This window comes from Primulina huaijiensis, chromosome 3 (genome assembly GCF_012295235.1).
Source record: "Primulina huaijiensis isolate GDHJ02 chromosome 3, ASM1229523v2, whole genome shotgun sequence".
Lineage (NCBI taxonomy): Eukaryota > Viridiplantae > Streptophyta > Magnoliopsida > Lamiales > Gesneriaceae > Primulina > Primulina huaijiensis.
In genome coordinates, this window is record NC_133308.1 from 9,557,656 (window position 1) to 9,609,234 (window position 51,579).

The following is a 51,579-nucleotide window of genomic DNA, read 5'->3' on the forward strand; positions in this document are numbered from 1 at the left end:
CACTCGACCCACGCGACCCACCAAAATTGGGTCGCGTGGGTTGAGTATAATCTCGACCCAATTTTCTGACGAGTCATAACTCTCGACTCAGTTTTGATTGAAATTGTTATAATCCTTAACACATAAAATTAAATTACCAAATTCAGTGTACTGCACCAAATATTCTATCTCTTTCTCATTTAAAAATGATACAATCTTCTTACAGATTTCAACGTTTTTTGATCCTAAAGTTAACTTGCATTCAAAAAATTGATTTCTTCCAAGTTTAGCGAGAAAGTAAACCTGTAAAAAAAACAAACAAAAAGATTATTAGTTGTATAAATTTAAAACAAAACAAAGGTTATTTATTATAAAAATTTAAAATTAATGGGTTGTGTCACGACCCATAGATCGTGAAAGGGTCGTGAAATCTTCAAGTCACGACCCCGGGTGGGTCGTGAAGTCACGACCCTGAGTCTTGTGCTTCACGACCCACTTTGGGTCGTGAAGCACAAGACCCACGACCTATGGGTCGTGAAGATGGGTCGTGAAGCCAAAGATCGTGTCACGACCAGGGTGAAGTTCTTCATCTTGGGTCGTGAACACTGACGAGACTCAATAAATTTGATATCTCAAAATAAATTTTTTTTCAATACATAGTTTTATTTTTGGATTTGTTGCAGAAGAATAATTTATAGATTCGTGGTTAATTGTTAGCCAAAAAATGAGAGGATGGAAGGTTGAGAAGAAAAAGATTTTTTGTGAAGATAAGAAATGAAATGAAATGAGATCTAGGATTGAGTCGAGAAAAATGGAAAAATTGAGTCGAATAAATTTTTTTATTTAATTAAATTATAAATTTTATTATATATAAAATTAAAACACTAATAAAAAAAATTAGTTTTTAAACAAATTTTAATCCATGGATAAAAAAGTAAATTGCATTCACTCCTTTTTTTTTCCTTAATAAACTCTTCCGTTAATTCTTTTTTCCTCATTTTCCCTGAATCCTATCCTCTTCTCTCTGAAACATCGACCTTCCCTCTAAAATTTCACTCTCTTAAGCTCAATTTGTAGGCACAGGTCGTCAGACATCCTCTTTCTCTCGATTTGAAGGCATCACTCTAGTTCTTTTTCCGTGTTTCACTTCGAGGTTCATATATGGCACCTAAGAAAGCGAAGGTAACACACACTTCTTCTTCTTCGTCTCATAACTCTGGTAGATTTGTGAATGAGAATGCTAAGAAGAGGTTTGAACATACCAAAATAAATAGGTGTTCTATACCGAGTGGGGTTTCGATTTTTTGCCTAAGGAATTAGTCATTCAAGAGAGAATTGTTGACAGGGGTTGGGAACTTTTATGTGTTCAACCCAAGACTTCTGTAAATCCATTGGTACGAGAGTTTTACACATATGAAACATATAGGATTGATGGCAAGGCAGTGGTTAGGGGTCGGTTAATTTCATTCAACTCCAAAACAGTCAATGAATTCTTTGGAACACCTGAGGTGGATGAGTCACCGTTTGAGGTTTTGATGGTTAACCCAGATTATAATTTGATCATCCAAACGGAAACATAGGAAGGATCCACCAAACCACCACTACCATTACAACCCCGTCGGTGTCTCACAAATGACAAGGGATGCTTAACTATGTGCTTTTGTGGATTTCCAGAACCAGTACCAAGCAGTCAACAATGCCTATATGACATCGATGGATTCCTTGATGCAGGGCATAGCAACACAAATGGGAACCACCAGCATACCCTCCTCCACCTTTCTAGTTCCAATATGTGTTTCAACATCCACAAGATCCTTAGGCCACCGTTGGACGAGGATGTACAGTGATCAGAGAAGCCTTCTTTTCCCTTTTATTTTCGGTTTTTGTTAGTATTTTCTGCATTTTGCTTGGTGTCTCTTTTATTTTTTATTATGCATTTTTGTCATCTACTGCAATGGGTATATTGCACGACTATAATATGGGGAGGGGTAATCTTTTTATTTTACTTGTTTTAGTGTCCAATTGTTATGCATTGGTTTGTTAGAGTTATAGGACAAATAGTTGGTGATTGTTGAATAATTTTAAGGATGTATGTTGGGACTAGTAAAGTGTATGAATAATAGTAGAATTCGAAATTTTTGTGGTAAATTTGAGAAGCATTACGTTTTTGTTAAACTTGAATGCATATTCTTTGAAACAAAATACTTAACAGCTGCATAAAAATGATTTAGGAAATTTTTATTGGATAATTAAATTGAGTTTAGCCTATTTTGAAATAAGAATTCATATGAAATTCATCCTTATATCAAGCCTAAAACTTTAGACCCTTAGAAAATTGAAACCAAAAGCCAAATATCCATGTCCTAAGGAAGTACATACGTGAAAAATTGAACTTGTGAAAGAAAGTTTCTTGCAGAAAGAAACTTTTGAAAAAAATGATGTAAAATGAGGGGAAGACAAATAAAGGAATGAAATCTTATTCCTAGCTAAAAAATGGGACTGTATGGAGAATAGTAATCTCATATGCAAAATATGATCGTTCATAAATGAAAATAAGTTATGTACTCCCTTTTGTGCAATCTTTATTTTCTTTGGTAGCCTAATGTGAATCATAAATTGTACCTATGAATTCCTAATTATTTATGTTTTGTTGGTGAGTAACTAGTGGAAAAGAGATGTATGAGAGGGAGACTTACACTAAATTGTCGATTGAATTACTTACAATTTTGGAGAATGGATCTATTTGAAATGTATGCTACTACAAAAAAAATAACACAAACACACTGAGGCATGAAAATGATAGCCATGAAATAACCATTGAACTAGTTGTTTCTGCTGTTTGTTGTGTTTTGTAGCCTATTTTGCTTGAGGACGAGCAAAAAAGTTAGTATGGATAAGTTGATATGGGTCGTAGTTGCATTTTTTATTATGTTGATTTAGTTGATTTTTGCATGAGTTTATGTGTTGAGTCCATGTTTTCTTCATTTTGTTGCTAATTCATGCCTTGGGTGATCTCACGAGCGTCGATTGAATTGTAGGTGAAAAAGATAAAAAATTATGAGAATTGATGAAGTGGGACGTAAGATGTCGTGCTAGAGCAGTGCTTTTCAAATGCCCCGGCGTGAATGCGTGAAGATTAAGGAATCAAAACAATGAAGATTTCAGTGTGGGAACAGAAGACTTGGTGCTAAGACCATAATTTATTGCCGCCCCAGCATGCCCATATGCGGTCTCAAGTGTGGGGACAGTGAATGTTGTGCTAGGACAGTATTTTTGGACTGCCCTATCACGACTTTATAGGTAAAATAATCTACTCGATTTGTTTCAACTTTTGAGGAATCTTGAATGCATTTATATCTCATAGTAGCCCTAATACACAAAATAATCAGATTACACACTTCTCAGCCACCACAAGCAAGAAAAATGTCCGGAGTCGAGGAGGCAAGAAAGAACTTGAAATTTTCACGCCTCATTTTCTCTCTTCTTAATTTCTTTGAGTATTTTTAATTTAAAGACGTAGTTCAAACATTGTTTTGATATTTCTATGATGACATTGAGTAGATAAATTTCACATTTATTGGGATTTAGAGTATCCTACCCCAAAACGTTGGTTTTATTAATTTAATTCTTGAATGCTTCATGCTTGATTATGTTATTGTTTGCACTTAAATCATTGAAGCGTAACTAACTTATATGAGATTTTTATATTGCGAGTGAATTAGATAGAAGATTTGCAATAGGAACAACTAACATAGTATGTGAATTTACAACTTACATAGGCATATGAAATTGAATATACATTGATATCTATTTTAATAGGTTGAAAGCTAGGGATTCCACAAATCGTTCAGCAATCAACTTTGATAAATAATTGAAGAAATTTAATTATTTTATTATGTTGAATTAGTTTATCATAACTTGAGAGAGTATGTTAAAAATTTAGGAAATCTTGTCAAAAGCTAACACAACTGCCGAGATTAACTATTTGAATCAACCATGAATATGCGAAATGAAATTCCCAAAAAATTCCTCCACATTTGATTTTGATATTTTCCATTGAAATATATTTTTCTTTGAATTTTTAGCAAATTATTTCATCTCAATTTATCGTTTGCATTTAGCTAATTGTTTAATTTTTAAAAATAAAACTTTTGAGATATAGTCTATGTGGGACGATATTCGTATTCATATGTATAATATAATTTGACTCGTGCACTTGCGATTAATTCGAGCAAAACAGTATATTTTATTGAGGATTTTACAGTGCAAGAAAAGTTCGATCAGTTCTCTTTTATCATTGTGCCCGACTTGCTTGAAGCTAACAAGAAACATAGACTGTAAATTGATGAAATGAGAGAGGGGAAAAGGGAAACTAATGATGAAATTAAATTGCTAGATTTGTGGGCTGAAGTAAATAAGATAATTTTTGCTGGTGTGGCATGGGTAACCATGCAAGATACAAAGAATGTGGAGTCGACTTTCTTTAGCATCTTTATTTTCCTACTAGAAGGTTCGTGGAAGAATAAGCTTCTTGATTTTTACTCGAAGTTGCAGGAATTTAACAATGCAGTCAACATCTCTATGGTAATTAAATCAGACATTGAAGAATATCCATTTGATTTTTTTTTTTTTAATTTTGATAACAAGTTCTTCAATCTCAGTTTTGAGTTAATTGTCTTTGATTTTGGCTGGAGGGTGGAAGAATTCATGGAAGATCAAGTTTCAAGACTTAGCCTTGAGGACAAGGCTTATTTTCAAAATTACGGTATTGCAAAGGACCCGAATGAAAGGATTTAGTGGGCTGGTTTAGGAGAGGCCCATGCTGACATAGCCACGGGCCAAGTTGGACACGTAACCAGACCCGAACCCGGAGCAGACCTGGCCTATGGTTAACCAAGCCAACGATTTAGACCTGGAATCGTGACCGTAATCGACCAAATACTGTCCGGTTACAATTTTGGGGTCAAAAACCCATCGAACTCGGTGAATTGAAAATATTTAAATTATTTTATAAAAAAATATGGCCATGATGAAGTGACTATTGATGATCAACGGTGACCCGACCAGGACAGGCGGGTGGACCGTTGATTTTTTTTAAAAAAAATCCGAATTCAACCAGATAAATACCCCTCCCCCCTCCTTTCATTTCTTTCCACACAATTGTCTCTCAATTCTCAGTTCAAACTTTATTTCTCTATTATAAAAATATTAATTGTTTATTTATTTTTCTAATGACTTTAATTTTATTTTTATACAAATGGTCGTTTCAAGTAGTAGTGGTAAGGGCAAGGGAACAAGATGCCCTAGTTTGCGGGTCATGATTTTCTTTCATTTATTGTCGACGACTATGATCTTGATTTTTTCGATGAGGAGCAATAAGAACAAAAGGCGGTCCTACAAACACATCATCATCCAAGTCAAGAAAGTATGAGCAATCTGACGACGCCTAAAAATCAAGCGGTGCCTGGACGGACACACATATAATAATTTCACCAAACACTACGAAAAAGTGACGCTTCCTTCCGATAATTTGCAAGCCAAATGCAAATATTGTTCGAAAACTTACAAATTTCAACAAGGAGGTGGTTATAAAACTTTAACTCAACACATCGAGAAATCATCCAGTGAAAATTTATATTGATCATTATCAAACTCAAATGTCGGAATTCTCGTCTCAAACGGGTAAGGATCTGAATCTACTAAAATGGGTAAATTTTTTTCATATTAGGTGCACATCTTATATTTTAAATTTGTGTATTCAAGATGAATTAAAAAAATATTAGAATAACATATTAGATCAATTATGATCGCAATTCATTATCTATGGACACATCCCCAAATTATGAAACAATTGGGCAAAATTTGCAAAATCAATAGTGTGAGGCCTAAACTGTTTGCACGGGACGTTCCAACACATTGGAATTCAACATATAAATTTGGTTTTTCTTCTTTCGAATATAAAGATTTATAATGTATATTTTTATCAATATGTTCTAACTCGTGATATTTATTTGTTTGCAAATCAATGGAACATATTCACTAATATTTGTGAAATTTTAAAAGTGTTTAAGGATGTCAGTGTGTTGGAACATTTTATGTTTGCATTCTTTACTTGATTTTGATGTTAAAAAAACTTGTTATTGTGTTTCTTGTAACGTACTGTACTTTTTCTACTTAAAATTTGCGGAAAAATTAAAAATTTCTTAAAAGAGTAATCAAACTTCAAACTTGATAACGTAAAACCGTACGTCTCAACAGTGGATAAAAGATCTCAAAATAAAGTTTGACAAAATATTTGTTTGAATTTTCATATCCAGTAGCGTGAAATCAGAGTATTCGACATTTCATAAAAACTTAAAAACTTGGGCAGTCCTCGGGTCTAGCCTTCAACTCAGTCCAAGCCAGCTCCTTGGTCCCCACCTCTAGCCTCCTCAACATACTCATCACCTGCATCTTTCAAGTCTAGTGAGTCTACAGACTCAACACGTATAAACTGGAAGGTAACAAGTACTACATAATAAAACCACATGCAACTTTAAAATAAGGAGAACATACATGAAACTGGAACTTGCATAACAAAACATGAACATACGTACATACATACATAGACGTGCCATCAACATATAACTTTTCTTAAACATGCTTGCATACTTGAACATACTAGAACATACATAACTTCATCATTTTACGTAGAGGCATGTTTCAAAGCAAGTGACCCATACATAATAAATGCCTGATCAGACAAACCACAGTACTGGGCTGACAGGGAAGTATCCACTGTCACATACATGAGATCCCCGTTCATGCTTTAACGGGTGGATTGGTCCCCGTTCATGCTTTAACGCTTTCCAATCCTGATCTAAACCCGTTCATAATTTAACGGGGTGGGTTGGTCCCCGTTCATGATTTAACGCTTTCCAACCCCAAACATAATTTGGTCACAAGACAATTAGCATACCTCACAAACTTGAAAATATTTTCTTTGCAAGTCGAACATACTTACTTGGCGTTGAGGGATTCGTTGGAGCTCGCTTTGGGGCCGCTACTGCACAGACTAACATGATTTTAAGATACTTAAATTGCATAACTTAGACTTAGGTACTCAAGCTCACCACCAAAGTGAATAAGTAGCTTAGGACATTCTAGTTCATTCGGGACTTGACCTCGTTTAATCATACTAGCCATGAAATCGAACCCCGAACAATACTTAAAGTGCTGTGTGAACATTTCTCAACAACAAAAGACATGAACTCACTATTTGAACTTGAAAGGAAGGGGAAACCAAGTATTCGGACAGAAGGAGTGGCGCTCGGGCGCCGAGCTAAAAAAAAAATTAAATTCTCGACAGTGAGGGTGGCGCGCGGGCGGTAAAATGTTACCGCTCGGGCGCTGAGTTTTCTGAAGCTCTACTCTCAGATAGAATGAGTGGCACTCGGGCGGTAAGAAATTACCGCTCGGGCGCCGAGTGTACTGAAACTCGCGATTTGCCTCTTAATACCCTTAACCAAAAATATGATTCATGAACCAATCCATCGAGACTCATCCTAGGACACTATGAAACTGATTTGACTCCATAAAATGTCCCAAACGTTCCCAAAAAAACGACGCACTACACGCAACACAATAAAACCCATAAACTCAAACTTTGACACCAAAATAGTTTTCACGACTACTCGTTCTCCCAAGTGCCTAACGACGCAAAACAAAATGTCAATGACCTTCCCAACAGCATTAACCATATAACTAAACGCAGCAGTGATCACCCGTCAATCCCCAACGAAGCCTGTAACCATAAAACTTCAAGAATTCATCAATAACATATTTTTCGGAAAAATGCAGTTTGAGCAGTCCCACTAAAACGGTCATAACTCACTCAATTTGCATCCAAAATTTTTGAATTTTATATCAAATCGAAGGTATCAAAAAATTCTACGATTTTTGTGTTGAAAGTTTTCTCGAAATCATGATCGAAAATTCGCAGTATTTAGAAAGACAGCAAAAACGTAATTTTTGATCCAAAAACGGTTTCAAAAGTGATCTGAACATAATTGTTCAAACTTCTACACAACAATCACATGATTTTCATACAAAATACATTGCAACGAATACTATGACATGATTGACACAGAAAGAAACAGTATATACATGCCTTTTGATATTAAAACTCATGATACGGCGATACCGAAGCGGAGATGATGCGAGAGACGATCCCGGACGACTTGGCTCGATTTTCTTTGAAGAAAACCAACAAAATTCTTGCTGGAAATATTGAAGGGAAGGGTCGGCTGCTTTAGTGCCAAGAACCCTAAAATTTTCTTTTAAAAAAATGATGAAATGGTAACAAGAGAAATGTGTGTGTGTTATACGTTTAGGCGTGTGTGTATAAGTGTGTGTGCGTGAGTTAGTGTAGGAAATTAGGAATAAATTAGTGCTTAATTGACTAATTAAGTGTTAATTAAAATACTAATTGAAATATTAACCCCCTATAATTTACTACACATCCCAAATTAAAATTTAAAACACAACATGGATAAATTTTAAAGGTTTTAAATTCCTAAATCACCAAATAAATAATTAGGCTTTAAAATGCTGAAATTAAATAAATTATTTAAAACGCCCCATTCTCAACTTAAAATAAAGTACCACATTTTAAATTGCCAAAAATCGTCACCGGTTTTTTCCTCGGTTCCGCCTCGAATAATCGTCTGAAACATGAAACTCGAAAAACATTTTAAGGTGCATCACATAACATAATGCAATTTAAATAAATAATACATCATTAAAAATAACTTTTAAATTTAAATAATGATTTAACCATTAAATAAATGCATGGAATTTACGTGTACTGATTTTGGGCACTACATTTCTAATAATCTATCTTAAGTACGCATAAAACTGGAACTGAAATAATCAGTTGACAGCCCAAAATGAAGACTATCGGATACGCCAACTGAACGCACCAACTGATCTTATGAACTGAACAAAATCCAACTGATGTATCTTAAATCAATTCAACTGACAAACCAGCTGAAAGGTAGTTCAACATGAGACCTTCAGAAGCCCGGCCAGCTGATGAAGTGTTCAACTGATGAAGATCTTAGCTGATCAGTTCAACTGAACAAGTGAAATCAGCTCAGCTGACGAGCCAACTGATCTCACCTCTTCAACTGCAGACCAGTTCTTCTAACCAGTTCAGAAATTCAGTTAGGAGCAATCAAGTTGCAGAACACGACAATCAACATTATTGGAATCCAACTGTGCGCAAAGGTACATAAGCTTTTGTCCAGTCAAAGGACAATAAGGGATCGAGCAGCAAAGCTTAAAGACAAATTGTTCCAGAAGAGATGTCGGAAAAAGACGAGACACAAACTCCAAGGAACATATTCAAGTTGCAACGGTCACATGCGCTGAGTCTTGGTATATGGTCATCTTGCTTCTATAAATACAGGCCAAGATCATCAGAAAAAAGATACAGAGAGTGTGAAAAACAAGAAGGGCACGCTTATTATTCATCAGCTTTCAAGAAGCATTACGCCTAGTTGCCAAGGAACAATTCAAGAGATATCAGCTTAGTACAGAAGCTATTTTCCCTCAGTGTGTGAGAACACCCTTCTGATGTATTCATTGTTCAGTTCTCACACACACGCACACACACCACCACTCAAATACAGTCTTGCACAAAGACAATAAACTTGTGTATGTAGTTTTTGACACACAGACATTAAACAAGTGTTGGCTGGAAGGTGCTGTCTTCAGTCTAGTCTAGGAGTTCAGTTAGGCAGTGGGTGAGTCCTAAGCTGGGTGTGTTTGTACAAGTAGTTGTATAAATCAAAGTGTTCTAGTGTATCCTACCCGAGGTGGTAGAAGGGATGACGTAGGAGCAGTTGAAGTCTCCGAACATCCATAAACATATATTGTGTATTTAACTGATCAACTGTTGTTTTCAAACTAACTGGATTAGCAAGAGTATCCATTAGTTGAGTTGTCACCATAACTGAATTGGTGAATGCAAAAACTAATCTACCCCTTTTTAGTTATTCAGTTGTACAGTATATAAAATATATCAGCATTTCTTAACAAAGGATTACTTCGAGTGTTTTCCACTTGGTTTCTAACCAGACTCGATCTAATTCATTGGTTTATACATTCTTAGAACATGAACTATTGCAGCTCTTGGAGAATATTGTGTTTGAAGCACCTTTGGTGCCCAACACACGATCCAACAAGTGGTATCAGAGCTAGTTGTTCTAAGAAGGACATTTGAAAACTGATATTTTAAAATGTGTTTTAAATTGGTATTTAAAATGGATTTCAAAATCCTCTTAAAAATTTTATATGAGTTTACTGGGATTAAAGAGAAGGTCTTGGCTGCACAGCAAACGTTGTAGCCACTTCTCTGAACTCCTTAACTTGAGTTTCTTAGCTGCTTGCAGGGTTTTGAGGTCTACTGACAGCAGTTCAGCTAAACTGCTCTGCGTACAAGATCTCAGCTGCCTATCTATCAGTCCAGCTGATCAACAGACGAACTCAACTAAGCTGAAACACCGATGATTAGGAGCTTAATCATCAGCAGTATACCGCCGCTTCATTGCCATATCAGATCAAAGTAGATGATCAATGCGGTTCAGCATTAGTTGAGTCCAGTTCTGAGTCAGCTCGACCAGTTAGACTGCACAAAGATCAAGTTCAAGTCAAATTATCTGCTCTTCTGGCAAAGAGATTCAAAATCGCTGTAGCATTCAATGCATTCAAGGCGATCAGTGGTTAGTATATTCAGCTCTACTGTATCGACTCATTACAGGCTCAGTGGACCGCCCATACGGCCCACTGCCCCAATCGACCCAATGCTATCCAGATCTTGGGCTCCCTCAATGGGGCCTTTTCCCTCACGGGCTTTCCATAGGCGTCGTACGGGTTACTCATAGAACTCTCCAGCCCATGAACTGGAGTCTGTGCCTTCCCAGGATCGAACCTATGACCACATGGATATATAGATACTCAGCACAAGTCTGGTACCAATTGAGCTAGTATAAAAGACGCTTTTTATTGTAACGACCCATTACAGGCCCAGTGGACCGCCCATACGGCCCACTGCCCCAATCGACCCATTACAGGCCCAGTGGACCGCCCATACGGCCCACTGCCTCAATCGACCCAAGGCTATCCCGATCTTGGGCTCTGTTCTATGGGCCTTGGCCCATCTATGGAACTCTTCCCTCATGGGCTTTCCATAGGCGTCGTATGGGTTACTCATAAAACTCTCCAGCCCATGCACTGGAGCTTGTGCCTTCCCAGGATCGAACCTAAGACCACATGGATATATAGGTACTTAGCACAATCCTGGTACCAATTCAGCTAGTAGCTCAATTGGTACCAGGACTCTTGATATCAATGTACTTATCCTATAGGTCATGGGATCGAGTCCTGGGGAGGCGAAAGAAACCCCTTGGTAGGGAGGGGGATATCCTATGAGTAACCCATACGAAACTATGGAAAGCCCGTTAGGGAAGAGTTCCATAGATGGGCCAAGGCCCATAGAGCAGAGCCCAAGATCGGGATAGCCTTGGGTCGATTGGGGCAGTGGGCCGTATGGGCGGTCCACTGGGCCTGTAATGGGTCGTTACATCTACTATGTATAAACTAACTGATATCTGATGTTATCTGCTATTGTAGTAGCAATTTCCCTTACACTTGCTGATGTACGTAAATGTATAATACAAGGGACATTTATTTGACTAAATAAACATCATGTTTATACAGTTAGCCATCATATAACTGAACTGTTATTTTAAGATTTGTTGCCTAAACTTCTTGAATGTTGCTAAAACTTCTTTAATCGTGTAATCGATTATATTTTTAAGGAAGAGTTTTTAAATCAGTTTCTGAGGGAGACCTTCTCTTTAAAATCATCCCTCGAACTGAAAAATTGTTATTAAAATTTTATTTAATTCAGTTGTTGAGAGGGAGTTTGTTCTTTTCGTTAAATTGATTTTAAATTGTTATCCCTCAAACTGAAATTTTCTGTTATTTTGTTTTTGATTCTCACAAAGGGGGAGAATCAGTTAGGTTTTAAAATTCAGTTGTAAATTTTAGCTTGCTTTAATCTGGGGGAGATTGTTGGATCATTTTATGTTTGCAATCTTTACTTGATTTTAATGTTAACAAAACTTGTTATTGTGTTTCTAATAATCTACCTTAAGTGCGCAGAACACTAGAACTGAAATAATCAGTTGACAGCCCAAACTGAAGACTATCGGATATGCCAACTGAACGCACCAACTGATCTTATGAACTGAACAAAATCCAACTGATGTATCTTAAATCAATTCAACTGACTAACCAGCTGAAAGGTAGTTCAACATGAGACCTTCAGAAGCCCGGCCAGCTGATGAAGTGTTTAACTGATGAAGATCCCAGCTGATCAGTTCAACTGAACCAGTGAAATCAGCTTAGCTGACGAGCCAAATGATCTCACCACTTCAACTGTAGACCTGTTCATCTAACTAGTTCAGAAATTAAGTTAGGAGCAATCAAGTTGCGGAACACGACAATCAACATTATTGGAATCCAGCTGTGCGCAAAGGTACATAAGCTTTTGTCCAGTCAAAGAACAATAAGGGATCGAGCAGCAAAGCTTAAAGACAAATTGTTCCAGAAGAGATGTCGAAAAAAGACGAGACACAAACTCCAAGGAACATATTCAACCTGCAACGGTCACATGCGCCAAGTCTTGGTATACGATCATCTTGCTGCTATAAATACAGGCCAAGATCATCAGCAAAAAGATACAAAAAGTGTGAAAAACAAGAAGGGAACGCTTATTATTCATAAGTTTTCAAGAAGCATTACGTCCTGTTGCGAGGGAACAATTCAAGAGATATCAGCTTAGTATAGAAGCTATTTTCCCTCAGTATTTGAGAACACCCTTCTGTATATTCATTGTTCAGTTCTCACACACACACACGCACACACACCACCACTCAATTACAGTTTTGCACAAAGACAATAAACTTGTGTATGTAGTTTTTGACACACAGACATTAAACAAGTGTTGGCTGGAAGGTGCTGCCTTCAGTCTAGTCTAGGAGTTCAGTTAGGCAGTGGGTAAGTCCTAAGCTGGGTGTGTTTGTACAAGTAGTTGTATAAATCAAAGTGTTCTAGTGTATCCTACCCGAGGAGGTAGAAGGGGTGACGTAGGAGCAGTTGAAGTCTCCGAACATCCATAAACATATATTGTGTATTTAACTGATCAACTGTTGTTTTCAAACTAACTGGATTAACAAGAATATCCATCAGTTCAGTTGTCACCATAACTGAATTGGTGAATGCAAAAACTAATCTGCCCCTTTTCAGTTATTCAGTTGCACAATATATAAAATATATCAGCATTTCTTAACAAAGGATTACTTCGAGTGTTTTCCACTTGGTTTCTAACCAGACTCGATCTAATTCATTGGTTTATACATTCTTAGAACATGAACTATTGCAGCTCTTGGAGAATATTGTGTTTGAAGCACCTTTGGTGCCCAACACACGATCCAACAAGTGGTATCAGAGCTAGTTGTTATAAGAAGGACATTTGAAAACTGATATTTTAAAATGTGTTTTAAATTGGTATTTAAAATGGATTTCAAAATCCTCTTAAAAATTTTATATGAGTTTACTGGGATTAAAGAGAAGGTCTTGGCTGCACAGCAAACGTTGTAGCCACTTCTCTGAACTCCTTAACTTGAGTTTCTTAGCTGCTTGCAGGGTTTTGAGGTCTACTGACAGCAGTTCAGCTAAACTGCTCTGCGTACAAGATCTCAGCTGCCTATCTATCAGTCCAGCTGATCAACAGACGAACTCAACTAAGCTGAAACACCGATGATTAGGAGCTTAATCATCAGCAGTATACCGCCGCTTCATTGCCATATCAGATCAAAGTAGATGATCAATGCGGTTCAGCATTAGTTGAGTCCAGTTCTGAGTCAGCTCGACCAGTTAGACTGCACAAAGATCAAGTTCAAGTCAAATTAGCTGCTCTTCTGGCAAAGAGATTCAAAATCGCTGTAGCATTCAATGCATTCAAGGCGATCAGTTGTTAGTATATTCAGCTCTACTGTAACGACTCATTACAGGCCCAGTGGACCGCCCATACGGCCCACTGCCCCAATCGACCCAATGCTATCCAGATCTTGGGCTCCCTCAATGGGGCCTTTTCCCTCACGGGCTTTCCATAGGCGTCGTACGGGTTACTCATAGAACTCTCCAGCCCATGAACTGGAGTCTGTGCCTTCCCAGGATCGAACCTATGACCACATGGATATATAGATACTCAGCACAAGTCTGGTACCAATTGAGCTAGTATAAAAGACGCTTTTTATTGTAACGACCCATTACAGGCCCAGTGGACCGCCCATACGGCCCACTGCCCCAATCGACCCATTACAGGCCCAGTGGACCGCCCATACGGCCCACTGCCTCAATCGACCCAAGGCTATCCCGATCTTGGGCTCTGTTCTATGGGCCTTGGCCCATCTATGGAACTCTTCCCTCATGGGCTTTCCATAGGCGTCGTATGGGTTACTCATAAAACTCTCCAGCCCATGCACTGGAGCTTGTGCCTTCCCAGGATCGAACCTAAGACCACATGGATATATAGGTACTTAGCACAATCCTGGTACCAATTCAGCTAGTAGCTCAATTGGTACCAGGACTCTTGATATCAATGTACTTATCCTATAGGTCATGGGATCGAGTCCTGGGGAGGCGAAAGAAACCCCTTGGTAGGGAGGGGGATATCCTATGAGTAACCCATACGAAACTATGGAAAGCCCGTTAGGGAAGAGTTCCATAGATGGGCCAAGGCCCATAGAGCAGAGCCCAAGATCGGGATAGCCTTGGGTCGATTGGGGCAGTGGGCCGTATGGGCGGTCCACTGGGCCTGTAATGGGTCGTTACATCTACTATGTATAAACTAACTGATATCTGATGTTATCTGCTATTGTAGTAGCAATTTCCCTTACACTTGCTGATGTACGTAAATGTATAATACAAGGGACATTTATTTGACTAAATAAACATCATGTTTATACAGTTAGCCATCATATAACTGAACTGTTATTTTAAGATTTGTTGCCTAAACTTCTTGAATGTTGCTAAAACTTCTTTAATCGTGTAATCGATTATATTTTTAAGGAAGAGTTTTTAAATCAGTTTCTGAGGGAGACCTTCTCTTTAAAATCATCCCTCGAACTGAAAAATTGTTATTAAAATTTTATTTAATTCAGTTGTTGAGAGGGAGTTTGTTCTTTTCGTTAAATTGATTTTAAATTGTTATCCCTCAAACTGAAATTTTCTGTTATTTTGTTTTTGATTCTCACAAAGGGGGAGAATCAGTTAGGTTTTAAAATTCAGTTGTAAATTTTAGCTTGCTTTAATCTGGGGGAGATTGTTGGATCATTTTATGTTTGCAATCTTTACTTGATTTTAATGTTAACAAAACTTGTTATTGTGTTTCTAATAATCTACCTTAAGTGCGCAGAACACTAGAACTGAAATAATCAGTTGACAGCCCAAACTGAAGACTATCGGATATGCCAACTGAACGCACCAACTGATCTTATGAACTGAACAAAATCCAACTGATGTATCTTAAATCAATTCAACTGACTAACCAGCTGAAAGGTAGTTCAACATGAGACCTTCAGAAGCCCGGCCAGCTGATGAAGTGTTTAACTGATGAAGATCCCAGCTGATCAGTTCAACTGAACCAGTGAAATCAGCTTAGCTGACGAGCCAAATGATCTCACCACTTCAACTGTAGACCTGTTCATCTAACTAGTTCAGAAATTAAGTTAGGAGCAATCAAGTTGCGGAACACGACAATCAACATTATTGGAATCCAGCTGTGCGCAAAGGTACATAAGCTTTTGTCCAGTCAAAGAACAATAAGGGATCGAGCAGCAAAGCTTAAAGACAAATTGTTCCAGAAGAGATGTCGAAAAAAGACGAGACACAAACTCCAAGGAACATATTCAACCTGCAACGGTCACATGCGCCAAGTCTTGGTATACGATCATCTTGCTGCTATAAATACAGGCCAAGATCATCAGCAAAAAGATACAAAAAGTGTGAAAAACAAGAAGGGAACGCTTATTATTCATAAGTTTTCAAGAAGCATTACGTCCTGTTGCGAGGGAACAATTCAAGAGATATCAGCTTAGTATAGAAGCTATTTTCCCTCAGTATTTGAGAACACCCTTCTGTATATTCATTGTTCAGTTCTCACACACACACACGCACACACACCACCACTCAATTACAGTTTTGCACAAAGACAATAAACTTGTGTATGTAGTTTTTGACACACAGACATTAAACAAGTGTTGGCTGGAAGGTGCTGCCTTCAGTCTAGTCTAGGAGTTCAGTTAGGCAGTGGGTAAGTCCTAAGCTGGGTGTGTTTGTACAAGTAGTTGTATAAATCAAAGTGTTCTAGTGTATCCTACCCGAGGAGGTAGAAGGGGTGACGTAGGAGCAGTTGAAGTCTCCGAACATCCATAAACATATATTGTGTATTTAACTGATCAACTGTTGTTTTCAAACTAACTGGATTAACAAGAATATCCATCAGTTCAGTTGTCACCATAACTGAATTGGTGAATGCAAAAACTAATCTGCCCCTTTTCAGTTATTCAGTTGCACAATATATAAAATATATCAGCATTTCTTAACGAAGGATTACTTCGAGTGTTTTCTGCTTGGTTTCTAACCAAACTCGATCTAATTCATCGGTGTATACATTCTTAGAACACGAGCTATTGCAGCTCTTGGAGAATATTGTGTTTGAAGTATCTTTGGTGCCCAGCACACGATCCAACACAATGATCAATTATTCGGTGTTTATTATCCTATTTCTTATTTATTTTTAATACATTGTTTAACATTGCATGAAATTTTAGTGAATATATTAAATATAATGATGATATTTTAGTTCAATATATTTATATCATTAAAGAAAAATGAGAAAAATATTTTTTAGAAATCGCTGAAATATTTTTATGTTCTTTTGCTTTAGTTCATTGATTTAAATTCGATAGTTTATAAGAAATGCTAACGTTATATTATGATATTTTAAATCATACTACGGAAACAGATTCATGTGCCTCATTGATGTTGTTTAATAGTAGAACTCATTTATATGATTTTTTTAATTAATATAGCACCAAATATGGTGGATAAATTGTTCCACGTGAACCACAATCTACTAGTAATATCATTTTTAAATTTACTGAACCACAATTTTAATTATAAAAATGGACAAAACACCAACGAAAATCCTCAAGTTCTAGTCAGGAACTTGAGAATTATATTACCACTACTTTTAATATTAGTTATTCAGATAATGACACTTTCGCCATATTACAATGGTGATCGCAAAAAACACGAGTATATCTAATTTTGTCTATAATTACAAAAGAAGTTTTAGCTTGCTCCGTTTTAACGGTTACAGTTGAGCAAACTTTTAGTATCAGAGGAAATATATTAGATGCAAGACATTATAGTTTAAAGCCGAAAAATTTGGAAACCCAATGTTTGATCAATTATTAGTCAAAAGCCCTTACCCGAACACAAGATCGTAAAAGTGATGAAGAAGATCAAGATGAAACTGAGGGAACATCCGGAACAACAACGAGAAGAAATGCGAGTGATTGAACAACGTCATTCCTAAAGATAAGTATGTAAAGATAAGCAAACCACCAGAACTTTGATTCATCTACATCAAAAAAAATACATAAGCAATTTATATAGTTATATATTAGTGCAAGCCTTTTTTTATACATATTTTTTTTATTGTATGTGATACCTTGAATATGAAAACTTTTAATATTTGTTCATAAAACAGTGCATTAGGCATTGGGACAACCAAATTTGCCCACCCCAGCTCGCCCTTCACTTCCTGAAAAGTGACTTGTTCTTAGCCACCGTTTTCATATGGATTGTTGTTTTCACCCGAGTCTTCTTAGCGTCCTCGTATATATCTTCAAAAGATTGTTCTACTAGGCTATCCTTGAAGTATTTTCGTTTCTCATCCGTTAAAGATTAAGCTCAAGGCAATGTGGGGAAAAATCTAACAATAAACAGATATTTTATATTAAAATAGGAGNTATTAAAGTTTTTTTTCATCACGAAATTACTTTTAAATTTTGGAAAATTATTTTCCAAACAAATTTAAACGGATAGTTTGAATAATATATCTAATCGAGTATCCAATAGTAATCCAAAAAAAAATTTTGAGTATCCAATTAGATACATTCTTACCATCACAATGATCCTATGACTCTCATTGGTACAGCATCAACAGTTGACAAAATGGTAAACCTTCAAACAAAAGATATGGAAGGATGTGACCTAGTCAACAAGCTGCAAGAGGTCGTCCCTTCGAGTGTATTGCCTTGTAACACATAAGGCTGCAAAGAGGGAGATTCGACTTTGAATCTCTGTATTTGTACTCATTTGTACATGAAGGACCGGCACACTTTTCTCATGGTGGTGGATAGCTGAAATTTCCAGGAAAACCAGCAAAAACCAGATAACATAAAGCAAATCTGACACAAACTTGAGCCCGACTAATATAATTAACAACCATCTTTTGCCAAAGGTTAACCTGATTTGATACCTGCAAGGCTTAGGTTCGAAAATACTTGGGAGGCCAATCTCGACAGGGAAAGTGACGATGGTCCCTGAAGGTCCCATAATCCATCTAATGACATTGGATGCAATTTTAGCAGAGTTCGAGGTCCTCTCCTGCACCGTGATGCAAGAAAAGGGTGTGAAAACGGGAAGTTTACTAAGATAATGATCATGTTGATGAATATCATGTTACCTGTGCTCGGTTCTCCTGTTGTTTCTTGATTTTCACCTCTCGTTTTTTCCTGCTGGAATCTTGACCCAAGATTTTCCTAATTGCCACTGCCTATACATTTCAAGCACATTAAATGTGGAAAATGTGGAATCCAAGACACAAAATATACAGAAATACGTACAAAAAGATATGAATACAAACCTCAGATTCACGAGCGGCCTTTTCATTTTGCATCCTACGCCTTTTAGCAGCCTCAGCTCTTTTCATTTGCTGCTCCGCTTCAGAGAGTTGCTCTTTTTGCTCTGCCGAAAAAGTAACTTACAATAATAGCAGTACATTTACCATAAAATAATTATGGAACGAGCAAATTTATCCAGTGCAACAACAAGCTTTGCTCACTTCTTGATGTGGCAGGTGACAAGGTTGGAAAATGAGTTGGACCTGCACCTAAACCAGGTGAAACGTCTCTACCAGTCAGAACAGCCCTCTTACGTGTAGTTATTGAGCTTTCCATATCGGAATATTTCGATACTTCAATTGGTTCCTGTCTCTTATTCTTGTTCTTTAGTTGTTCAATCTCACAGTCAAATACTGAATCCTTATCTTCCAAATAATCAGGCACTTCAAATGATCTTGGAAGTTGGGAATTCATACTTTCTTTACGTAGATTTGAAGAGTCGTATTGTCCGATAACTGTCTCATATCCGTATGTATGCCAACCCATTACTCTAGATACCTTCCGCATTTGCTTGCCTATAGTCTTATCTTCGTAGTCTGTATTAGAGCAAACTGAAATTTTGGAGTTTTTGAGTTTTTGAAGGTACAGAATCTCATCATCTTCATCTTCATCTTCATCATTATACAATTCATCAGAAACATATTTCTTATTAACAAATTTCCTTTCACATGATCGTTCATGCTTTGAACCTTGCTTGACAGACTCCCCAGTCATGTCTAGCCCAGATGAATCCATTTTTTCAAAACTAAAAGCAATTTTGGAAAAATCTTTCCACGGCACGCCACACAAGCCTACTTTCTCTCCCATAAAGCAGATATCTGAGTTTTCCTGCTCATTAATGAAAGTACTTCTATGATTCAATGATTGAACTAAAAGGAATAAAACTCAAATGCTTCAAGCAAATTAAGAAGAATTTATGGCAAAGGATATACTTCTGGACATGAAACACGTGATATTAAAACGGAATTTCAGGGGATGGAAAAGCAGCTTTAAGCAAGATGACAAAAAAAGACCTTATAAAATAAACTAGCAGGAAAAAAAATTACATTCCAACAAATGGGAAAAAATAGTCAAAGCAGTGTTCATAAACTCCAAAATTACTCCTTAAAAATTATATCAAAATAACCAATTTATGTCAGAGCTGACAGACTCTGATTGTCATTCAGTTATTTTTAGGTTAATCAGGATTTGGAGCCATTAGCAAATGAAATAAAAGTTCCATGAAAGAGAAAACAATACCCGAGGATTAAGCTTACGAGAAGAATAAACGGCTTCTGAATGAGAAGACTTCATATTGGAAGTTCCAGATATACAAGAACCATCCAAGCTCTCCCTTGCATGAATTGTATGCGTAACGCCCCCAACCTTAAGTCTGACCAACTTGAATTTTCTCTGGTTCCCAGTTCCATCATATGCTGATCCTGGTTGCCCAGATTCATTAACTTCTCCATCTTCATCACCACTCTTTAAAACTATTTCAGCATTAGCAAGATTAGCATATGATAATCTAGAATTATACTGATCTGAATTCAAGTCCTTGGTATTGACTTCAATCAGGGTGCCCCGGGTTTGGTCAGATGGTGTTGATGAAAGAGAAACAGAATGGCACTCTTGACGGGACTCTGATTCAGGACGACGATTCAAATTGCTCCTCTGTTTTCTAGCAGTTCTGGAGATAGTACTTAGCCCCGAACCTCCCGAATTATCCATCTTCTGGGAAAAAGTAAACCAGAAAGGTTAACAGCTTTTCTCAATGTAGACCAAAAGGATAAGAGACAAGTTGCAATTACAAAATTTAATTCACGAACCAACACCAAGTGATTTCATTAGTCCACTCAAATTGTGACCAAAAAAACCGAAAGGAATATTGGTCAGTGTTGATGCGTCTATTGAGTGATAAAAAAAACATGACCACAGAGAATTCCCAACATTTATTTACAAAGTAGTAACATGTGATACTATTACAGAAAGTCCTCAAATAAAAGGAACAGAAACTCGATAAACATCAAACATTAGAAAATCTAAGTAACAAAGTTTAGCAAATGGACGCAGACACATCAAATGGGTTGATGGAAAGACAAATATGGAGCAAAATCAAGAACTCTCAACTGAAAAACTGATTTCAGGATATCATTAAAACAAAAGGGCATCGGTCAAACGGCATGAAGCTCATTCACAAGAACCAATGCAACACATTACACATACAACTAGCCCAATATGCCAATGAGCCATAATTAACATCCAACAAGCAAAAAATCCACAATAAATAGTCCAAACTCGATAAATAAATCCACAAAAGTTAGTAAATTAATTATTTCTCAGATGGGTAAAAAATAAATTTACCGAAGTTGAAGAAGGTACTTCAGCAGAAATCCTCAGAAAATTCCCTCCACCTACAGCATCAAGGAAGAGCCGAAGTGGAACTGGGGATCGAGAAAGGGGTTAAAGGACTTGATTGTAATTTCATCTAAGTTGTGGAAATTGAAATATCTGAAGGCGAAATTGGTGGAAAATCTCAGACCGCTAACTCTTTTTGTGTTCAATTCCAATTTCATCCAAATTTGACCTGATCTAAGGAAATTTTTTTGAAACTCCCTCCCCATTATTTTATTCATTTTTTTCTCGATTTTATTTCTCTCACTCGATGGCTTCTCACTTCTCTCTTTTCTTTCCCGTCGCTCCCAAAAAAACCCTAACCTTCCACCACCACCTTCATGGCACGCGACCCATGACCGATTCTAATGTCCTAATTTCTAGTTGTTTGGGCCAAAATAATTTAATTAGAAGCTCAATTCAATTAGAAGTTAATTAAAAGCCCATCAAGTGCGGTGGATTAATTAAAAAAAAAAAATGATCACAAAGCGTTGAAAAAGAAGATCATGGGAGGAGAGGTTGAGATCGTGGCATGAAAAGCGGGGAACATGGATGATGGGAGAGTGGAGAAGAACTGCTCAGCGTTAAGGAGAAAAGGGACATCGACAAACTGGACAGAGGACACAACTCTTTACACAGACGAAAATCTGCAAAATACTCTCTGTAAAATTTTCAATATTCAAGCACTAGTTTTTTAAGCGTTCCAGTATATTTCTAGCATTCTAGGTCTTGTCCTTTCAGATTTCAGCAATTTTATTTGTTATATTCCATGTCTTGTAAATTCCTACTGTTTATTAAAAATATAAACGATGTCAGGGGTTTATTCTTCAAATTCCATTAGGTTTCTTCATTTTGGCGTTATAGTTATTTTAGGAGATTAGAACCGACGGTCAAATTTAAGATTCGCTTTCGCTTGTTTTTAGAAGTTAGATTTTATCATTTTCACACAAATCGGTGCAACTTCGCACCTGGCACGCCCGCAAATCAAATATTGTGCAAACATATTTTTGGCACGCCCAGTGGGACCTCACTATGCCGCCAAGAAGAAAAGAAAACGTCACTCAAGAGAGCGGTGAGTCTCTGGCTAATCAAGAGGGAACTCAGGTTCCACAGCCAGATAAACTTACTGTTGAACCATAGGCTGAAGAAGTCGATCTGCATATTCCTGCTACGTACGACCAAGTCTCGAACAAGATGATGGAAGAACTGAATGCTATAAAGATTGAGGAAATCTCACTGGCATTGTCTAAGGCGATGACCGACTGTTTGAAGACCATTTTGATTAAACCAAGTCAGTCTCTTCGAGGGAGAAAAATATCACTGTCAAAGAAGTTGATCAGGTAAGCAACCAAGTTCATGAATCTGATCAGGGAGCAGGAAACTCGAGGGCCGGTGATCCCCGCAGCCCAGAGTTTACTCTCCCAAATCATCCAGAAAGAAGGTATACACCACCTCACAAGAGAGAAGAAACTTTAGGAGGAAGGTCCCAGCCATATCCATGTGCTCATGGAGTGGGGAGCTCGAAGCAACCTGTTACTCAGGTGTACAGCGTGACAAATCCACTGTATCCACCGGGAGCGTACGAAGACATGTCACACATGGACTATCAAAGAGTAGATGGGGGCTTCCCAGGAGGTAATATTGGTTTAAATGCAGGGTTTCAAGCTCGGGGGGCAAATTACTACTATCACCAACTCCCAGCTCGGAACATCCACGGAATTGATCCAGAGATAGTGAGAGAAACTGTTTAAGAGCTGTATGGGCCGGCTTTGAGACAGATAGGCCGCCCGGAGTTCCACAAACCATATCCATACTATATAGACGTGAATAACCCGTATCCAAGGGGTTACAGAGTTCATGATTTCAGCCTATTCTGTGGGGAGGACGGCCGATCGAGCATGGAACATATAGCCAGATTCACCATCCAGTGCGGGGAATTAGCCAACTTGGAGAACTTCAAAAATCTAAAGTTGCGGCTATTCCCGAATTCCCTCACTGGGACTGCATTTGGTTGATATGCCTCACTCCCCAGAAATTCAGTGATGAGTTGGCAAGAGATGGAAAGACAATTTCACATTCAATTCTATAGAACAGAGCCAGAAGTGTGTATTGCCGATTTGTCTAGAGTAACCCAAAAGAAAGGAGAATCTGTGGAGTCTTTTATCGACATGTTCAAAAAGATGAAGAATAGATGCAAGGTGTTCCTACCTGAGATCAAGTTCGTGAAGATTGCACAAAAATGACTGGATTTTGAATTGAGGAAGAAATTCCAGGGATGGAGTTCAGGGATTTCTTTGAGCTAGCTGCCAAAGTGGCTGAATACGAAGAACTATTGCGGGGAAGAGTAGTACAAGAAGAAAACTGCTATGGGGTCTTATTATCAGGAGGTGGAAGATGTGGCAATGGCAGAGATTCGATCAGATGGTTCTTGCACAGTTCCCCTGCTAAAAAAGAAGCCAGCAGAACCTGAAAAGAAGAACAGCTCCCAACTCCCCAAAGAAATGCAATATACATTTGATGTGTCAAAGACCGAGGAAGTTTTTGATTTCTTGGTAAAAGAAAAATTCATCACATTCCCACCTGATCAAAGGATGCCACCCACCGAAGAGCTGAAGGGACGAGAGTATTGTAAGTACCACAACTCCTACAATCATGCTACTAAGTCTTGTTGGGCGTTCAAGAACATTTTGCAGGACAGAATTAACAAGGGAGTCGTGAAGTTCCCTAACAAACAGGGGTCTATGGCGGTGGATGATGATCCTTTTCCCCCAATAGCTTTGGTCAATGTGAATATGACAGATTTGAGAGATCTTCTCAATGAGAAAAGAAGCCGATCCTTTGCAGTGAAAGAGCGAATAATCAAGAAATGCTGGATCCCGAAGGGTCAACTGTATGAAGTCACTGGAATGTATACTACCGATCGACTAAGAACATTTCAGCAGCGTTTAACCGGGAATGTTGGCAAATCCGCGGCCTCTAGGCAGAGGAACCAACATTTATTTGGAAGACCAGTGCGTGAGAATCAAAAGTTCAGAGGGGAATCATTTCGTGATCAGCACCAAAGGTATTCGGACAGTAGAAATGCATATGAAGTTGAGTCACGAAGGGTGGAAACAAGGAAAATATCAGCTGATCAAGGCAGAAAGCGGCGTGCATATGAAATCTCAAAAGGAAAAATGATTGAGAGTAGGACAGCAAGGCCCAGATACGTCCTTCCAGCTAGAGGGGAGTTCAGTGAGTCTTGGAGGGTTGCCCAACACAAAGAGTTCCCTAGGCCACCGACTAGGACTCACAAGAGACGGCTGTTGAGGGAAAGAGCTATTGCAAGAAGAGAGGAGTCCGCTAAGTTGAGAAATGAACCCACAATTGATGTTCCAGTCTCCAGGAATCCAGTGGGGAGTAAATCCAAGTTTGGAAGATCGGTGACTGAGGATAAGTTTGTAGAGGATGATGATGATTTGTTAAGCGAAGAGGATGATCAAAAAAGAAAAATAATTAATTTTTACGTTGGAGAGTTTCACATCACTGTGAATTGTGCCACAGGAGTGGTGATACTACCAGAGAGGTTTAAAATGATAGAAGAAGAGAATGGAGAGTTGATGCCCAAAGAAACAGTAAAAAAGGAAGAACACGCGAATAAACTCCCTGAAGGAAGTTCAAGAGTGATTATAAAGGAAGATCACCCAAATAAGCCTAAACAAGTGATACTTGAGAAGCCTACACCGGCCATGACCAAGCACATATGGCCGTTGTACATCAAAGCCCACTTGAATGGGAAGCCAGTGTCTAGGGTGTTGATTGACAATGGTTCAGCTGTGAATGTTCTTCCAGTAAGAATGTTAAAAAGTCTGGGCAAAACTGAAGAAGAATTGGTTCCTTCGGAAGTTTCGGTTGCTGCATTTATAGGGGAAACCACCAAGACCATTGGGGTATTCCCCGCTGATGTTACTGTGGGGAGCATGTCGTCTTTATGTGCATTTTTTGTGGTAAACTCCTCCGCCAACTTCCAAGCGTTGTTGGGCGGAGATTGGATCCATGCAAACCAGTGCATCCCATCTTCAATGCACCAACTGTTGCTATTTTGAAAAGGGGATGATGTGGAGGTTGTAGAGGCAGATGGGCAGCCGTTTCAAACAAGTACAAGTGCAGTGGAGGCCAGATATTACAACGGGGATTTTGGGCCTATCAAAATTCGTAGTAATAACAAGAAAGAAAGCCCACTGTACATGCAAACACCAACTCCAAGCTCGGTGTTGGAAAGAGTCCTCAAGCCTACTGTTATCGTGCCGCCTAGGCCGATGATTCAACCGCTGATTGAGGAGGTAGATGATTGAAATGAAACAAAAAGGAAAAGAGGTAGCTGCAACCTCTATATGGAAGGCGCATGTGCAGCAAGTACTGGACAGACTAGAAGAAGAGGAAGCATGAGGCACCTATGGAACTGAGGTTGTCCAAGAAGAAGAATACAAAGAGAATGAACTCCAAGTTGATGAATTGTTGATGGCGCCATCTCAAATGGAAGATGGCCAACACGAAGTACAAGACCCGTTGGAAGAAATAAACTTAGGGGAGCTTGAGAATCCAATATGTGAGTAAGTTATTGGAAGAGCAGTTGAAGCAAGATTTAATCAATGTGCTGAAAGAATACAAAGACTGTTTTGCATGGAGTTATGATGACATGCCAGGGTTGGACCGAAAATTGGTCGAACACCGACTTCCACTCAAAGAAGGTTTTAAACCATTTCAACAGCTATCTCATCGCATGTCAAAAGAAGTCGAGTTGAAAGTGAAAGAAGAAGTTGAGAAATTGTTAAAGGCCAAGTTTATAAAACCGATCAGATATACCGAATGGCTTTCAAACATTGGGCCAGTCATGAAAAAGAATGGCAAGGTCAGAATATGCATCGACTTCCGAGACTTGAATTGTGCAACTCCCAAAGATGTATATGTGATATCGATACATGATATGTTGATTGATTCACTGGCTAGACATGAGTTGTTATCTTTCATGTATGGATTCTCGGGCTACAATCAGATCAAAATAGCAGAAATAGATACTCACAAAATAGCATTCAGGTGCCCTGGAGCTCTTGGTATGTTTGAGTGGCTTGTCATGCCATTCGGACTAAAAAACGCAGGAGCCACGTATCAAAGGGCTATAAACTCGATCTTTCACGATATGATAGGGCACCACATTGAAGTGTACATAGACGATATTGTTGTGAAATCTAAACAAGTTGCTGATCACATCTTGCATTTGAGGAAGAGCTTCCAAAGAATGAGACAACATGAGTTGAAGTTAAACCCATTGAAATGTGATTTTGGTGTGAAAGCAGGGAACTTTTTAGGATTTTTGGTACACCAGAGGGGAGTCGAGGTGGATAAAAACAAAGCGAAGACTATCATGGAGGCAAATCCTCCTAAGAACAAGAAAGAGTTACAACGCTTTCTTGGGCAAGTAAATTACTTGAGGCGTTTTATTTCTAAACTTGCAGTGAAAACAAAAGAGTTCTCACAATTGTTGAGAATCAAAGACAGCAGGGAGTTCAAATGGGAAGAGTCGCATCAGAAAGCTTTTGATGTGATCAAAAGATATTTATCTAATCCACATGTTCTTATGCCGCCAAGGTATGGAATGCCCCTTAAATTATATATCTCTGCTGCTCATTAAATCAATTGGATGTCTACTAGTTCAAAATAATCACGAAGGAAATGAGCAAGCTATCTATTATTTGAGTAGATTCTTTACTCCAGTAGAGGTGAAGTACTCTGTAATTGAGAAGCTATGCTTGACATTGTATTATGCATGTACTAAGTTAAGACACTATTTGATTCAATCAAGAATAGTTGTGGTGGCTAAAACCGATTTGATTAAGTACATGCTTAATAGACCCATCCTCTCTGGGCGGATTGGTAAATGGTCTTTAGCATTGGCCGAGTTTACATTGACCTACTACCCCCAAAAATCAGTAAAAGGCCAACCTATAGCCGATTTTTTTAGCTGACCATCCTTCACTTGATGAGTTTATTGGAGAGCAGGTTGGCTTTCCATTTTGTGGAGTGGGAGTTCGATCGTGGGAGTTGAAGTTCGATGGATCGAGTACAGAAACAACAGCTGGAGCTCGTATTGTGATCACCTCCTCAAGAGGTGTAAAAATCGCTCTATCTTTTAATTTGGGTTTTCCATGCACCAACAATCAGGCGGAATATGAAGCACTGGTCATTGGATTGGAAATTCTGAAAGATTTAGGGGCAAAAGAATTGTTAATATCAGGGAATTCTCAGCTTGTGCTCAAACAGCTATCAGGGGAGTTCAAATGCACAAGTTTGTCATTAGCTCCACACTATACCGCGGCATCCCAACTTCTAGATGATTTTGAAGAAGTGTCGCTGGTACACGTCCCAAGACAAGAAAATTGGGAGGCAGACGAGTTAGTACAGGTTGCTTCGGGATTGAAGATGTCTCCAGAACTTACACACAGAATAGTGTTAATTCAGAAGAAAAACCACCCTTCAATTCAGCAAAGAGAGATTCAAGTAGACACGCTCAACTTGGATATCAACTTAGCTGGTGATTGGAGGGATGGCATGAAACATGTGCTAGAATCAACCGGGAGAGATATTACACATGGTTTGAAAATGAGGGCTCTTAATTACGTCTTAGTGGAGGGAGATTTGTACAAGAAAGGTCTAGATGGCATGCTCCTTAGATGCATAGGTTTCCCAGAAGCATTGGAGATCATGAAGCAAGTTCACGAGGGAGTGTGTGGAGCACATCAGTCTGTAGTGAAGATTAGATGGTTGATAAGGAGGTATGGCTACTATTAGCAATCCATCCTGAAAGATTGCATCAAATATGCTAAGGGATGCCAGCCATGTTAGAAACATGGGAACATGCAAAGAATTCCGGCAGATGAGCTCCACATCGTTGTCAAACCATTGCCGTTCAAGGGCTGGGCCATGGACTTAATAGGGAAAATCTACCCAGCATCATCCAAAGGCCACTCGTTCATCCTTGTGGCCACAGATTTTTTCACCAAATGGGTAGAAGCAGTGCCTTTGAAGAAAGCGGAACAAGGGAACGTCATTAACTTTGTGAAAAAGAATATTATCCACAGATTTGGAATTCCAGAGTCACTAGCCACGGATCAGGGAACTATGTTCACGGGCTCATGTATGAGAGAATTTGCAGCAGACTATGGAATCAAGTTGATAAACTCGTCCCCTCATTATCCACAATCCAACGGACAAGCGGAAGCATCGAACAAAGTTTTGATAAAGATTCTACAGAAAATGATGGAAGAGAATCCTAGGGATTGGCCACGGCTATTATCAAAAACTTTGTGGGCTTATAGAACATCCAAGAGGACTGCCACTGGAGTGAGCCCTTTTTCTCTTACCTTCGGCCACAATGCAGTGCACCCATTGGAGATTATGGTGCCATCAATGCGAGTGGCAAGGGAAAATGAACTCTCCCTTGAACATTACAATGAAGCAATGATCATGGAGTTAGAAGAACTGGATGAGCCGAGAATCCAAGCATACAATTCTTTGCTGGTACAGAAACAAAAAATTGAAAGAATCTACAACAAAAGAGTTAACAAGAAAAGCTTCCATGAAGGGGAAGTAGTGTGGAAGGCTATACTGCCTTTAGGAACAAAGGATAGGGAGCTAGGCAAATGGTCTTCCAATTGGGAGGGACCATTCAAAGTTCATAAGGTGTTAGACGGTAATGCATATTGACTATCAAGTTCAGATGGCCACCCACACAAAAGAAGCATAAATGGCAAGTATCTAAAGCCATACTTTCCAAGCATGAGGGATGAAATAGGAAACGCAAGTGAGTAAAGCAAGCAGGGAGGCTGGTATCCAGCAGGGAGTTGGCCTTTGGGCCACTTTGGCATACCTTTGTTTTTTTACTACTTGCATATTGTGAAATATGGAGAACAAAGTGGACTCTATAGCCACTTTGAGGGACCAAATTTTGTTTGAACGGTGATAATTCGAGTCCACAGTAGCTTTCGGGCTACTTGAAAGGAAATTAGGTGTGTGGGGAGTCGACCTTGTGGATACTTGAACATACATTTGGTTGATTGTCTATTAATCTTATGTTATGGGAAATCATTGACAAAGTAGGCTTATTGGCCACTTTTATATATGTGTAATTACTTCGAAACTTCATGTGATGTAAGCCTTAGGGCCATTGATATAAATGTTCGATTGGTCATGATTTGATAATGAGACTGATGAAGTGAAGTCGGCCTCATGGCCACTTATATGCGTTCAGTCGATGTCTCTCATGTATATATGTCATAGAAATCATGGTGAAATAGACCGTACCGCCATTATATAAATTGGTTGTTTGTGTGTGCAGTGACAGGCCCATGAAGTAGGCCTTCAGGCCACTTGGAATGGGGCAAGAAAGAAACATACCGGGCGGGGAGTTGGGCTCACCGAGCGGAACAACGAATGATAAAGGGAGAACAGAAGAGAACAAATGCGTTATGCGAATCCCAAGAGGACCCTGGAGTTGACTTTGGAAGAAAAATAGGCTAACCAGCCATTTTTTGTATGTTTTAGCTTCATGTTGTAAGAGTTTATTTGAAGTAAGCCGTAGGCCCACTAATATAAATATTTGTTGATTATGATTCCAAAAGCAAAAACGATCAATTCAAGTTGGTCAGGAGGCCACTTTGATCATATTGAATCCATTTTGTTTCGATAAGGAATCAGGGGAGGAAATAATCACAAGCAGTAAGTTTTTAAGCCAACCTATGGTTTTGCTTGAAATTATTGAAGTGCGTTGGGTTCATTGGATTAAAAACAAATAGAAACTCCTTCCCAACCTCCAATACACAACATCATATATTAAAAACCCATATTCATTCCACATCCATCACCTAGCAACCGCAACACCAAACCAGCAGTCAACAAATATGAAGCGGAGCTACCGCATGCAGGAACAGTAAGTAGATGTGTATGCGGGAAAGGGGTCCGACTGAAGTGCAAATGCATAGACGTGTATGCGGGAAAGGGGTCCGACTGAAGTGCAAAACATAATGCTATGGACGAGTGAAACGTCTTGAGTGGATGTAGCATGTAAGAGCACATAAGATCACATAAGAGTTAAAAGGTACCTGTGCTTCGAAAGACGTCGAGGCTGGAATATCGAATGTACCAAGGAACTGAGGCCAACCCATGGCCAATTTGCAATCCTTTATTACCTGCTGAGAATAAACATGTCTTTGTACACAAAAGAAATTAGCAAAAGGAGGGGCAGGAAAGCAGAGAATACACATTAATCCCTCGTATACACCACAAAAGCATCATACGAAGAAGGAAATAAAAGTGCAAGTCAATCTAGACGACCAACAACGTTCAACATTCAAGGAACCAAAAAACTTTGAATAAAGTTCAAGAGAAAGGGAATGAGGGAATACCCATGGCAGTAGTGGTTGAAGTCAAATGCGCCAACATCTCCGCAGAGGCCGGTGAGATTGACGTGGTATCAGATTTAGTGGAATGACCAGCGGCGGCCAGGGAAGCGTCTGAAATCGCCATGGCCGTCGTTAGATGGTGACCCGAGATGAGAAGGGTGTTCGCCCTTGCGGAAGAAGACTGCCCAATGCTTGCTGGAAGACCCATCGACAAACCAGTGACGGCGAGGATATGATTAACACCACTGGCAGAACCGACGAACGCAATAGGTGCCGGGATAGAGACGTTGGTTTGAGAAGAAGACGAACCAGCAGCGCAAGAGTCAGGGATGGAGATGGCGAGAAATCTTGAGCCATAGTTAAATCCTCGGCAACCACAGCGTAGGGAAAACAATGGCAAGGGAAATACGAGCGGACTACAGGAGACAACGGCTTTCCGATGGCAGCAGAGAGTGAAAAAAGAGAGCGCCGAAGGAGAAGAAGAAAGGAGCCGAAGATCGCGATTTGAATCTGAGAGGGAATTGGCAGTGAAAAAATTCAATAGAAAATTGGGCTCGGCCCAAAGAATTACGAGCCCACTTCACAAAAAATGCTAGCGGCCCACTCCCAAATAAATGAATTGAAATGACCACATACAAGCATTTTGGCCCATGGCCCAATGCTTGCGGGGGGCAATTGTTTGGGCCAAAATAATTTAATTAGAAGCCCAATTCAATTAGAAGTTAATTAAAAGTCCATCAAGTGCAGCGGAATAATTTTCAAAAAAAAAAAAAAGAACTGATCACGAAGCGCTGAAAAAGAAGAAGATCATGGGAGGAGAGGTTGAGATCGTGGCGTGAAAAGCGGGGAACATGGATGATGGGAGAGTGGAGAAGAACTGCTCAGCGTTAAGGAGAAAAGAGACACCGGCAAACTGGACAGAGGACACAACTCTTTACACAGACAAAAATCTACAAAATACTCTCTGCAAAATTTTCAATATTCAAGCACTAGTTTTTTAAGCGTTCCAGTATATTTCTAGCATTCTAGGTCTTGTCCTTTCAGATTTCAGCAATTTTATGCGTTATATTCCATGTCTTGTAAATTCCTACTGTTTATTGAAAGTATAAACGATGTCAGGGGTTTATTCTTCAAATTCCATTAGTTTTCTTCATTTGGGCGTTATAGTTATTTTAGGAGATTAGAACCGACGGTCAAATTTAGGATTCGCTTTCGTTTGTTTTTAGAAGTTAGATTTTATCATTTTCACACAAATCGGTGCAACTTTACACCTGGCACGCCCGCAAATCAAATATTGTGCAAACACTAGCTAATGGGTTTTGAGTAAACGGTCCATTTCATTTTCTCTTCTTTCCTTCCTCCCGCTTCCCTCATCTCGGCTTTTACACCCAAATCCCTACCCAACAAATTTGACACCACCAAGAAGCCATTAAGCGACTTAGTCATCGATCGGAGAAACCCACCGGCCGAAAGAACATATTGACACCAATGGTGAAGACAGTGAGTTTCTGTAAATTTTTGAATTTTCTGTTTTGATTTTCGATATTTTTTTATGTTGTTTGTGCTATTTTGGGGATTTTGCAACGATTGCTTGTCAACTTATTCAATTTTATGCTGTTTGTGCTAGTTTAGGGCTTTTTCTGAATGAAAATAAATTCGATTATTTGGAACCGTCAACTACCTTCTCCATCTTTGTGGAAAAAAACTTTATGTTGGTAGAAAATGAATAACAGAGCATTTTAGGAATACAATTTGAATTTCACGAGTAGCTTTGTAATTTTTTTTTAAAAGATCAAACTCTATATGTAATTTTTTTACATACATATAACATACACACAAGCTTTTTGGTTCCCACGATATTTTTAGATTTCTTTAAATACATGATTGAAAGCTCAATGCAGAAGACACTGGAGAAACAAGACTGACAACAAATTTGGATTTTCTTTAGTTTTTGTTGGTTTAAAGTTAGAACTTATATTAGTTCTATTCATCAGCATGTTATTGGTTTTTCAGATGTTATACTTCAAAATTTTTTTTAAATTGTTATTAGTTATTATACATTTGTGCAAATTTATGAGTGATTTTTGTTTGTGGTTTATTGTTTTAATGTATTGTCAATATGTCATTTTTTTTTGTTGTATAGATTATTATTTTGCATTTGTAGTATTGTTGTACTTGATGCAATCGATTTGTGCTGTTTTTTTAATTGTCTATAGTTTCTATTCGATTTATGTTGTTTTTATCGAATCATGTTGGTTTTATTCGATCTTTGTTGTACTTTAATTGAAACGTCTCTAACTCGTTTTTCTTTAAAATGTACTAGAATTTTACACACACACACACACACACACTTTTTGCACCATTAAAATAAAATCAACATCTATTTTACTTAAAACTCATAAATGCAGTAAAAGTCATAAAATCGTACACGTCAAACCAAACCTAAACTAGCATTTTTCAAAAAATATCATAAACATCATAAATCATTTCAAAAACCACTCTTACTTCAAAAAGTCAAGAAAATCTTTAAAGTAAAGTAAAAACATAACTGTACGGAAAAACTAGCAAAGCTCCTCGGGTTAGTATACCATCCGCCCAACCAGTTCAGTCATCCAACCCTACTGTCTCAATAGTAAAATCCTCACCTGCATCATTTACACCTAGTGAATATATTGACTCAGCAAGCCTTAACCATAATAACAAGTAATACTTATACATCTCCATGCAACAGTGAAAATACTTTTAATAAAAATAGATTTTCATGAAGATGCATAAACTTAAACATTTTCTTTCATCATATATTTTTTCCTTTCATCATATACATATACATATACACACTGGCGGAGCCAGCATAGGTGCCCACTATATATATATATATATATAGATATGATGTGATCTCGCTAAAATGAATGAACCGAATAAGGGGTTTTGACGGATCAAATCAGTAATTTTTTAGTGATTAGGAATTTGAGTGAAGATAATGACTTCAATACCACCTGCAAACAAGAAAGGAACTCGTGAATGAGCGCCGGAGGAGTATCCGACGTAGCCACTCCGATGCTAAAGTCAGCAGGTTTGTCAAAGAAGATCACAAGCAATATATGTGAAGATATATGTGTGCTTGAGAGTAAAGATTTCAGAATCTGTAAATGAGAAGTGTACCTACTATTTATAGGAGGAAAAAAGGGTAGGTACCTCGATTCCAGTGCCACCTACTAAGTATGGCAAGTCCTATAGCTTCTGATGACTTCTAGGACACTCCAAGTCCAAGTGGTTCTTACAGATTAGACAGCTTGTACCACTCATACTCGAGTGTGGTGCAGTTCTCGAGGTGGTCCGGGTGATAAGGTACCTGGACTTTTGTCCGAGAGCCCGGGCTATTGGGTAATCACCCGAGAAGAGAAGAAGTTCCCGGGTCTCCAAGAAAGTGCACGGCGCATTGGCTCTGATCTGGGATATCCAACCATCTTCCCAAATCATCCATGACCCGGATCCTTATGGGGGTATCACCACCCATCCCTAAAATAGTCAGGCTAGAGTCTGACTCGCTGTTCCGATCAATTAAAAATAATTTAAAATATGTAAGAGCATCGGGGGCTTCAAATATCCCAGAGATGAGACGATATACCGAGGTTTGATAATGCCCGGGCTCAGGATAATACGCCGGGGCCTCATATTTCCCGGGCTATTGAGATATCTTGTCGTTTAATATTCTTGGGTGACAGGACTATTGTCATGATGACGTGTATTTTAGCATTAAATCCCACCGAAAAAAGTTTCGTATTCCGAGAAGCCGATAAGTCTGACACCTTAATAATTGCGCGTGTCCTTTCGTTGCCCGCACAACTTCCTAGATCCGTTCTGATCGTCCGATTTGATCTAGATCAACGGTGGAAACTGATTCCCTCCTCTTATATATATTATTTCACCTATTTTCAAAAAATCACTTGCAAATTCAAAATACCGGCGAATTTCTTCATTTCCTCTCAAACTCGTAAGTTCTTCTTTTAAACCATGTCTAACTCCACTTCTTCAACCTCAGGAGCCAATGCGCGAGGCTCATCTGGTTATGAGTCCACCGCGATGCGCTCCGATTCATCCCCTTCTCCCCCTCCCAAACCTCCAAAAACCAGTAGCCCAACAAACCAAACCTTCCTCTTCCAAACCTTCTTCTTCGGGCCTTTCTTGAGCCTCGAAAAAAGACAAGATTAAGGGCAAAGCACGGGCTTCTGACCCTTCTTCTATCGAGGCCCCGAGGGTTCCTTGGTTTTCCTCAATGAGCAGTACTCTGTGCTCAGGGGCAGACAAGGAATTTCGCGTTCTGGGCTTCATACCTTCCAATTTTTCTATTCTGATTCCCGGCCCCTCTGACAGGGCAGACAACCCTCTCCCCGGCTACACCACCTTCTTCCGGGACCAACTTAGGAATGGTCTCTGGTTCCCCCTCCCTTCTTTTTACATCGAGGTCGCCAAGTTCTTTGGTGTGCAAAGCACGGGCTTCTGACCCTTCTTCTATCGAGGCCCCGAGGGTTCCTTGGTTTTCCTCAATGAGCAGCACTCTGTGCTCAGGGGCGGACGAGGAGTTTAGCCTTCTGCGCCTCATACCTTCCTATTTTTCTATTCTGATTCCCGGCCTCTCTGACAGGGCAGACAACCCTCCCCGGCTACACCACCTTCTTCCAGGACCAACTTAGGAATGGTCTCCGGTTCCCCCTCCCTTCTTTTTACATCGTGGTCGCCAAGTTCTTTGGTGTGCCTATCAATCAACTCCACCTCAACTCCTTTAAGATTATGGCCTCGGCCTATGTCCTTTTCAAAATGAATAATCTTGTCATCAACCCCCTTATCCTTCACTACTTCTTTTCCTGTAGACTTGGGGATAATGCCTTCTCCTTGACTGCCCGCATCAACTCCCGGTTCCTTGATGACATTCCTTCTTCCCAGAAGGGCTGGAAAGGACAATTTTTCTTCATTCAACTCCTGGGTCCTCTTCCTTGTCTGACCGGGTTTCTCACTTCTCTTCTTTCACAACCTGCCCTTCCCAAGGCTTATAAATTTGAGAAATTTTATACTCGGAGGAGGTTTGTCTTTTAATCTTTTGAGCTCGGGCTTTGTCGTCGGGTAATTCATTGTTTAAAATGAATTTGATCAGTGGTGACATCCAGGTGTCCTCGGGTACTGGTAATATTTCTTCTTCGGTGGAAAGAACCAACCGGGAAACATGCAAGACCTCCCGGGTGCTGACTTCTGACAAAGAAGCAGTCATTTTTGCCAGAGCATCTGCCTCTCCATTCTCCTCCCGGGGTATTTGTTCAATACTCCAATCCACAAAGATTTTTGCTTGGGCTTGGATGAGTCGTAAATATTTGAGCATGAAGTCATCCTTAGCTTCATAAGCGCCCTTTATCTGTTAAGTGATTAATTGTAAATCAGAATACAGAATAACACGGGAAGCTCCAATCTCTCGGGCAGCTCGGATACCGGCAAGGACAGCTTCATACTCGGCTTTATTACTGGTTATCCGGGAATCAATCTTTATTGCCAATTTAATCTTCTCTCCCGAGGGAGATACTATCACGATCCCTATTCCACACCCAGCCAGGCTAGACGCCCCATCTACAAATGCTCTCCATACTTCCTCTTCATCGGGCTGAACCATCTCAGATAAAAAATCTGACAAGGCCTGTGCTTTGTTAGCAACTCGGGGTTTGTATTCAATATCATACTCGCCCAATTCTACTGTCCATTTGATCATCCTCCCGGACACTTCTGAGTGAGTCATAATTTTCCAAGAGGACTATTGGTGAGAACAATGATTTGGTGCGACAGAAAGTAAGGTCGTAGCTTCCGGGCAGTTATGATCAAAGCCAAAGCAATCTTCTCTACTTCACTGTATCGAAGCTCGGGGCCTCTTAGAGCATGGCTGACATAGTAGACAGGCTTTTGATCAGAGCCTTCCTCTTTTATCAGGACTGAGCTGACAGCATACTCCGTAGTAGATAGATAAACAAACAGTTTCTCCCCGAGCTCTGGCTTTACTAATACAGGAAGCTCAGCAAGGTGGATCTTCAAATCCTGGAAGGCCTGTTCACACTTCTCATCACACCCGAATTGTTGGGCCTTCCTCAGGACCTGAAAGAAATGATAACTCCTGTGTGCTGACCGGGATATAAATCGAGAAAGAGAAGCAATTCTCCCGGTCAGCCTCTGAACTTCTTTGACAGAATGGGGAGATGGCATGCATAAAACAGACTTGATTTTCTCCTGATTTACCTCAATCCCCAGATCTGTCACTATGAACCCCAAGAACTTGCCACTCTTTACGCCAAAGATACATTTGACCGGATTAAGCTTGATCCCATAGTACCTTAGAGTGGAAAATGTTTCTTTTAAGTGGCAATAAAGTCCGCAACCTCTTTAGACTTGCCCAAAATATCATCCACATACACCTCCACATTCCTGCCCAGCTGCTTCTCAAAGAATTTGTTCATAAGACACTGGTAAGTGGCCCCTGCATTCTTCAACCCGAAAGGCATTACAACATAACAAAATGTACCTCCCGAGGTGATGGAGCTGGCTTTATCTTGATCATTTTTGGCCAAGGGGATTTGATGATACCCCTGGTAAGAATCCATGAAACTCAGCAACTCAAAGCCCGAGGTGGAATCCACCAGTTGGTCAATTCTAGGCAAACGATAATGATCTTTAGGACAAGCCTTGTTGAGATCACGGAAGTCCACGCACATCCTCCACTTCTCGGTGGACTTAGGTACCAACACCACATTCGAAAGCCATGTAGGAAATTTAATTTCTCGAATGTGGCCGGCTTTCAGCATATCTCTCACCTGTTCATCAATAACTATGTCCTTCTCAGGACAAAAGTGCCTTTTCTTTTGCTTCACCGGGTGAGACCCCGAGAGAATATTTAACTGATGCTCAGACATCAGGGGTGAGATCCATGTCAACTCCTGCTGGGACCAGGCAAAAACATGAATATTAGTTTTTAAGCAATTAAGTAAACTGACCCGGGTGGATACATCGAGGTCTCGAGCCACCCGGATCTGCTGGCCTTGTCCGATCTCCACAACTTCCTGCTCCTCTTCTGCCACGAAATGCACCTCTCCCTTCTCAACTACTCTCCCACCTACTTCATCAATTCTGGCCTTCTTTCTTTCCTTCTTGGCTTTGCTCTGATCTACCCTGACTGATTCTACATAACACTTCCGGGAGGAGGGTTGATCTCCCCGGACTTCACCCACAAGGCTACCCACCGAGAACTTGATCTTTTGGTGATAAGTTGACGCCACGGCCCTTAATTCATTCATGGCCGGGCTCCCCAGAATGATATTATATGATGATGGGGAGTCTACCACGGTGAAAGTGGTCATCACCGTCTTTCTGAGATCTCGAGAACCCAAATTTAATGGCAGTACAATCTCCCCATCTGGGTAAACCACATGGCCAGCAAAGCCAAAAAGTTCAGTTTCTACAGTTTCCAGCTGGAATCCTTGCAAATCCATCTGCACCAGGGCATCCTTAAAAATCAGGTTCACAGAACCGCCCAAATCCACAAAAACTCTCAGAATTTCATAATTTGCTACCCGGGCTTGGATGACCAGGGCATCATTATGGGGCCATTCACCCCTTTCAAATCCTCCGGGCCAAAGCTAATCACCGCCTCGCTCTTGCCCCTTCTACTTCCATACAGTCTCGCCGACTCCTCGACTTCCTAGCCCGATTGGAATCTCCATCAGTGGAGTCTCCTGATATCATTTTAATCAACCCCATGGTCAGGGGTGAAATCTTCTTCCTCTCGGGCTCTTGCTCCCTCTTCCTACCCGGATCACTTCTCGGATTTCTTCTCACATCTCCTCCCCGACCAATGGACCCTGGCTGCTGAGATGTCCACGGTGGCAATCTCGGCCTCTTGTTGGCTTGACTAGGTCTCGGGGCGGAAGGTAAAGCATAGTCTCCCTTCAAGGTTTTGCATTCCTCGGTATTGTGATAACATACGTTGTGGAGAGTGCAACATCCTCTCTTCTCAGGCTAGGATAGTTGATGATCTAGGGCCAGATCTCTACTGCACTCCTGGACCTCTCTGTCTCGAGCAATCTTTAGAGGCACATGGTGAGAGAAGTGCCCTGGATTACCCCTCTTCTGTCCTTTCTCCTCGGGCTTAGACACCCGGTCTCCTCTCTCCTGCCTTATGGCCTCCCTCTTCTGCTTCTAAGCTTCCTCCATATTGATATATTTTTCTGCCCGGGATAATAAATCCTCAAAGTCCCCGGGCACTTTCTTGGTTAACGATTTGAAAAATTCACCCTTCTTCAAGCCTTGGGTGAATGCAGTAGTTTTTGTCTCAGTGGCGCAGGTGGGGACATCCAAAGCCACTCTATTAAATCTTTTGATGTAAGCCCTCAAACTTTCATCTGGGCTCTGTTTAACTTCAAAAAGACTAAAAGCAGTCTTCTTGTACTTCTTGCTGCTTCTGAAATGGTGTAAGAACACCTTCTGGAAGTCTTTAAATGAATTGATACTCTGAGGGGCCAGTCCCTCAAACCATCTTTGAGCTGGGTCCACCAAAGTAGTGAGGAACACCTTACACTTGATTCGATCTGTGTAACAGTGTAACATGGCCATTTTTTCAAACTTGGCCAAATGCACCTCGGGGTCCGCATTGCCATTGTAATCTTTTACTTTGGCGGATTTGAAGTTCCCGTGAAGAGGTTCCCGGACAATGATATCAGCAAATGGGCAACCCTTAGCAATTGCACGATAAATACTACGGCTCTCCAACTGCCCCTCTAGAACCTTCATTTTCTGCCTCAGTTCCAACAACTCCTCGACCACGGTGGGTGATTCAGATCCAGCACTAGACTCCTCGTCTTCTCCTCTCACCTCCTCCTCCCTCAACTCTTGCTCTTGCTCCTGCTCATTCTCCTGCCCCCCTCTAGGTGGTGTAACTTGATGAGAAGTTTCTCTTCTGGCCATAGCCTTATCGACTGCTTCAGCTATAAGTCTGGCCAATTCTTCCTGGGTCAAAGTAATAAGATTGGGTCCCCTGGGAGGAACACCACCTTGTTCAGAAGAATGCGCACCACCCCCAGGAGCCCGAGAATTGTCCTGGTTAGTTCTTTTAGTATGAGCCATATCAACGCCTTAGTCTCAATTTCCCACAGACGGCGCCAATGATGTGATCTCGCTAAAATGAATGAACCGAATAAGGGGTTTTGACAGATCAAATCAGTAATTATTTAGTGTTTAGGATTTTTTGAGTTAAGATAATGACTTCAATACCACTTGCAAACAAGAAAGGAACTCGTGAATGGGCGCCGGAGGGGTATCCGGTGTTGTGACTTTGATTGTTGCACTCCCAATAGCAGGTTGTCCGCAAGTAGTATAATTCGGTGAGTCCGTTATCGTATCCACAGGGAAGCTACGGTAATTACAAGTCCACTACAATGTCTTTTTGTTTTTGTTTTTGTTTTTCTTTTAATTGTTTGAATCTTTAATTGATAATTTTTAATTGTTCAAATTTTAATTTAAGTAGTTGAGATTAGAGGATCCACTCTTGATATTTTAATAAAGTTAACATTAATGAACATTATTGAAATCCACTTAATAAAATAGTTCCAATATATTAAATAATCATATTTATATTATGTTATATACTATTTTCTTATAAGTATAAAATATATACCAAAACTTATAATGTTGTCAAGTATTTATTGTGCTATATATATTGGTAAACACTAAATCAAGGTTCCCACTTTAAATGGTTGGTAAAACCAAACTAACATTTAAATGGTACCAAGAAATTAATAATATGATATATTGATATATAATAAATCAAGGCATCCACTTTAAATGGTTGGTAAAACCAAACAAACATATAAATGGTACCAAGAATTTAGTGTAACATATAGCAACAATAAATCAAAACTCCCACTTATAAGTAGGGTATAAAAATGCTTAAAGAAATAAATATAACATAAACAATAAATAATGATTAAATAATATAAAACATAGATTATTACCTTTTAATAACCTTATTATCATACCAAGAGCTTCACCTTTTCATCTCAACCTTGGGAAGTTAGCTACTCATTATTCAAAGTATAAAACTTTGAATATGAAATTAACATGCTAATTATTTTTAAATGATGAAATAAAGGAAAAATAAAGAGAGAAATATTATGAACTCAAAAATTTGTTCATAGAATGAGGGATATCTCAATTCATTACACTGCACCCCTATTTATAGCCAAATTTGGGGAGACACCACAAATAAAATATTATGTTTTACACATAAGTCTTCATTGGTGTTCCAAGAAATTATATTTTAATACACATCACTTTTGAAAATCTTCCCATCCAATTTTGCTTCTCCACATAAAATAAAACATGTGGATAATTGAGTTGTTTGAATTGTGGTATTTTATTTTAACCATTTGACCAAGTAGTTTGAGATATATGGTCAAAATACTAGAGCCTGGTAAAACTACCACTCCTTCGGTAACTTTGTTTGTTGCTTAATTTGATCCCAATCGTGAGAAGATTTTTATCTCATGCTTGTCACCAATATTGTAGATATTATCATCAACTTTCTTTAGGTCCAAGAATCATCTTAATCCCATTTGCAACGCCAAGTTTATTCTTGTTTTATCGAACCTGTAAAAATAGTAAAAATTTATAATTACACAACAACTTATTTTTTATACAATTTACTATAAAACATATAATATTTAAACATTTAATAAAACAAAAACTATAAATTTATATTATAAAACATTTATTTAATGTATAATTTTTATGTTTATCACACCCCCCAACCAGCTTATTGCTAGTCCCTAGAAATTTAAGCGTTAATAGCAATACAAAACATATTGATTAATTTAAATAGAAATGTAATCGAAAATATCCAAGTGTTTAAATTAAATTTGAAAACTGTCAAAGTTATATCAAGATCATTATAATTATAATTTATGAAATAATCTGAGCTGATCAATTCAAAGCTTATTTTTAGGTAATAAAATGTACATGACCTTCAGAAATTCCTAATAAGAGTCTCAACTCCATATCCTCACAGGTTAATAAATGTTTCAATTCAGGGGAACGATTTCTCTCATGGAGTTGGAATACAGATAAATGCTCAGAAAAATGGTTTACAGAATGCAGACAGACAAACGAACCAAACTAATCAAAAGATAGGAAATCCATTGATTCAAAATCTAGTTGTTCTTATTATATATTTTTTCCTGATCTTTTTTTTCAAAACATCATGAAATCAGACTAAGTTTATGCTTCTTGACCACATATTTAATTAATTTGTACAATAAAATTCTCTCTTTCTTTTTTTTTTCTTTTATGAGAGATAAATGGGTCGTAGCATATAACTTAAAAATTACATAGATCTTCAACATCTTTCTTTTTGTTTTTTTTTCTCTTTTTTTTTCTTCAGGAAATATCATTTTTTTTTTCAAAATAAGAACTCAAGATCTAAACAATAGATAAACTCTCTCATGATCAATAAAAGCTCGAAAGCTGTTTTCTCAGTCCTCTCCACTCACTCACAAAATATGTGTGAGTTTAAAATTTTAAGCACTCTTATAAGATATATCTTGGGCCATATACTTTAATAACTGATCTTATCACAATGGTTAATCACTCAAAAAGATTTCATAAATCATATTTTTATAATGATTAGAATATAAAAATTGACTTTTTTTTTTTCAAATAAAAATTAAAACATCCTTAGATAGATTAGTACATGTTCTAATTTAAACCTTTCAAACATATAATGTATGATATTTTCACAAAAATTACTAAGATACAAACAATAAACATGGTTTTATTTTAAAATAATATATTTTTTTAAAAAAAAAATTTTGAAATTTTTTATTATTATTATTTTTTTTATAAATTTGTTCTCCCCCCAAACAGAATATGACAATGTCCCTAATGTCAAAATAACTAGAGATGTAAACGATCCAAACCAAATCAAACAGTATCAGGCTTGAGCTTGGTTTGTTTAAAACTGTTTGAGACTCAAGCTCGAGCTCGAGCTCGATTCGAGCTTCTATTATCAAGATTGAGCTCGGTTTGTATTGAAATTACTGCGCTCGAGAAAAGCTCGAGTTCGGCTCGTTAAAAGCTCGTTTAGCATGTTAATCAAGCCAGGCTCGAGCTTGATTCATTAATAGCTTGTTTAGCATGTTTAACAAGCCTGGCTTGATCTTGTCTCGTTTTCGAGCTTGATAAGCATAGAATTGAGCTCGAGTTTGAGTTTGAATCGAGCTTGTTAAAAATTAAATATATCTATAAACTAATTTTAAATCAGACATAAAAATGTAAATTCATTCATAAATAACCAAAACGACACAAATACGAGCTAAAAAAACATAAATCAGTATATTATTGAACATTTCAAAATCATACATCTAGAATATTCATTATATACTGATATCACCAAAATCATCTAGAATATTCATTAAATATAGTAGATCGAAGACAACACATCATTATGAAATGAATTTGACATAATTAACTTAAATTATTGATTAATGTCAAATGGCATATCAATTTAGCATGTAAAATTTTTAATTAACCTTCACAGACTAATAGTAAAATTACTCAACTTGTATATGACTTGGTTATATAAATTTTTAGGGAAAAAAAATAAGTTGATGTATTTTTGTTAATTTATTTTATTTATTGTATTTTAAAGAACATTTTAGTATAATGATATGCAAATAAGATTAAAAATGTAATTGTGACTAAATGGTGTGAATTCATCATTTTTTCAAACATGTCTTGTATTCAATTCTTTCCATTGACATTAGTACTAATATTTTTATTTGTTAACTCAACAATGAGCCAAGCTCAAGCTTACGAGCCACCTAAACGACTCTAGCTCGAGCTCGAGCTCGAGCTCGAGCTTACGAGCCACCTAAACGAGCCGAGCTCGAGCTCGAGCTCGCGAGCCTATTATCGAACATGTTTGCGAGCTCACGAGCCGAATATCCTTAGACTTGAGCTTGGTTTGATTAAATTTTCGAGCTCAAAATCGAGCTTGGGCTTGGTTTGATATGATTAACAAACAAACTCAAACGAGCTTTTTATCGAGCCGAGCTTCGAATAGCTCGCGAACGGTTTGGTTCATTTACATCCCTAAAAATAACTATTAATAAAGAGTACATAATGAAAGAGATATCACCTTGAATTTTATTGAAGATAACAAACTGAAACAAACGCAAACCAATCCACGATTGAAAACAATAAAGCCTCGTATCAAATCAAACTAGTCTTTTTCATAAATAGAATATTGTCTTACAATGACAAAAGAATAAACTTTTACACCAGAGTTTGCAGAAACTAGAAAAGAGTACAATTTCTTGATTTCTCGAATTCTGATCACCATCACCAAAACGCTTCTCGTTCCTCCTCGTTCACTTGTTCTTCATTTTTATCTGAAATTTGTAAGGGGTGAGTGTTTTGGGAAGACGCTCAGCAAGTGGGGGGTCGATCGATTTCAAAGATACATATAGAACTTAATTCTTTAAAATTTTTCTTTAACATACTTTCAAAACTTAATATTCTTAATTTGACAAGACGGAAATGAATCGAATGAAAGACAAAACTTATCAAACAAAACAGAAACAACTAAGATCATTTCAGAACAGACAAAACACTGTTACTCATCTCATTTCCATGGTCAAATTGTCCCCAATATGTTAGTCCTCTAAGGGGTGAGGCCAAATCTCGGTTTTATACCCACCGGTGGGGGCCAGACAGAAATGGTTTTATACCCACCATTGGGGGCCAAACGGAAATGGTTTTATACCCACCATTGGGTGCCAGAACAGAATTTGCAATTCTCGTCCCATTTCAAATTCGAGTTGTAACAGTGTACACAGAATTCAGAGACAACAGACAAAACTTATCATCTTTTCAGAGTTCAGATTTTTAGACAGACACAGCGGAATCAAAGGAATTCGAAGCATAGAAGAAATACATAATCGATCGAAAATTTTAAACAGAACAGGTAACAATTTTCGAAAATATGATCATACTTATAAGCATATCATATTACTTTTATTCAAGGTTTAAAATAGAAACAAATACTTAATCAAAAGCCCACTTACCGATTTCTTGTACAAAGCTTTCTCTTGAAATTTTGGCAGCACTTCGGCGCAACTCTAACAAACTCTGTCTTCAGTCGGGCAGCACTTTGACACGGAAAAACCACTCTGGACTGCACGAAAATATGTCTTCCTTCTTCCTTGAATTCGGCCGAGACTTATAGGGGTGAGGGGAACCGAAATTTGAGAGGTTTTGTGGTGTGCTTTCTCTCAACCAAGTGAGTGGTATTTATAGGCAAAAAAAAAACCTTCCACCTAGCCACTTTGATCGACCACTTGGGCTCCAAGAAAGGGTTTGAATGTGATCATTATGGTGGTTCAAAATCTCATGCACTCCTTAAATGTAACTTTGGTTTTCTAAAGGGTCATTTCCTGCATCATCATTATGTCCTAGCCCTTAGCTCCTCCCGCAGGTCCATCATGGGTTAACGCAAAGGTTCTTTCTTGCACATTTAACTTGTCTAAACTCTTGGCTCAACTTATAGCTCCCTTTTTGCTCTTGTTAGGACAAGCTTGGTTGAGCTTCTTCGAGCTGAAGGATCGAGTCCTTGAGCTGGGGTTTTACTCCTCCCGTGACAATACTTCAATGGATGCGATTACTTGTAGCTTGGCCTCCTGTTGAGTTAATCTCCGAGCTTTGAAGCTATTTCTTCGAGTTAAGTTAGCTGAAATCTAAGTTAATATTCAAGTTATTTAGTTGGAATGAAAATTTTAGAGCTTAGTTTGAGTTAAACTTCAAGTTCGTATTACTTACTTGATTCGCCTTGGATCGTAAAATTTCGGGTTCTCAAACTATGAATATTAAGTTGTGCCCAAGAAACAGTGTGAGAAATTTCTTCTTATGTACCAAAACCACCTGGTAATGCAATAAAAACATCAGAATTTTCAATCATTTTGGTGATTCTTTCATACATTGAAGAAACTTTTAATTCCTCCCCAGTCGTAACACCTGTAATATTTCCTTCAGCTAAAGCTGTAGGAATAATACCCAAAACCTGACTACCTCCAAGATGTGCAGATGTTGAAACAGATCCCATTAACCAAAAATTAACTTCCTCATATACCAAGTGAATTTTTCTCTCAGCCAATATCTTTCCAAGATTATTTGCTGCTTCTACAAACACTTCATTTTTTCCAGGACTCGACCAACAAAATACACAAATATTTTTCAATGTTCGTACAGAGGATCCATCCAAGTTTTTACTTTTTTTTTTGTCTGCGAAAATAGAGAGAAAGATGAGAGATTTTATAGGAGTTATATGTTATCATGACAAAACTATGGGTCACAATTGTAAACAGAATAAACAGTAAAAACAATAATAACACACATGCATATAAACAGTAGTGTAATTGTGACTCACAATTTTCCTCTGGTTTTACGTCCAGAAACGGCTTCAACGCCTTCTATGAGTTGAGGATATGCTTCCCATCCAATTTTCTTATAAATTGGCAAACATGGTCTTTTTTAGTCGGATTCCCAAGACTATTAAAATGAAGCTCGTCTTGGAATTGTTTCCATAAACGGAGAAGTTCAATATGCACGTGTCCACTAGAATGCGTCTCAAGAGTCAATAAGATGTTATCTAAAGACTCTTTACTCAGCTCATTCTTAATGAAACCAATTTTATCTTCTCTGTTATTAGAAACATATCCCAAAGATCTGCATAGTTTGTCACAAGTTCATCTTGCACATTTATGACAAACCCCTAAACTTTTGGCCCTTCGTTTTTTCGCATAAGTACTTTTTCCTAATCCAGGCATATACCGAATGACTAATGACTGTTGAACTTCTCCTCTTAATCGGACCTTAGCTTCTATTACAAGACGAATATCTTCTGGAATTCCTTTTCGCATTAACAATCTCACTCTTTCACACCTACCTGCATAAATTTTTCTTAGAACATTTTCAGAAACAGAGGGAAAACATTTACAAATTTTTGAGAGAATTTCTTCCATTTTGAAAAGAAAAGAAATGATTTTTTTTTGTATAAGCAATTGTGGGAAATTGATTAAACCGACTATGAGAGCCACGGAGTACCGTTATCCGCCATTTAACCGGGAAAACAAAAAGATTAAGGAAACATGAAATAAAAACAAACAAAATTAATTGCAATACAAAAAATCAAAGATCGGAAAGGGAAATAAACTCTTCTTTAAAGATTTCATTTTCTAAAAATGGTTTAAGCCTTTGTCCATTTACTTTAAAAACATCACCATTTTTAGAATTTTCAATGTCTACAGCTCCATAAGGATACACATGTTTTACAACATATGGAACTGTCAATCTTGATCGTAATTTTCCTGGGAATATGTGAAGTCGCGAATTATAAAGCAAAACTTTTTTACCAATCTCAAAAGATTTTCTAAGAATTGTTTTATCATGAAATGATTTGATTTTTGCTTTATAAATCTTTGAATTCTCATACGCGTCATTTCTGAGTTCATCAAGTTCATTAAGTTGCAAGTTGCGCAATTTGTTGGTATCATCCATGCTTGAATTAAAAATTTTGATCGCCCAATAAGCTTTATGTTCCAGTTCCACAGGCAAATGACAATGTTTTCCGTAAACCAACCTATAGGGAGACATATTCAGTGATGTTTTAAAAGCTGTTTGATATGCTCAAAGTGCATCATTAAGTCGCAGAGACCAATCTTTTCTATTTGGGTTAACAGTTTTTTCCAAAATTTTCTTTATCTCCCTATTAGCTAATTCAACTTGTCCATTTGTTTGAGGATGATAAGGAGTAGTTACTTTGTGAGTAATACCATATTTTCATCAACAAAGCAAATGGTTTATTAACAAAATGAGTTCCCCCATCACTTATCATGGCTCGAGGAATTCCAAATCTACTAAAAATATTTTCTTTTAAAAATTTGATGACGATTTTATGATCATTTGTTCGACATGGAATTGCCTCTATCCATTTGGAAACATAATCAACTGCAACTAAAATATACAAGTATCCAAACGACGGTGGAAAAGGTCCCATAAAATCAATTCCCCAACAGTCAAAGATTTCAATTTCAATGATAGGATTCAAAGGCATCATGTTTCTTTTTGAAATCGCACCCAATTTTTGACAATTTTCACAGATCTTGCAGATTTCGTGGGTATCTTTAAACAAAGTGGGCCAATAAAATCCACACTGCAAGATTTTTGCAGCAGTTTTCTTTGAAGAAAAATGTCCTCCGCATGCTTCTGAATGACAAAATTTAATGACACTACTTACCTCATTGTCGGGTATGCAACGTCGAAAAATTTGATCCGGACAATACTTGAACAGATACGGATCATCCCAATAAAAGTTTTTTACCTCATTCAAAAATTTTCTTTTATCTTGAGAACTCCATTGCGGTGGCATTTTTCCTGTCACAAGAAAATTTACTATGTTAGCAAACCAAGGTGTAGTAGTAACTGAAAATAGATGTTCATCAGGAAAATTATCGTTAATTGGTGTCATTTCACAAGATGATCCTGTTACTAGTCTCGATAAATGATCGGCTACGACATTCTCGGTTCCTTTTTTATCTTTGATCACAATGTCAAATTCTTGGAGCAACAAAATCCATCGTATCAGTCGTGGCTTTGCATCCTGTTTGGTCAACAAATATCTAATAGCAGAATGATCAGTAAACACAATAGTCGTTGATCCAATCAAATAAAAACGAAATTTATCTAATGCAAATATTACAGCAAGTAGTTCTTTTTCAGTTGTGGAATAATTCATTTGAGCATTGTTTAAAGTTCTACTTGCATAATATATCACATAAGGCTTACCGTTTCTTCTTTGACCCAATACTGCACCGACTGCATAATCACTCGCATCGCACATGATTTCAAATGGTAAAGACCAATCAGGAGGTTGCATGATAGGAGCTGATGTTAAATGTCTAATGATTTTATCAAAAGCATTTTGGCATTCTTGAGTTCACTCAAATACAGTGTCTTTTGTTAAGAGGTTACAAATGGGTTTAGAGATTAAACTAAAGTTCTTTATAAACCTCCTATAAAATCCAGCATGTCCCAAAAATGAACGAAATTCTTTAATGGTTTTTGGAGGGGGTAAATTGACAATGACATCAACTTTTGCTTTATCAACTTCAATTCCATGAGATGACACAATATGTCCCAGAACAATCCCAGAATTTATCATGTAATGAAATTTTTCCCAATTTAAAATAAGACCTTTTTCCTCACATCTTTTTAAAACTTTTTCTAAATTTTCAAGACAATTATCAAATGTACTCCCAAAAATAGCTAAATCATCCATGAAAATCTCCAAACAATTTTCAACCATGTCGCTAAATATGCTTAGCATACATCTTTGAAATCTTTGTGAGTGCAAATTAGTGGATTAATGCCCTTGAGATCTTTTAATGTCCAACCAATTGCATTTTTATGTCTTTTAAGAATATCAACTAATTTACCTTCTTGATCACTTGCTAGTTTGGAAGAAATTACCACCGGATATGTTTCATTTCCTTCAAGAAATGCATACTTCAATTCTTATGGCAAAGGTTTTAACTCCAATATGGGTGGTTCATCTTTGTTCTCATATTTTGCCTCAAATTCTTTCTCTGATCCTGGTAACGAGTGATACCTGATAAAATCATCAAGTTCAATTTCAATATTTTTTTTAACAGTATCAATTGAACAAATATCTAGTTGGTCACGAGTACTCCCTTCTTGAATGTTTTCTTCTACAAGAGTTTCAATAAGATTTTCATCTTCACTTTCATCTCTTTTGTCATGTGGTTGCTTGCAAAGATTAAAAACATTAAGCTCCAAGGTCATGTTACCAAACGACAACTTCATTATTCCATTCCTGCAATTTATAAGAGCATTAGAAGTTGCTAAAAATGGACGACCCAAAATTACAGGAATTGCATTACAAGCTTCGATAGGTTGTGTATCTAAAACTATGAAATCGACAGGATATACAAAGTTATCAACTTGGACCAACACGTCTTCAACCATACCTCTTGACACTTTAACAGATCTATCGGCAAGTAAAAGTGTTACCGAAGTAGGTTTTAACTCACCTAGATTGAGTTCTTGATAAACTGAATATGGAAGTAAATTCACACTAGCTCCAAGATCAAGCAAGGCTTTTTTAATCTTTCGTTCTCCAATAATACATGAAATAGTAGGACAACCAGGGTCTTTGTATTTCAAATTATTATTATTTTGAATAATTGCACTTACTTGTTCGGCTAAAAATGCTTTCTTTTTCACATTCAATTTTCTTTTCACGGTGCACAAGTCTTTCAAAAATTTGGCATATGATGATATCTGCTTTATTGGATCTAATAAAGGAATATTAACTTTTACTTGTTTAAAAATATCATATATATCAGAATTCAAATTTGATTTTTTTGTATTTTTCAATGCATGAGGGAATGGTGGCGGCACTATCTGTTGATCCTCTTCTTCGTAAGTTATGGGTTCCACTTCCTTACCCTTTGGAGTTGATTTATCATCATCTTCACAAGGTTCAAGAATGGATTTTTCCACTACCTTACCACTGCGAAGGGTAATAACAGATTTTACCTGATCCATCGATTGAGTTCCAGAAGTTTCGGTTTGTGAATGATGATCCTTGGGATTAGGCTTTGGTTGTGAAGGAAACTTACCTTTTTCATGAACATTAAGTGCAGATGCAAATTTAGCAAGAGTATCTTTCAAATCTGTCATGGTTTGAGCAGTTTGAGTATTGATAGACTCTTGCTTTACAATGAAAGAATTCAATATATCTTCCAACTTCCTTTTAGGTTGAGGTCACATAAGGTGCATAATTTTGAAAATTTTGTTGATTTTGGAAATGTGGTTGTGAAAATTGTGCAGCATTATCATTCTTCCAACTAAAATTTGGATGATTCCGCCAACCTGGATTGTAATTTTGAGAAAATGGTTCAAAATTTGGCCTTTTGAAATTGTTCAAAACATTGGCTTGTTCATGGAGACATTCTTTAAAAGAGGGCAAAGTGGGACAATCTTTTGTAGAATGATCACTTGTATCATAGATGTGACACGCAATTTCTTGAACAGATTTTAATTGATCATTCTTTTTCAATTCAAGTGCTTCAACTTTTCTTGCCAAAGAGATAAATCTAGCTTGCAGATCATGTTCATCTTCGAGGGTATGCATACCTCCACCAGATGTGGGAGATTGAATCTTGTTTGATGGTTCGATTGTACCTATAGTATCCCAATTTTGAGCATTTTCAGCTAATGAATCGAGATACTCAATTGTCTCGTTTGGATCTTTATTTTCAAATGTTCCATTACACATAAATTCAACCATTTGCCTATCTTTAGGTGTTAAGCCTTCATAAAATTGAGAAACAACTCTCCAAATTTCAAAACCATGATGTGGACAAAGATTAAGCAATTCTTTATATCTATCCCAACACTGATAAAAAGTTTCTCCTTGTTTTTTAGTGAAAGTGATGATTTGCCTTTTGAAACAATTTGTTCTATGAGATGGAAAAAACTTTTTCAAAAATTGTTGTTGCAATTCATCCCAAGTTCGAATGGATCCCGATCTAAGATTTTGTAGCCAA

General features: G+C 38.0%; 2 protein-coding genes and 1 long non-coding RNA gene across 6 annotated transcripts; 2 read left to right on the forward strand and 1 right to left on the reverse strand.

The window, feature by feature from the left end:
• The first annotated feature begins 997 nt into the window (after positions 1-997).
• Positions 998-5,267, forward strand: LOC140973490 (uncharacterized). 2 transcript variants are annotated; one of them, XR_012174634.1, is made up of 3 exons: positions 998-1,161; positions 1,654-3,279; positions 3,369-5,267. It is a non-coding gene; the product is annotated as an uncharacterized lncRNA (long non-coding RNA). The 2 variants fall into 2 exon arrangements; XR_012174635.1 differs by having other exon boundaries at positions 1,711-3,279.
• A 12,961-nt stretch (positions 5,268-18,228) lies between these two features.
• LOC140973491 (uncharacterized) lies at positions 18,229-21,621 on the reverse strand. Of its 3 annotated transcripts, none has more exons than XR_012174636.1 (7): positions 21,408-21,621; positions 20,304-20,777; positions 19,226-19,892; positions 19,008-19,128; positions 18,848-18,937; positions 18,641-18,768; positions 18,229-18,521 (listed from the first exon to the last, which is right to left on the reverse strand). XR_012174636.1 is itself a non-coding variant. In XM_073436348.1 (7 exons), the coding sequence occupies exons 2-7, from the start codon at positions 20,772-20,774 to the stop codon at positions 18,506-18,508; spliced, it is 1,485 nt and encodes a 494-aa protein (XP_073292449.1). In that variant the 5' UTR covers positions 20,775-20,777; positions 21,408-21,619; the 3' UTR covers positions 18,231-18,505. The 3 variants fall into 3 exon arrangements, 2 of the variants coding, with proteins under 2 accessions (XP_073292449.1, XP_073292450.1); XM_073436348.1 differs by having other exon boundaries at positions 18,231-18,521; positions 18,629-18,768; positions 19,028-19,128; positions 21,408-21,619; XM_073436349.1 differs by having other exon boundaries at positions 18,234-18,521; positions 19,028-19,128; positions 21,408-21,616.
• A 4,316-nt stretch (positions 21,622-25,937) lies between these two features.
• Positions 25,938-28,265, forward strand: LOC140972467 (uncharacterized). Its single transcript, XM_073434890.1, has 4 exons — positions 25,938-26,025; positions 26,123-27,065; positions 27,280-27,350; positions 27,439-28,265. Exons 1-4 carry the CDS (start codon positions 25,938-25,940, stop codon positions 28,263-28,265), a joined length of 1,929 nt encoding a protein of 642 aa, XP_073290991.1.
• The last annotated feature ends 23,314 nt before the right edge of the window (positions 28,266-51,579 follow it).

Excerpts from the sequence above, each read along its gene's own strand:
- LOC140973491 (XM_073436348.1), bottom strand. The coding sequence starts at position 20,774 with ATGGATAATTCGGGAGGTTCGGGGCTAAGTACTATCTCCAGAACTGCT. Across the intron at positions 19,893-20,303 it reads CTCGTAAGCTTAATCCTCGG|GAAAACTCAGATATCTGCTT; the intron begins GTATTGTTTTCT and ends ATTAATGAGCAG. Across the intron at positions 19,129-19,225 it reads GTCACCTGCCACATCAAGAA|AGCAAAAAGAGCAACTCTCT; the intron begins GTGAGCAAAGCT and ends CTTTTTCGGCAG.
- LOC140972467 (XM_073434890.1), top strand. The coding sequence starts at position 25,938 with ATGGCGCCATCTCAAATGGAAGATGGCCAACACGAAGTACAAGACCCG. Across the intron at positions 26,026-26,122 it reads GGAGCTTGAGAATCCAATAT|GGTTGGACCGAAAATTGGTC; the intron begins GTGAGTAAGTTA and ends ATGACATGCCAG. Across the intron at positions 27,351-27,438 it reads CATCCTCTCTGGGCGGATTG|CTGACCATCCTTCACTTGAT; the intron begins GTAAATGGTCTT and ends CGATTTTTTTAG.